Below are 72089 nucleotides of genomic sequence, written 5' to 3'. Positions count from 1 at the left end.
CCAAAATTATTTTCCAGGCAAGATGCAGCTAAAATTATTATTAATTTCAAAACTGGTGGAGCTTGGTATAGATGGCCTAATACAATGAGTACCACACACTGCTATTATGCCCAAAATTATTTTCCAGGCAAGATGCAGCTAAAAATTATTATTAATTTCAAAACAGGTGGAGCTTGGTATAGATGGCCTAATACAATGAGTACCACACACTGCTACTGTGCCCAAAATTATTTTCCAGGCAAGATGCAGCAAAAAATTATTATTAATTTCAAAACTGGTGGAGCTTGGTATAGATGGCCTAATACAATGAGTACCACACACTGCTACTATGCCCAAAATTATTTTCCAGGCAAGATGCACCTAAAAATTATTAGTAATTTGAAAGCTGGTGGAGCTTAGTATAGATGGCCTAATAGAATGAGTACCACACACTGCTAATATGCCCAAAATTATTTTACAGGCAAGATGCACCTAAAAATTATTATTAATTTCAAGACTGGTGGAGATTGGTATAGATGGCCTAATACAATGAGTACCACACACTGCTACTATGCCCAAAATTATTTTCCAGGCAAGATGCAGCTGAAAATTATTATTAATTTCAAAACTGGTGGAGCTTTGTATAGATGGCCTAATACAATGAGTACCACACACTACTACTATGCCCAAAAATATTTTCCAGGCAAGATGCAGCTAAAAATTATTATTAATTTCAAAACTGGTGGAGCTTGGTATAGATGGCCTAATACAATGAGTACCACACACTGCTACTATGCCCAAAATTATTTTTTGGGCTAGATGCAGCTAAAAATTATTATTAATTTCAAAACTGGTGGAGCTTGGTATAGATGGCCTAATACAATGAGTACCACACACTGCTACTATGCCCAAAATTATTTTTTGGGCTAGATGCAGCTAAAAATTATTACTAATTTCAAAACTGGTGGGGCTTGGTATAGATGGCCTAATACAATGAGTACCACACACTGCTACTGTACTCAAAAATATTTTCAAGGCAAGATGCAGCTAAAAATTATTAGTAATTTGAAAGCTGGCGGAGCTTAGTATAGATGGCCTAATAGAATGAGTACCACACACTGCTAATATGCCCAAAATTATTTCCAGGCAAGATGCAGTTAAAAATTATTATTAATTTCAAAACTGGTGGAGCTTGGTATAGATGGCCTAATACAATGAGTACCACACACTGCTACTATGCCCGAAATTATTTTCCAGGCAAGATGCAGCTAAAAGTTATTATTAATTTCAAAACTGGTGGAGCTTGGTATAGATGACCTAATACAATGAGTACCACACACTGCTACTATGCCCAAAATTATTTTCCAGGCAAGATGCAGCTAAAATTTTTTATTAATTTCAAAACTGGTGGAGCTTGGTATGGATGGCCTAATACAATGAGTACCACACACTGCTACTATGCCCAAAATTATTTTCCGGGCTCGATGCAGCTAAAAATTATTATTAATTTCAAAACTGGTGGAGCTTGGTATAGATGGCCTAATACAATGAGTACCACACACTGCTACTATGCCCAAAATTATTTTCCAGGCAAGATGCACCTAAAAATTATTAGTAATTTGAAACCTGGTGGAGCTTAGTATAGATGGCCTAATAGAATGAGTACCACACACTGCTAATATGCCCAAAATTATTTTACAGGCAAGATGCACCTAAAAATTATTATTAATTTCAAGACTGGTGGGGCTTGGTATAGATGGCCTAATACAATGAGTACCACACACTGCTACTATGCCCAAAATTATTTTCCAGGCAAGATGCAGCTAAAAATTATTATTAATTTCAAAACAGGTGGAGCTTGGTATAGATGGCCTAATACAATGAGTACCACACACTGCTACTGTGCCCAAAATTATTTTCCAGGCAAGATGCAGCTAAAAATTAATATTAATTTCAAAACTGGTGGAGCTTGGTATAGATGGCCTAATACAATGAGTACCACACACTGCTACTATGCCCAAAATTATTTTCCAGGCAAGATGCAGCTAAAAATTATTATTAATTTCAAAACTCGTGGAGCTTGATATAGATGGCCTAATACAATTAGTACCACACACTGCTACTATGCCCAAAAGTATTTTCCAGGCAAGATGCACCTAAAAATTATTAGTAATTTGAAAGCTGGTGGAGCTTAGTATAGATGGCCTAATAGAATGAGTACCAGACACTGCTAATATGCCCAAAATTATTTTACAGGCAAGATGCAGCTAAAAAGTATTATTAATTTCAAAGCTGGTGGAGCTTGGTATAGATGGCCTAATACAATGAGTACCACACACTGCTACTATGCCCAAAATTATTTTCCAGCCAAGATGCACCTAAAAATTGTTAGTAATTTGAAACCTGGTGGAGCTTAGTATAGATGGCCTAATAGAATGAGTACCACACACTGCTAATATGCCCAAAATTATTTTACAGGCAAGATGCACCTAAAAATTATTATTAATTTCAAGACTGGTGGAGCTTGGTATAGATGGCCTAATACAATGAGTACCACACACTGCTACGATGCCCAAAATAATTTTTTGGGCTAGATGCAGCTAAAAATTATTACTAATTTCAAAACTGGTGGGGCTTGGTATAGATGGCCTAATACAATGAGTACCACACACTGCTACTGTACCCAAAAATATTTTCAAGGCAAGATGCAGCTAAAAATTATTAGTAATTTGAAAGCTGGCAGAGCTTAGTATAGATGGCCCAATAGAATGAGTACCACACACTGCTAATATGCCCAAAATTATTTACAGGCAAGATGCAGCTAAAAATTATTATTAATTTCAAAATTGGTGGAGCTTGGTATAGATGGCCTAATACAATGAGTACCACACACTGCTACTATGCCCAAAATTATTTTCCAGGCAAGATGCAGCTAAAAATTATTATTAATTTCACAACTGGTGGAGCTTGGTATAGATGGCCTAATACAATGAGTACCACACACTGCTACTATGCCCAAAATTATTTTTTGGGCTAGATGCAGCTAAAAATTATTATTAATTTCAAAACTGGTGGAGCTTGGTATAGATGGCCTAATACAATGAGTACCACACACTGCTACTATGCCCAAAATTATTTTTTGGGCTAGATGCAGCTAAAAATTATTACTAATTTCAAAACTGGTGGGGCTTGGTATAGATGGCCTAATACAATGAGTACCACACACTGCTACTGTACTCAAAAATATTTTCAAGGCAAGATGCAGCTAAAAATTATTAGTAATTTGAAAGCTGGCGGAGCTTAGTATAGATGGCCTAATAGAATGAGTACCACACACTGCTAATATGCCCAAAATTATTTCCAGGCAAGATGCAGCTAAAAATTATTATTAATTTCAAAACTGTTGGAGCTTGGTATAGATGGCCTAATACAATGAGTACCACACACTGCTACTATGCCCGAAATTATTTTCCAGGCAAGATGCAGCTAAAAGTTATTATTAATTTCAAAACTGATGGAGCTTGGTATAGATGACCTAATACAATGAGTACCACACACTGCTACTATGCCCAAAATTATTTTCCAGGCAAGATGCAGCTAAAAATTATTATTAATTTCAAAACTGGTGGAGCTTGGTATAGATGGCCTAATACAATGAGTACCACACACTGCTACTATGCCCAAAATTATTTTCCGGGCTAGATGCAGCTAAAAATTATTATTAATTTCAAAACTGGTGGAGCTTGGTATAGATGGCCTAATACAATGAGTACCACACACTGCTACTATGCCCAAAATTATTTTCCAGGCAAGATGCACCTAAAAATTATTAGTAATTTGAAACCTGGTGGAGCTTAGTATAGATGGCCTAATAGAATGAGTACCACACACTGCTAATATGCCCAAAATTATTTTACAGGCAAGATGCACCTAAAAATTATTATTAATTTCAAGACTGGTGGAGCTTGGTATAGATGGCCTAATACAATGAGTACCACACACTGCTACTATGCCCAAAATTATTTTCCAGGCAAGATGCAGTTAAAAATTATTATTAATTTCAAAACAGGTGGAGCTTGGCATAGATGGCCTAATACAATGAGTACCACACACTGCTACTATGCCCAAAATTATTTTCCAGGCAAGATGCAGCTAAAAATTATTATTAATTTCAAAACTGGTGGAGCTTGGTATAGATGGCCTAATACAATGAGAACCACACACTGCTACTATGCCCAAAATTATTTTCCAGGCAAGATGCAGCTAAAAATTATTATTAATTTCAAAACTGGTGAAGCTTGATATAGATGGCCTAATACAATGAGTACCACACACTGCTACTATGCCCAAAATTATTTTCCAGGCAAGATGCACCTAATAATTATTAGTAATTTTAAAGCTGGTGGAGCTTAGTATAGATGGCCTAATAGAATGAGTACCACACACTGCTAATATGCCCAAAATTATTTTACAGGCAAGATGCAGCTAAAAATTATTATTAATTTCAAAGCTGGTGGAGCTTGGTATAGATGGCCTAATAGAATGAGTACCACACACTGCTACTATGCCCAAAATTATTTTCCAGGCAAGATGCAGCTGAAAATTATTATTAATTTCAAAACTGGTGGAGCTTTGTATAGATGGCCTAATACAATGAGTACCACACACTGCTACTATGCCCAAAATTATTTTTTGGGCTAGATGCAGCTAAAAATTATTAGTAATTTCAAAACTGGTGGAGCTTGGTATAGATGGCCTAATACAATGAGTACCACACACTGCTACTATGCCCAAAATTATTTTCCAGGCAACATGCACCAAAAAATTATTAGTAATTTGAAAGCTGGTGGATCTTTGTATAGATGGCCTAATAGAATGAGTACCACACAGTGCTAATATGCCCAAAATTATTTTACAGGCAAGATGCAGCTAAAAATTATTACTAATTTCAAAGCTGGTGGAGCTTGGTATAGATGGCCTAATACAATGAGTACCACACACTGCTACTATGCCCAAAATTATTTTACAGGCAAGATGCAGCTAAAAATGATTATTAATTTCAAAACTGGTGGAGCTTGGTATAGATGGCCAAATACAATGAGTACCACACACTGCTACTATGCCCAAAATTATTTCCAGGCAAGATGCAGCTAAAAATTATTAGTAATTTCAAAACTGGTGGAGCTTGGTATAGATTGCCTAATACAATGAGTACCACACACTGCTACTATGCCCAAAATTATTTTCCAGGCAAGATGCAGCTAAAAATTATTAGTAATTTCAAAACTGGTGGAGCTTGGTATAGATGGCCAAATGCAATGAGTACGACACACTGCTACTATGCCCAAAATAATTTTTTGGGCTAGATGCAGCTAAAAATTATTACTAATTTCAAAACTGGTGGGGCTTGGTATACATGGCCTAATACAATGAGTACCACACACTGCTACTGTACCAAAAAATATTTTCAAGGCAAGATGCAGCTAAAAATTATTAGTAATTTGAAAGTTGGCAGAGCTTAGTATAGATGGCCTAATAGAATGAGTACCACACACTGCTAATATGCCCAAAATTATTTACAGGCAAGATGCAGCTAAAAATTATTATTAATTTCAAAACTGGTGGAGCTTGGTATAGATGGCCTAATACAATGAGTACCACACACTGCTACTATGCCCGAAATTATTTTCCAGTCAAGATGCAGCTAAAAATTATTATTAATTTCAAAACTGGTGGAGCTTGGTATAGATGACCTAATACAATGAGTACCACACACTGCTACTATGCCCAAAATTATTTTCCAGGCAAGATGCAGCTAAAAATTATTATTAATTTCAAAACTGGTGGAGCTTGGTATAGATGGCCTAATACAATGTGTACCACACACTGCTACTATGCCCAAAATTATTTTCCGGCTAGATGCAGCTAAAAATTATTAGTAATTTCAAAACTGGTGGAGCTTGGTATAGATGGCCTAATACAATGAGTACCACACACTGCTACAATGCCCAAAATTATTTTCCAGGCAAGATGCACCTAAAAATTATTAGTAATTTGAAACCTGGTGGCGCTTAGTATAGATGGCCTAATATAATGAGTACCACACACTGCTAATATGCCCAAAATTAATTTACAGGCAAGATGCACCTAAAAATTATTATTAATTTCAAGACTGGTGGAGCTTGGTATAGATGGCCTAATACAATGAGTACCACACACTGCTACTATGCCCAAAATTATTTTCCAGGCAAGATGCAGCTGAAAATTATTATTAATTTCAAAACTGGTGGAGCTTTGTATAGATGGCCTAATACAATGAGTACCACACACTACTACTATGCCCAAAATTATTTTCCAGGCAAGATGCAGCTAAAATTATTATTAATTTCAAAACTGGTGGAGCTTGGTATAGATGGCCTAATACAATGAGTACCACACACTGCTATTATGCCCAAAATTATTTTCCAGGCAAGATGCAGCTAAAAATTATTATTAATTTCAAAACAGGTGGAGCTTGGTATAGATGGCCTAATACAATGAGTACCACACACTGCTACTGTGCCCAAAATTATTTTCCAGGCAAGATGCAGCTAAAAATTATTATTAATTTCAAAACTGGTGGAGCTTGGTATAGATGGCCTAATACAATGAGTACCACACACTGCTACTATGCCCAAAATTATTTTCCAGGCAAGATGCACCTAAAAATTATTAGTAATTTGAAAGCTGGTGGAGCTTAGTATAGATGGCCTAATAGAATGAGTACCACACACTGCTAATATGCCCAAAATTATTTTACAGGCAAGATGCACCTAAAAATTATTATTAATTTCAAGACTGGTGGAGATTGGTATAGATGGCCTAATACAATGAGTACCACACACTGCTACTATGCCCAAAATTATTTTCCAGGCAAGATGCAGCTGAAAATTATTATTAATTTCAAAACTGGTGGAGCTTTGTATAGATGGCCTAATACAATGAGTACCACACACTACTACTATGCCCAAAAATATTTTCCAGGCAAGATGCAGCTAAAAATTATTATTAATTTCAAAACTGGTGGAGCTTGGTATAGATGGCCTAATACAATGAGTACCACACACTGCTACTATGCCCAAAATTATTTTTTGGGCTAGATGCAGCTAAAAATTATTATTAATTTCAAAACTGGTGGAGCTTGGTATAGATGGCCTAATACAATGAGTACCACACACTGCTACTATGCCCAAAATTATTTTTTGGGCTAGATGCAGCTAAAAATTATTACTAATTTCAAAACTGGTGGGGCTTGGTATAGATGGCCTAATACAATGAGTACCACACACTGCTACTGTACTCAAAAATATTTTCAAGGCAAGATGCAGCTAAAAATTATTAGTAATTTGAAAGCTGGCGGAGCTTAGTATAGATGGCCTAATAGAATGAGTACCACACACTGCTAATATGCCCAAAATTATTTCCAGGCAAGATGCAGTTAAAAATTATTATTAATTTCAAAACTGGTGGAGCTTGGTATAGATGGCCTAATACAATGAGTACCACACACTGCTACTATGCCCGAAATTATTTTCCAGGCAAGATGCAGCTAAAAGTTATTATTAATTTCAAAACTGGTGGAGCTTGGTATAGATGACCTAATACAATGAGTACCACACACTGCTACTATGCCCAAAATTATTTTCCAGGCAAGATGCAGCTAAAATTTTTTATTAATTTCAAAACTGGTGGAGCTTGGTATGGATGGCCTAATACAATGAGTACCACACACTGCTACTATGCCCAAAATTATTTTCCGGGCTCGATGCAGCTAAAAATTATTATTAATTTCAAAACTGGTGGAGCTTGGTATAGATGGCCTAATACAATGAGTACCACACACTGCTACTATGCCCAAAATTATTTTCCAGGCAAGATGCACCTAAAAATTATTAGTAATTTGAAACCTGGTGGAGCTTAGTATAGATGGCCTAATAGAATGAGTACCACACACTGCTAATATGCCCAAAATTATTTTACAGGCAAGATGCACCTAAAAATTATTATTAATTTCAAGACTGGTGGGGCTTGGTATAGATGGCCTAATACAATGAGTACCACACACTGCTACTATGCCCAAAATTATTTTCCAGGCAAGATGCAGCTAAAAATTATTATTAATTTCAAAACAGGTGGAGCTTGGTATAGATGGCCTAATACAATGAGTACCACACACTGCTACTGTGCCCAAAATTATTTTCCAGGCAAGATGCAGCTAAAAATTAATATTAATTTCAAAACTGGTGGAGCTTGGTATAGATGGCCTAATACAATGAGTACCACACACTGCTACTATGCCCAAAATTATTTTCCAGGCAAGATGCAGCTAAAAATTATTATTAATTTCAAAACTCGTGGAGCTTGATATAGATGGCCTAATACAATTAGTACCACACACTGCTACTATGCCCAAAAGTATTTTCCAGGCAAGATGCACCTAAAAATTATTAGTAATTTGAAAGCTGGTGGAGCTTAGTATAGATGGCCTAATAGAATGAGTACCAGACACTGCTAATATGCCCAAAATTATTTTACAGGCAAGATGCAGCTAAAAAGTATTATTAATTTCAAAGCTGGTGGAGCTTGGTATAGATGGCCTAATACAATGAGTACCACACACTGCTACTATGCCCAAAATTATTTTATAGGCAAGATGCAGCTAAAAATGATTATTAATTTCAAAACTGGTGGAGCTTGGTATAGATGGCCTAATACAATGAGTACCACACACTGCTACTATGCCCAAAATTATTTTCCGGCTAGATGCAGCTAAAAATTATTAGTAATTTCAAAACTGGTGGAGCTTGGTATAGATGGCCTAATACAATGAGTGCCACACACTGCTACAATGCCCAAAATTATTTTCTAGGCAAGATGCACCTAAAAATTATTAGTAATATGAAACCTGGTGGAGCTTAGTATAGATGGCCTAATAGAATGAGTACCACACACTGCTAATATGCCCAAAATTATTTTACAGGCAAGATGCACCTAAAAATTATTATTAATTTCAAGACTGGTGGAGCTTGGTATAGATGGCCTAATACAATGAGTACCACACACTGCTACTATGCCCAAAATTATTTTCCAGGCAAGATGCAGCTGAAAATTATTATTAATTTCAAAACTGGTGGAGCTTTGTATAGATGGCCTAATACAATGAGTACCACACACTACTACTATGCCCAAAATTATTTTCCAGGCAAGATGCAGCTAAAATTATTATTAATTTCAAAACTGGTGGAGCTTGGTATAGATGGCCTAATACAATGAGTACCACACACTGCTATTATGCCCAAAATTATTTTCCAGGCAAGATGCAGCTAAAAATTATTATTAATTTCAAAACAGGTGGAGCTTGGTATAGATGGCCTAATACAATGAGTACCACACACTGCTACTGTGCCCAAAATTATTTTCCAGGCAAGATGCAGCTAAAAATTATTATTAATTTCAAAACTGGTGGAGCTTGGTATAGATGGCCTAATACAATGAGTACCACACACTGCTACTATGCCCAAAATTATTTTCCAGGCAAGATGCACCTAAAAATTATTAGTAATTTGAAAGCTGGTGGAGCTTAGTATAGATGGCCTAATAGAATGAGTACCACACACTGCTAATATGCCCAAAATTATTTTACAGGCAAGATGCACCTAAAAATTATTATTAATTTCAAGACTGGTGGAGATTGGTATAGATGGCCTAATACAATGAGTACCACACACTGCTACTATGCCCAAAATTATTTTCCAGGCAAGATGCAGCTGAAAATTATTATTAATTTCAAAACTGGTGGAGCTTTGTATAGATGGCCTAATACAATGAGTACCACACACTACTACTATGCCCAAAAATATTTTCCAGGCAAGATGCAGCTAAAAATTATTATTAATTTCAAAACTGGTGGAGCTTGGTATAGATGGCCTAATACAATGAGTACCACACACTGCTACTATGCCCAAAATTATTTTTTGGGCTAGATGCAGCTAAAAATTATTATTAATTTCAAAACTGGTGGAGCTTGGTATAGATGGCCTAATACAATGAGTACCACACACTGCTACTATGCCCAAAATTATTTTTTGGGCTAGATGCAGCTAAAAATTATTACTAATTTCAAAACTGGTGGGGCTTGGTATAGATGGCCTAATACAATGAGTACCACACACTGCTACTGTACTCAAAAATATTTTCAAGGCAAGATGCAGCTAAAAATTATTAGTAATTTGAAAGCTGGCGGAGCTTAGTATAGATGGCCTAATAGAATGAGTACCACACACTGCTAATATGCCCAAAATTATTTCCAGGCAAGATGCAGTTAAAAATTATTATTAATTTCAAAACTGGTGGAGCTTGGTATAGATGGCCTAATACAATGAGTACCACACACTGCTACTATGCCCGAAATTATTTTCCAGGCAAGATGCAGCTAAAAGTTATTATTAATTTCAAAACTGGTGGAGCTTGGTATAGATGACCTAATACAATGAGTACCACACACTGCTACTATGCCCAAAATTATTTTCCAGGCAAGATGCAGCTAAAATTTTTTATTAATTTCAAAACTGGTGGAGCTTGGTATGGATGGCCTAATACAATGAGTACCACACACTGCTACTATGCCCAAAATTATTTTCCGGGCTCGATGCAGCTAAAAATTATTATTAATTTCAAAACTGGTGGAGCTTGGTATAGATGGCCTAATACAATGAGTACCACACACTGCTACTATGCCCAAAATTATTTTCCAGGCAAGATGCACCTAAAAATTATTAGTAATTTGAAACCTGGTGGAGCTTAGTATAGATGGCCTAATAGAATGAGTACCACACACTGCTAATATGCCCAAAATTATTTTACAGGCAAGATGCACCTAAAAATTATTATTAATTTCAAGACTGGTGGGGCTTGGTATAGATGGCCTAATACAATGAGTACCACACACTGCTACTATGCCCAAAATTATTTTCCAGGCAAGATGCAGCTAAAAATTATTATTAATTTCAAAACAGGTGGAGCTTGGTATAGATGGCCTAATACAATGAGTACCACACACTGCTACTGTGCCCAAAATTATTTTCCAGGCAAGATGCAGCTAAAAATTAATATTAATTTCAAAACTGGTGGAGCTTGGTATAGATGGCCTAATACAATGAGTACCACACACTGCTACTATGCCCAAAATTATTTTCCAGGCAAGATGCAGCTAAAAATTATTATTAATTTCAAAACTCGTGGAGCTTGATATAGATGGCCTAATACAATTAGTACCACACACTGCTACTATGCCCAAAAGTATTTTCCAGGCAAGATGCACCTAAAAATTATTAGTAATTTGAAAGCTGGTGGAGCTTAGTATAGATGGCCTAATAGAATGAGTACCAGACACTGCTAATATGCCCAAAATTATTTTACAGGCAAGATGCAGCTAAAAAGTATTATTAATTTCAAAGCTGGTGGAGCTTGGTATAGATGGCCTAATACAATGAGTACCACACACTGCTACTATGCCCAAAATTATTTTATAGGCAAGATGCAGCTAAAAATGATTATTAATTTCAAAACTGGTGGAGCTTGGTATAGATGGCCTAATACAATGAGTACCACACACTGCTACTATGCCCAAAATAATTTTCCGGCTAGATGCAGCTAAAAATTATTAGTAATTTCAAAACTGGTGGAGCTTGGTATAGATGGCCTAATACAATGAGTGCCACACACTGCTACAATGCCCAAAATTATTTTCTAGGCAAGATGCACCTAAAAATTATTAGTAATATGAAACCTGGTGGAGCTTAGTATAGATGGCCTAATAGAATGAGTACCACACACTGCTAATATGCCCAAAATTATTTTACAGGCAAGATGCACCTAAAAATTATTATTAATTTCAAGACTGGTGGAAGTTGGTATAGATGGCCTAATACAATGAGTACCACACACTGCTACTATGCCCAAAATTATTTTCCAGGCAAGATGCAGCTGAAAATTATTATTAATTTCAAAACTGGTGGAGCTTTGTATAGATGGCCTAATACAATGAGTACCACACACTACTACTATGCCCAAAATTATTTTCCAGGCAAGATGCAGCTAAAAATTATTATTAATTTCAAAACTGGTGGAGCTTGGTATAGATGGCCTAATACAATGAGTACCACACACTGCTACTATGCCCAAAATTATTTTTTGGGCTAGATGCAGCTAAAAATTATTATTAATTTCACAACTGGTGGAGCTTGGTATAGATGGCCTAATACAATGAGTACCACACACTGCTACTATGCCCAAAATTATTTTTTGGGCTAGATGCAGCTAAAAATTATTACTAATTTCAAAACTGGTGGGGCTTGGTATAGATGGGCTAATACAATGAGTACCACACACTGCTACTGTACTCAAAAATATTTTCAAGGCAAGATGCAGCTAAAAATTATTAGTAATTTGAAAGCTGGCGGAGCTTAGTATAGATGGCCTAATAGAATGAGTACCACACACTGCTAATATGCCCAAAATTATTTCCAGGCAAGATGCAGCTAAAAATTATTATTAATTTCAAAACTGGTGGAGCTTGGAATAGATGGCCTAATACAATGAGTACCACACACTGCTACTATGCCCGAAATTATTTTCCAGGCAAGATGCAGCTAATAGTTATTATTAATTTCAGAACTGGTGGAGCTTGGTATAGATGACCTAATACAGTGAGTACCACACACTGCTACTATGCCCAAAATTATTTTCCAGGCAAGATGCACCTAAAAATTATTAGTAATTTGAAACCTGGTGGAGCTTAGTATAGATGGCCTAATAGAATGAGTACCACACACTGCTAATATGCCCAAAATTATTTTACAGGCAAGATGCAGCTAAAAATTATTATTAATTTCAAAGCTGGTGGAGCTTGGCATAGATGGCCTAATACAATGAGTACCACACACTGCTACTATGCCCAAAATTATTTTATAGGCAAGATGCAGCTAAAAATGATTACTAATTTCAAAACTGGTGGAGCTTGGTATAGATGGCCTAATACAATGAGTACCACACACTGCTACTATGCCCAAAATTATTTCCAGGCAAGATGCAGCTAAAAATTATTAGTAATTTCAAAACTGGTGGAGCTTGGTATAGATGACCTAATACAATGAGTACCACACACTGCTACTATGCCCAAAATTATTTTCCAGGCAAGATGCAGCTAAAAATTATTATTAATTTCAAAACTGGTGGAGCTTGGTATAGATGGCCTAATACAATGAGTACCGCACACTGCTACTATGCCCAAAATTATTTTTTGGGCTAGATGCAGCTAAAAATTATTATTAATTTCAAAACTGGTGGAGCTTGGTATAGATGGCCTAATACAATGAGTACCACACACTGCTACTATGCCCAAAATTATTTTTTGGGCTAGATTCAGCTAAAAATTATTACTAATTTCAAAACTGGTGGGGCTTGGTATAGATGGCCTAATACAATGAGTACCACACACTGCTACTGTACTCAAAAATATTTTCAAGGCAAGATGCAGCTAAAAATTATTAGTAATTTCAAAACTGGTGGAGCTTGGTATAGATGGCCTAATGCAATGAGTACGACACACTGCTACTATGCCCAAAATAATTTTTTGGGCTAGATGCAGCTAAAAATTATTACTAATTTCAAAACTGGTGGGGCTTGGTATAGATGGCCTAATACAATGAGTAGCACACACTGCTACTGGACCCAAAAATATTTTCAAGGCAAGATGCAGCTAAAAATTGTTAGTAATTTGAAAGCTGGCAGAGCTTAGCATAGATGGCCTAATAGAATGAGTACCACACACTGCTAATATGCCCAAAATTATTTACAGGCAAGATGCAGCTAAAAATTATTATTAATTTCAAAACTGGTGGAGCTTGGTATAGATGGCCTAATACAATGAGTACCACACACTGCTACTATGCCCGAAATTATTTTCCAGGCAAGATGCAGCTAAAAATTATTATTAATTTCAAAACTGGTGGAGCTTGGTATAGATGGCCTAATACAATGAGTACCACACACTGCTACTATGCCCAAAATTATTTTTTGGGCTAGATGCAGCTAAAAATTATTACTAATTTCAAAACTGGTGGGGCTTGGTATAGATGGGCTAATACAATGAGTACCACACACTGCTACTGTACTCAAAAATATTTTCAAGGCAAGATGCAGCTAAAAATTATTAGTAATTTGAAAGCTGGCGGAGCTTAGTATAGATGGCCTAATAGAATGAGTACCACACACTGCTAATATGCCCAAAATTATTTCCAGGCAAGATGCAGCTAAAAATTATTATTAATTTCAAAACTGGTGGAGCTTGGAATAGATGGCCTAATACAATGAGTACCACACACTGCTACTATGCCCGAAATTATTTTCCAGGCAAGATGCAGCTAATAGTTATTATTAATTTCAGAACTGGTGGAGCTTGGTATAGATGACCTAATACAGTGAGTACCACACACTGCTACTATGCCCAAAATTATTTTCCAGGCAAGATGCACCTAAAAATTATTAGTAATTTGAAACCTGGTGGAGCTTAGTATAGATGGCCTAATAGAATGAGTACCACACACTGCTAATATGCCCAAAATTATTTTACAGGCAAGATGCAGCTAAAAATTATTATTAATTTCAAAGCTGGTGGAGCTTGGCATAGATGGCCTAATACAATGAGTACCACACACTGCTACTATGCCCAAAATTATTTTATAGGCAAGATGCAGCTAAAAATGATTACTAATTTCAAAACTGGTGGAGCTTGGTATAGATGGCCTAATACAATGAGTACCACACACTGCTACTATGCCCAAAATTATTTCCAGGCAAGATGCAGCTAAAAATTATTAGTAATTTCAAAACTGGTGGAGCTTGGTATAGATGACCTAATACAATGAGTACCACACACTGCTACTATGCCCAAAATTATTTTCCAGGCAAGATGCAGCTAAAAATTATTATTAATTTCAAAACTGGTGGAGCTTGGTATAGATGGCCTAATACAATGAGTACCGCACACTGCTACTATGCCCAAAATTATTTTTTGGGCTAGATGCAGCTAAAAATTATTATTAATTTCAAAACTGGTGGAGCTTGGTATAGATGGCCTAATACAATGAGTACCACACACTGCTACTATGCCCAAAATTATTTTTTGGGCTAGATTCAGCTAAAAATTATTACTAATTTCAAAACTGGTGGGGCTTGGTATAGATGGCCTAATACAATGAGTACCACACACTGCTACTGTACTCAAAAATATTTTCAAGGCAAGATGCAGCTAAAAATTATTAGTAATTTCAAAACTGGTGGAGCTTGGTATAGATGGCCTAATGCAATGAGTACGACACACTGCTACTATGCCCAAAATAATTTTTTGGGCTAGATGCAGCTAAAAATTATTACTAATTTCAAAACTGGTGGGGCTTGGTATAGATGGCCTAATACAATGAGTAGCACACACTGCTACTGGACCCAAAAATATTTTCAAGGCAAGATGCAGCTAAAAATTGTTAGTAATTTGAAAGCTGGCAGAGCTTAGCATAGATGGCCTAATAGAATGAGTACCACACACTGCTAATATGCCCAAAATTATTTACAGGCAAGATGCAGCTAAAAATTATTATTAATTTCAAAACTGGTGGAGCTTGGTATAGATGGCCTAATACAATGAGTACCACACACTGCTACTATGCCCGAAATTATTTTCCAGGCAAGATGCAGCTAAAAATTATTATTAATTTCAAAACTGGTGGAGCTTGGTATAGATGGCCTAATACAATGAGTACCACACACTGCTACTATGCCCAAAATTATTTTCCGGCTAGATGCAGCTAAAAATTATTAGTAATTTCAAAACTGGTGGAGCTTGGTATAGATAGCCTAATACAATGAGTACCACACACTGCTACAATGCCCAAAATTATTTTCCAGGCAAGATGCACCTAAAAATTATTAGTAATTTGAAACCTGGTGGAGCTTAGTATAGATGGCCTAATAGAATGAGTACCACACACTGCTAATATGCCCAAAATTATTTTACAGGCAAGATGCACCTAAAAATTATTATTAATTTCAAGACTGGTGGAGCTTGGTATAGATGGCCTAATACAATGAGTACCACACACTGCTACTATGCCCAAAATTATTTTCCAGGCAAGATGCAGCTGAAAATTATTATTAATTTCAAAACTGGTGGAGCTTTGTATAGATGGCCTAATACAATGAGTACCACACACTACTACTATGCCCAAAATTATTTTCCAGGCAAGATGCAGCTAAAAATTATTAGTAATTTCAAAACTGGTGGAGCTTGGTATAGATGGCCTAATACAATGAGTACCACACACTGCTACTATGCCCAAAATTATTTTCCAGGCAAGATGCACCAAAAAATTATTAGTAATTTGAAAGCTGGTGGAGCTTAGTATAGATGGCCTAATAGAATGAGTACCACACACTGCTAATATGCCCAAAATTATTTTACAGGCAAGATGCAGCTAAAAATTATTATTAATTTCAAATCTGGTGGAGCTTGGTTTAGATGGCCTAATACAATGAGTACCACACACTGCTACTATGCCCAAAATTATTTTCCGGGCTAGATGCAGCTAAAAATTATTATTAATTTCAAAACTGGTGGAGCTTGGTATAGATGGCCTAATACAATGAGTACCACACACTGCTACTATGCCAAATTTATTTTCCAGGCAAGATGCAGCTAAAAATTATTAGTAATTTGAAAGCTGGTGGAGGTTAGTATAGATGGCCTAATAGAATGAGTACCACACACTGCTACTATGCCCAAAATTATTTTCCAGGCAAGATGCACCTAAAAATTATTAGTAATTTGAAACCTGGTGGAGCTTAGTATAGATGGCCTAATAGAATGAGTACCACACACTGCTAATATGCCCAAAATTATTTTATAGGCAAGATGCACCTATAATTATTATTAATTTCAAGACTGGTGGAGCTTGGTATAGATGGCCTAATACAATGAGTACCACACACTGCTACTATGCCCAAAATTATTTTCCAGGCAAGATGCAGCTAAAAATTATTATTAATTTCAAAACTGGTGGAGCTTTGTATAGATGTCCGAATACAATGAGTACCACACACTACTACTATGCCCAAAATTATTTTCCAGGCAAGATGCAGCTAAAAATTATTAGTAATTTCAAAACTGGTGGAGCTTGGTATAGATGGCCTAATACAATGAGTACCACACACTGCTACTATTCCCAAAATTATTTTACAGGCAAGATGCACCTAAAAATTATTATTAATTTCAAGACTGGTGGAGCTTGGTATAGATGGCCTAATACAATGAGTACCACACACTGCTACTATGCCCAAAATTATTTTCCAGGCAAGATGCAGCTGAAAATTATTATTAATTTCAAAACTGGTGGAGCTTTGTATAGATGGCCTAATACAATGAGTACCACACACTACTACTATGCCCAAAATTATTTTCCAGGCAAGATGCAGCTAAAAATTATTAGTAATTTCAAAACTGGTGGAGCTTGGTATAGATGGCCTAATACAATGAGTACCACACACTGCTACTATGCCCAAAATTATTTTCCAGCAAGATGCACCAAAAAATTATTAGTAATTTGAAAGCTGGTGGAGCTTAGTATAGATGGCCTAATAGAATGAGTACCATACACTGCTAATATGCCCAAAATTATTTTACAGGCAAGATGCAGCTAAAAATTATTCTTAATTTCAAATCTGGTGGAGCTTGGTTTAGATGGCCTAATACAATGAGTACCACACACTGCTACTATGCCCAAAATTATTTTCCGGGCTAGATGCAGCTAAAAATTATTATTAATTTCAAAACTGGTGGAGCTTGGTATAGATGGCCTAATACAATGAGTACCACACACTGCTACTATGCCCAAATTTATTTTCCAGGCAAGATGCAGCTAAAAATTATTAGTAATTTGAAAGCTGGTGGAGGTTAGTATAGATGGCCTAATAGAATGAGTACCACACACTGCTACTATGCCCAAAATTATTTTCCAGGCAAGATGCACCTAAAAATTATTAGTAATTTGAAACCTGGTGGAGCTTAGTATAGATGGCCTAATAGAATGAGTATCACACACTGCTAATATGCCCAAAATTATTTTAAAGGCAAGATGCACCTAAAAATTATTATTAATTTCAAGACTGGTGGAGCTTGGTATAGATGGCCTAATACAATGAGTACCACACACTGCTACTATGCCCAAAATTATTTTCCAGGCAAGATGCAGCTAAAAATTATTATTAATTTCAAAACTGGTGGAGCTTTGTATAGATGGCCTAATACAATGAGTACCACACACTACTACTATGCCCAAAATTATTTTCCAGGCAAGATGCAGCTAAAAATTATTAGTAATTTCAAAACTGGTGGAGCTTGGTATAGATGGCCTAATACAATGAGTACCACACACTGCTACTATTCCCAAAATTATTTTACAGGCAAGATGCACCTAAAAATTATTATTAATTTCAAGACTGGTGGAGCTTGGTATAGATGGCCTAATACAATGAGTACCACACACTGCTACTATGCCCAAAATTATTTTCCAGGCAAGATGCAGCTGAAAATTATTATTAATTTCAAAACTGGTGGAGCTTTGTATAGATGGCCTAATACAATGAGTACCACACACTACTACTATGCCCAAAATTATTTTCCAGGCAAGATGCAGCTAAAAATTATTATTAATTTCAAAACTGGTGGAGCTTGGTATAGATGGCCTAATACAATGAGTACCACACACTGCTACTATGCCCAAAATTATTTTCCAGGCAAGATGCACCAAAAAATTATTAGTAATTTGAAAGCTGGTGGAGCTTAGTATAGATGGCCTAATAGAATGAGTACCATACACTGCTAATATGCCCAAAATTATTTTACAGGCAAGATGCAGCTAAAAATTATTCTTAATTTCAAAGCTGGTGGAGCTTAGTATAGATGGCCTAATACAATGAGTACCACACACTGCTAATATGCCCAAAAATATTTTACAGGCAAGATGCAGCTAAAAATTATTATTAATTTCAAAACTGGTGGTGCTTGGTATAGATGGCCTAATACAATGAGTACCACACACTACTACTGTGCCCAAAATTATTTTCCAGGCAAGATGCAGCTAAAAATTATTACTAATTTGAAAGCTGGTGGAGCTTAGTATAGATGGCCTAATAGAATGAGTACCACACACTACTAAGATGCCCAAAATTATTTACAGGCAAGATGCAGCTAAAAATTATTATTAATTTCAAAGCTGGTGGAGCTTGGTATAGATGGCCTAATACAATGAGTACCACACACTGCTACTATGCCCAAAATTATTTTCCAGGCAAGATGCAGCTAAAAATTATTATTAATTTCAAAACTGATGGAGCTTGGTATAGATGGCCTAATACAATGAGTACCACACACTGCTACTATGCCTAAAATTATTTTCCAGGCAAGATGCAGCTAAAAATTGTTATTAATTTCAAAACTGGTGGAGCTTGGTATAGATGACCTAATACAATGAGTACCACACACTGCTACTATGGCCAAAATTATTTTCCAGGCAAGATGCAGCTAAAAATTATTATTAATTTCAAAACTGGTGGAGCTTGGTATAGATGGCCTAATACAATGAGTACCACACACTGCTACTATGCCCAAAATTATTTTCCGGGCAAGATGCAGCTAAAAATTATTATTAATTTCAAAACTGGTGGAGCTTTGTATAGATGGCCTAATAGAATGAGTACCACACACTGCTAACATGCCAAAAATTATTTTACAGGCAAAATGCAGCTAAAAATTATTATTAATTTCAAAGCTGGTGGAGCTTGGTATAGATGGCCTAATACAATGAGTACCACACACTGCTACTATGCCCAAAATTATTTTCCAGGCAAGATGCAGCTAAAAATTATTATTAATTTCAAAACTGGTGGAGCTTGGTATAGATCGCCTAATACAAAGAGTACCACACACTGCTACTATGCCCAAAATTATTTTCCGGGCTTGATGCAGCTAAAAATTATTATTAATTTCAAAACTGGTGGAGCTTGGTATAGATGGCCTAATACAATGAGTACCACACACTGCTACTATGCCCAAAATTATTTTCCAGGCAAGATGCAGCTAAAAATTATTAGTAATTTGAAAGCTGGTGGAGCTTAGTATAGATGGACTAATAGAATGAGTACCACACACTGCTAATATGCCCAAAATTATTTACAGGCAAGATGCAGCTAAAAATTATTATTAATTTCAAAGCTGGTGGAGCTTGGTATAGATGGCCTAATACAATGAGTACCACACATTGCTACTATGCCCAAAATTATTTTACAGGCAAGATGCAGCTAAAAATTATTATTTATTTCAAAACTGGTGGAGCTTGGTATAGATGGCCTAATACAATGAGTACCACACACTGCTACTATGCCCAAAATTATTTTCCAGGCAAGATGCAGCTAAAAATTATTATTAATTTCAAAACTTGTGGAGCTTGGTATAGATGACCTAATACAATGAGTACCACACACTGCTACTATTCCCAAAATTATTTTCCAGGCAAGATACAGCTAAAAATTATTATTAATTTCAAAACTGGTGGAGCTTGGTATAGATGGCCTAATACAATGAGTACCACACACTGCTACTATGCCCAAAATTATTTTCCAGGCAAGATGCAGCTAAAAATTATTATTAATTTAAAAAATGGTGGAGCTTGGTATAGATGGCCTAATACAATGAGTACCACACACTGCTACTATGCCCAAAATTATTTTCCGGGCTAGATGCAGCTAAAAATTATTATTAACTTCAAAAATGGTGGAGCTTGGTATAGATGGCCTAATACAATGAGTACCACACACTGCTACTATGGCCAAAATTATTTTCCAGGCAAGATGTAGCTAAAAATTATTATTAATTTCAAAACTGGTGGAGCTTGGTGTAGATGGCCTAATACAATGAGTACCACACACTGCTACTATGCCCAAAATTATTTTCCAGGCAAGATGCAGCTAAAAATTATTATTAATTTGAAAGCTGGTGGAGCTTAGTATAGATGGCCTAATAGAATGAGTACCACACACTGTTAATATACCCAAAATTATTTTACAGGCAAGATGCAGCTAAAAATTATTATTAATTTCAAAGCTGGTGGAGCTTGGTATAGATGGCCTAATACAATGAGTCCCACACACTGCTACTATGCCCAAAATTATTTTCCAGGCAAGATGCAGCTAAAAATTATTATTAATTTAAAAAATGGTGGAGCTTGGTATAGATGGCCTAATACAATGAGTACCACACACTGCTACTATGCCCAAAATTATTTTCCGGGCTAGATGCAGCTAAAAATTATTATTAATTTCAAAACTGGTGGAGCTTGGTATAGATGGCCTAATACAATGAGTACCACACACTGCTACTATGCCCAAAATTATTTTCCAGGCAAGATGCACCTAAAAATTATTAGTAATTTGAAAGCTGGAGGAGCTTGGTATAGATGGCCTAATAGAATGAGTACCAGACACTGCTAATATGCCCAAAATTATTTTACAGGCAAGATGCAGCTAAAAATTATTATTAATTTCAAAGCTGGTGGAGCTTGGTATAGATGGCCTAATACAATGAGTACCACACACTGCTACTATGCCCAAAATTATTTTACAGGCAAGATGCAGCTAAAAATTATTATTAATTTCAAAACTGGTGGAGCTTGGTATAGATGGCCTAATACAATGAGTACCACACACTGCTACTATGCCCAAAATTATTTTCCAGGCAAGATGCAGCTAAAAATTATTATTAATTTCAAAACTTGTGGAGCTTGGTATAGATGACCTAATACAATGAGTACCACACACTGCTACTATTCCCAAAATTATTTTCCAGGCAAGATGCAGCTAAAAATTATTATTAATTTCAAAACTGGTGGAGCTTGGTATAGATGGCCTAATACAATGAGTACCACACACTGCTACTATGCCCAAAATTATTTTCCAGGCAAGATGCAGCTAAAAATTATTATTAATTTAAAAAATGGTGGAGCTTGGTATAGATGGCCTAATACAATGAGTACCACACACTGCCACTATGCCCAAAATTATTTTCCGGGCTAGATGCAGCTAAAAATTATTATTAATTTCAAAACTGGTGGAGCTTGGTATAGATGACCTAATACAATGAGTACCACACACTGCTACTATGCCCAAAATTATTTTCCAGGCAAGATGCAGCTAAAAATTATTATTAATTTGAAAGCTGGTGGAGCTTAGTATAGATGGCCTAATAGAAAGAGTACCACACACTGTTAATATGCCCAAAATTATTTTACAGGCAAGATGCAGCTAAAAATTATTATTAATTTCAAAACTGGTGGAGCTTGGTATAGATGACCTAATACAATGAGTACCACACACTGCTACTATGCCCAAAATTATTTTCCAGGCAAGATGCAGCTAAAAATGATTATTAATTTCAAAACTGGTGGAGCTTGGTGTAGATGGCCTAATACAATGAGTACCACACACTGCTACTATGCCCAAAATTATTTTCCAGGCAAGATGCAGCTAAAAATTATTAGTAATTTCAAAACTCGTGGAGCTTGGTATAGATGGCTTAATACAATGAGTACCACACACTGCTACTATGCCCAAAATTATTTACCGGGCTAGATGCAGCTAAGAATTATTATTAATTTCAAAACTGGTGGAGCTTGGTATAGATGGCCTAATACAATGAGTACCACACACTGCTACTATGCCCAAAATTATTTTCCAGGCAAGATGCACCTAAAAATTATTAGTAATTTGAAAGCTGGTGGATCTTGGTATAGATGGCCTAATAGAATGAGTACCACACACTGCTAATATGCCCAAAATTATTTACAGGCAAGATGCAGCTAAAAATTATTATTAATTTCAAAACTGGTGTAGCTTGGTGTAGATGGCCTAATACAATGAGTACCACACAGTGCTACTATGCCCAAAATTTTTTTCCAGGCAAGATGCAGCTAAAAATTATTATTAATTTCAAAACTGGTGGAGCTTGGTATAGATGGCCTAATACAATGAGTACCACACACTGCTACTATGCCCAAAATTATTTACCGGGCTAGATGCAGCTAAAAATTATTATTAATTTCAAAACTGGTGGAGCTTGGTATAGATGGCCTAATACAATGAGTACCACACACTGCTACTATGCCCAAAATTATTTTCCAGGCAAGATGCAGCTAAAAATTATTAGTAATTTGAAAGCTGTTGGAGCTTGGTATAGATGGCCTAATAGAATGAGTACCACACACTGCTAATATGCCCAAAATTATTTTCCAGGCAAGATGCAGCTAAAAATTATTATTAATTTCAAAGCTGGTAGAGCTTGGTATAGATGGCGTAATACAATTTGTACCACACACTACTACTATGCCCAAAATTATTTTCCGAGCTAGATGCAGATAAAAATTATTTGTAATTTGCAAGCTGGAGGAGCTTAGTATAGATGGACTAAGAATAAGTCCCACACACTGCTACAAGCCCAAAATTATTTTCCGAGCTAGATGCAGATAAAAATTATTACTAATTTGCAAGCTGGTGGAGCTTCGTATAGATGGCCTAATAGAATGATGCTATGCCCAAAAGATTTTACTTGGCTAGGTGCAGTAAAAAAAATTGTATTCTATACACAGTTGGTGTAGCTTGCAACATAGAAACGCTACTCCACTGACTAACACACACTGCAAGAGGCCAAAAAGGATTTGCTTAGCTAGATTTAGCCAAATGCTGTGAAAAACACTTGCACAGCACTGGCACAGACCTGCCTGGCAAAAAGTCCTAGGAAATGCTGTAAAATAGTCCTCAAAAGGACTGCAATTACAATTAGTCCCTACTCCCAACCTATCTATTACAGAGCACAGACCTGCCTGCTAAAAGTCGCAGGAAATGCTGTAACCTAGTCCTCAAACGGACTGCAATCACAACTATTCCCTACTCCCAAGCTATCTGTATATTTCAGAGAAAATTGGCTTGAAATTAACACTGAAAGTATAGCGCACACAGCAACAGCGATGCCGTCTAACACGCAGCAGCAGCAGTGAGAAAATTGTGGCGATGGGGAAAATGGCTGGGTCTTATAGGGCAAGGACATGTGACATACACAGCCAATGACACATGCCCTTGCTTGTGTGAAAAAAAGCAGTTCGCTCCGTGTGTGTGACGCGCCCCCTGGGCCTGTGCTGCTGCTGCTGTGCAGGGGGAATACCCGGAGCCGGATCGCTGGGGGTTGTAGTTCTCCGTGGCGGTGACCCGGTCCGTGCCCATGGTGGTCAAACCAGTGGCAGTCTACTTGTATTGTAATAAGTGTCCGACTACGCCACCCGTGGATTGCGGTCAGTGGGGACCGCCGCTGCACTGCAGACCGCTGAGGCTGATGTTGTTTGTGCAGCTGAGAATGGGATGACTCCCCACGGGAGGAGTATTGCCTCAGGGCAGCTAGTGTGGATAATGATGGGAGTGATGGTGCGAGTGTCCCAGTACTGATGGTGCTGGTGCGGCGATGAAACACAGAGACTTGTGGTGCAGTTTCCAAAGCTTTACTCACTGTTGTTGTTCAGATCACTTCGGCCAGCAGTGACCGCCCGAGCCGTGCTGCGTCCACCAGGTGAGGGACTCGGTCAACTCCCAGGCAATTCCAGAGTGCGGTTCAGAGCTCCCCTATCTTCCTTTCTACTGGCCGTCCTCACCAGTGACCCACCTTTGTCCAGCTTCCTCGGGCCTTCTGTTGGTGAAACCTCTCTCCGGTTTCCCTGACCCTATGCGGTATGCCTTTCTGGTGGATGTAGTGAGGGGTCGCACCAAGATGTGGTGACAACCTCCGGTTTTGGCTTAGGATTAGTCGCCTCCACCAATTCGGGTTCCGGTACCCTGCTCTGCCAACCCTTCACCCAGTATCTCCTCTGGGAATATGGGGTTCCTTCTGCCTTCGTGTCTCTGGGCCTTTCTCTGTGTTCCTCGCCTCCTTTCTCCTCTGTTTCAGTTCCTTTCTTACTCTCCTTGCTGTTCCTTCTCTTCTCTCCCTCTCTGCTGTCTCAGGCCTCTACTCCAGGCCTGGCTCTGGAGCTGGGCCCAGACTGAGCCACAGCTCCCTGTCAGCCCTCTCTGGCTGAGCTCCTCTCTGAACTGACCACTGACCTAAGATGGTGCCCACCTTTTATACCTCCTTCTGACACCCGAGCCCAGGTGACTAGCAACCAATGAGCTCCTATCTATGCCCAGAAACCCACCCCTATCTGCTCCTACACCACTGGGTTTTCCACCCCCCTCCCCACTCCAGCCAGGAACAGAAGCTGTCGTGCCTGCACTCTGTCTAGTGGGAGCACCGTTGGTCTGTTCCTCGGAAATGGGGTGTGTGTGGTACATGCAGCTTACTGAGTCCTGGTCCACACTCCATCCTTACTCGGGAGTGGAATATCACACCTCTGGTTTGAGGTTCAATACCCCTGTAGCAGCCGAGCCCTCGGGGTGCTACATTTGCGCTGCTGATAGGCTGACAGATTGCACCTCCCCACTGTAAATGCGGGAAAGAGAAAAAAAAATGGAGATCTTCATTATTTCTGCAGAGATCCATCCCCTGCCCCTCACCCCGCCCCGCTGTACACTCAAACTGGGTATTAAAATTGATTATCAGCATTACTGTGAAAAAATCCAGTTATGATTTTGGTGCATGAACAGTTATTGAACATAACCTCGAACAGCCGGATTTTTTTCAAATCGTTCGTGTTCGCCGAACGCCTCGAACACCGCTCAAAACAGCTCGAATTTGAGATGGGCGAACAGTTCGAGTCGAACAACGCTCATCTCTACTCTTTAGAGATCCAATGAACATGCAGGGATTGCCTGCCATGCACTGTAATGCCGTAGCCATGTTGGTTGTGGGCATTACAGTGATTGGCTGGCCGCACAGCGTCATCAGGTCTATATAACACCTGGCGCCGCCATGCTCGTCTCAGTCACTCCGGGTCAGATAGTGTAGGGAGAGCTGCTGCTGTGTCAGTGAGAGATTTAATCGTGTATTAGGTAGTGTAGGGAGAAAAACCGTACATTAAACATATCCATCTTAACAAACAGTCCTTTTGAGGACTAACTAATCCATCTGCAGAGATATCAGGCAGGCAGTGTATATAGGCAGGCAGGCAGGGTATACACTGTGTTCCAAATTATTATGCAAATAATATTTTCTCAGATTTTCCCAAATTACCTATATGAATTGCAGTCATTGTAATTTTCCAGTCAAATAACTATTAGCGTACAATTGATAGGTTTTTGTACAAACTGCCTATGATAGCAGTATATTTTTAAAAAAATAAAAAACTCAAACTGCACTCAAAATGCATGTTCCTAATTATTATGCACAGCAGAGTTTTCAACCTTTTCATTTTAATAGAGAACAAAAAAATGGTCATTTTTTAAATTATAAGCATTAGCAGGTTATTACAAACTGAAATCAAACAGTTTTCAACTCTAAACTTTATTCTAGGTGATGTTACATTTGCACATAGGACCCCTTGTTCGAAAGGAGCTTCTGAACTCTCTCGTCCATTGAATTTGTCAGGTTTTGGATGGTTTCTGCTTTAATTGTTTTGCATGAGGATAGAATACCCTCCCAGAGCTGTTGCTTAGATGTGAACTGCCTCCCGCCATCATAGACACTCCTTTTGATGATGCTCCAGAGGTTCTCAATGGGGTTGAGGTCAGGGGAGAAGGGTGCCACACCATAGGTTTGTCCCCTTTTATGCCCATAGCAGCCAGAAATGCAGATGTGTTATGTGCAGCATGAGACGGGCATTATCATGCATGAAAATGATCTTGCTGCGGAATGCACGGTTCTTCTTCTTGAACCATGGAAGGAAGTGCTGTTTGAGAAACTCAACATACATTATGGAGTTCATCTTTACCCCTTCAGGGATCCTAAAAGGGCCGACAATCTCTCTCCCCATGATTCCAGCCCAAAACATTACTCCACCTCCTCCTTGTTAGCGCTGTAGCCGTGTTATGGGGTGTCCATCAACCAGCCATCCTCCACTCCATCCATCTGGACCATCGAGATCATTTCATGCATGATAATGCCCCGTCTCATGCTGCACAAAACACATCTGCATCTCTGGCTGCTATGGGCATAAAAGGGGACAAACTTATGGTGTGGCACCCATGCTCCCCTGACCTCAACCCCATTGAGAACCTCTGGAGCATCATCAAAAGGAGTGTCTATGATGGCGGGAGGCAGTTCCCATCTAAGCAACAGCTCTGGGAGGGTATTCTGTCCTCATGCAAAACAATTAAAGCAGAAACCATCCAAAACCTGACAAATTCAATGGACGAGAGAGTTCAGAAGCTCCTTTCGAACAAGGGGTCCTATGTGCAAATGTAACATCACCTTGAATAAAGTTTTGAGTTGAAAACTGCTTGATTTCAGTTTGTAATAACCTGCTAATGCTTATAATTTCAAAAATGACCATTTTTTTGTTCTTTATTAAAATGAAAAGGTTGAAAACTCTGCTGTGCATAATAATTTGGAACATGCATTTTGAGTGCAGTTTGAGTTTTTTATTTTTTTAAAAATATACTGTTATCATAGGCAGTTTGTACAAAAACCTTTCACTTGTACTCTAATAGTTATTTGACTGGAAAATGACAATGACTGCAATTCATATAGGTAATTTGGGAAAATCTGAGAAAATATTATTTGCATAATAATTTGGAACACAGTGTATAACAGACTGCAGTGCACATAGGACAAAAGGCTCCATTCCAGTTCTGCCTTCTGCTGCTGTTATATTTCTAGAAATAGGCCCAGGTCTCAGGAGCCAGGAATAATTTTTTTTGCATCTTAATCCTCATAATTTGCTTAAAAAGCAATCCAGGGAACACCGTTTTTCTGCGCCGTTTGCTTGTAGGCACTGCAGAATACAGCCAGGTCCTTTCCATATTACAGCGTTAAAAATCCAGCTATTTAAAACTGTGTTTTCTCCGTCACACGGATTACATATACGTTTTCAGAAAATACTGCCATTTCTGACCTGCATTAAAAAAAATTTTCAGTGTGTCAGCAAAGTTTTTAACACTGGTTTGCTGTTCAAAACAGTTACCTACAGGCCAGGTATTTAAAACTGTGTTTCTCCGTCACACGGATTACATATATGTTTTCAGAAAATACTGCCATTTCTGGTCTCCATTAAAAAAAATTTTCAGTGTGTCAGTGAAGCAATTGACACCAGATTGCTGTTCAAATATAGTTACCTACAGGCCAGGTATTTAAAACTGTTTTCTCTGTCACACGGCTCATATATACGTTGTCAGAAAATACTGCCATTTCTGACCTCCATTAAAAATTTGTTGCAGTGTGTCAGTGAAGCAATTGACACCAGATTGCTGTTCAAAATAGTTACCTACAGGCCAGGTATTTAAAACTGTGTTTTCTCCGTCAAACGGCGCACATATAAGTTCGCTCCAAACTCAGTCATTTGTAGTGAGCATGGAAGATACTGTCCTCCATTTAAAATGGGCAAGGCACGTCGCAAGGGACGGGGAACTGGACGGGGAATTTGCACCACCTGCCAGGCCATCATCAGCAGGGGTGGCAAAACGACCAGCCTGACCACCACCAGCATGATCAGGCATATGGCAGCAAAGCACCCGACTTTGTGGGCCGAGCCCCAGGGTCCAGGAACAGTGTCTGCGGGTGGCACCATTGCTTCTTCCGCTGTTGTGGATGCAAGCCAATCCCCTGCCCATGGTGCATGCGAAGATGCCTCCTGCCCTGCACCTGTCGTTGCACACTCTCAAATAGCAGCATCAGGAAGCACGTCCATGTCCTTTTTCCAGCACAGCGTTCAGTTGTCCATACCCCAGTCCTTGGAACGCAAGCGCAAATATGCAGCCAACGCCCCACAGGCCACACTACTAAATTCTCACATTTCACTACTGCTTGAGCTCGAAATGTTGCCTTTTAGGCTCATGGAGACGGAAGCATTCCGCAACCTGATGGCGACGGCCGTCCCTCGGTACTCAGTCCCCAGCCGCCACTATTTCTCCCGGTGTGCCGTCCCCACATTACACAAGCACGTGTCCCAAAACATTAGCCGTGCTCTCAACAACGCAGTTACCGGTAAAGTCCACCTAACCACGGACACGTGGACAAGTGCTTGTGGGCAGGGACGGTACATCTCGCTGATGACACACTGGGTTAACATAGTGAAAGCCGGGACCCAGTCGGACCTTGGGACGGAAGACGTGCTCCCGACCCCAAGGATTGCGGGCCCTAGGTCAATCAGGGTTGCCCCCATGGTCTACAGCTCCTGCACCTCATCCTCCTCAGCCTCCTAGCCCTCGTCAGCCTCCATCTCCGAAATGACCACATCAGTCACAAGCTGGAAGCACTGCAGCACTGCGTCGGCCAAGCGGCAACAGGCTGTGCTGAAGCTAATATGCTTAAGTGAAAAACCGCACAATGCTGAAGAGTTGTGGACAGCTCTGAAAGAGCAGGGAGATCTGTGGCTCACACCGCTGAACCTACAGCCAGGCATGGTCGTGTGTGTGATAATGGCCGGAACCTGGTGGCGGCTCTGAGGCGCGGCGAGCACACACACATACCATGTCTGGCCCATGTGCTTAACCTCGTGGTTCAGCGGTTTCTCAAATCCTACCCGGAGCTGCCGGATTTGCTTGCTAAAGTACGCTGCCTGTGTACCCATTTTAGAAAGTCAGCTACAGCTTCCACCGCCCTTGCAGTGTTTCAGCAGCGTTTGCAGCTTCCGGCTCACAGACTGGTGTGTGATGTCCCCACGCGTTGGAACTCTACACTGCAGATGTTGGGAAGGATTTGGGAGCAGAAGAGGGCAGTTGTTGAGTACCAGCATCAACAAGGCCGTCGTTATTCAGTTCAGACTCCACACATAAGACCTCAGGAGTGGACATGGATGTCAGACATATGTACCATCCTCCAAAATTTTGAGGACTCCACCAAGATGGTGGGCGGCGACGACGCCTTAATTAGCGTCACCATCCCGCTTCTCTGTCTTCTGAAACGCTCTCTGCTCACAATTAAAGAGGATGCATTGCAGGCGGAACACGATGAGATGGAGCAAGGAACCATGCAGGGTGATTACACACAGCCAAGCCTCATCTCATCCCAACGTGGATTGGGTGACAATGAGGAAGAGGAGGAGGAGGAGGAAGGACAGGAGCTGGTTTCATGCACTATAGACGGTACTACCTGCACAGCTGTCATACCGTCAGCGTGGATGGCCAGAGGACAGAGAGGAGGAGGAGGAGGAGGAGAGCATGGTCAGTCATCCTCTTGGTGAGGACACGGAAGTCTTGCCTGTTAGTAGTCTTGCACGCATGGCTGAGATTATGTTACGCTGCCTTTCCCATGACCCTCGCGTTCTCGTTTGGGTGACAGACATTACTGGTTGGTGACACTTCTGGACCCACGCTACAAGGAAAACTTTATATCTCTTATTCCTGAGGCGGACAGATCTACAAAAATGGGGCTGTACCAGAAGGCCCTTGTTGCGGAACTATTAAAAAAATTCCCATCTGAAAATGCTGGCGGCAGAGGGCACACTTCGTTGGAAAACCAAGGAGTACAGGCGAGAGAGACACAACTTCAACCAGCAGAGGCAGGGGACACTGTCAAAGTTCTGGGAGAGTTTTCTCAGACCCTCCCATTGGACAGGCCCTGAGGCGCGGGGTACTCTCACAAGGAGTGCAAAGTTTGGGAAGATGCTGAGGGAGTACCTTGACGACCGTACCAACGTCCTCCGTGATTCCGCTGTGCCTTATAATTATTGGGTATCCAAGCTGGATACGTGGAATGAACTGGCTCTCTATGCCTTGGAGGTCCTGGCCTGCCCTGCCGCCAGCGTTTTATCAGAGCGGGTTTTTAGTGCCGCTGGTGGAATTATAACTGATAAGTGCATCCGCCTGTCAACTGAAAATTCTGACAGGCTGACTCTTATAAAAATGAACAAGGGCTGGATTGTGCCAGACTTCTCAACACCATCGAATGATAGCAGTGTAACATAAACTCCAATCCAGTGTCTTTTCTTGAGAGGTGCATTCCCATGCACCTTTTCACACCCACACATGGGTATACGCTTCCTGAGTTTGGCTATTTGCTCTTGTCCTCCTCCTTCTCCTCATCCTCCACCACCATATCACCAGGGTGACCGTGGTCCGTGATGCAACACCCACCTAATTTTTTTAAAGGGTGTTTATGATGCCTGTAAAAAAATGTTTGATACAGTATGTTCATGTATACCCCCCAGGGGAAATGTTTTTCAGCCCATACATTTAGTGCATGGGCATTACAAGTATAGGAGGCCCGCTCCTTTCTAATGGGAACATTTTTTTATGAGGCCCTACTCCACGTCTCTTCCAAGGGGCATTGAAGTGCCTCCAAATTTTTGGCAGCTCTTGCATTCACTGCATAGGCCAACACTATGGGAGACTCTCTCCTTTCCAATGGGAATTTGTCATTACTGTGGCCCTGCTCTATGTGTTTTTAAATTCTTAGTGGGGTTTTTCCTAAAATTGTCAGCCGTCGGACTCACTGCATACCCTATAACTGTATAGCAGACTCTCTCCTTTCTAATGGGAACATGTCGTACATTCTTACTGTGGCCCTGCTCTGTGTGTCTTTAAATTCTTAGTGGGGTTTTTCCTAAAATTGTCAGCCGTTGGACTCACTGCATACCCTATAACTGTATAGCAGACTCTCTCCTTTCTAATGGGAACATGTCGTACCTTGCTACTGTGGCCCTGCTCTATGTGTTTTAAATTCTTAGTGTGGTTTTTCCCAAATTTTGGCAGCCCTTGCAGTCACAGCATGGGCATTACCACTTATAGGAGACCCGCTCCTTTATAATGGGAACATTTTTTTTACTGAGACCTTCCTCTATATCTCTTCAAAGGGGTATTGGGTTGCGTCCATATTTTTGGCAGCCCTTGCAGTCACTGGATACGCAATAACAGTATAGGAGACCCACTTGTTAATAAAGGGAACAACAAAGCATAGCCAGCTGATGGCTCTCTAACAATAGCTAGGGCCGACTGCTGGCCTTTTAAGAATAGTAAGGGCCGTCTGATATCCCTATAAAAATAGGCTTCATGATTTTCAGAGTCCCTCCATCATAAATAAAACAGGAAGTGTCTGATGATGTGTCACACACCACATTGCCAGCTAAGGTTGTAAAATGTTAAAATTACATTTCCCAGTGAATTCATTTGTCTTAAAAAAAAACTTAAACAAAATAAAACAATAGGATCTTTCTTTAGTACAAAAAACAGCGTCACCAATTTAACAACAATGTAATCACATTGTTCAGCTCATGCAGCTCCTCCTCCATCTCCGAAATGACCACATCAGTCACAAGCTGACAGCACTGCAACACTGCCTTGGCCAAGTGGCAACAGGCTGTGCCGAAGATAACTTGCTTAATGCTTAATTAACAAACCTCACAGAGCTGTTGAAAGCTGTAACACAGCAGCCTGATCTGTGTCTCTCACCGCTGAACATACAGCCAGGCATGGTCGTGTGTGACAATGGGCGGAACCTGGTGACGGAGAAATGACAGCCAGGGGAAAAAACGGTTTCCCTCTATGCCAGTCCTCTCACCGAGCTAAAGAATATGACTGTGGTGAAATACAACTCCCACTGAGAAGCTGTTTCAGATTAAAAAACATTGTGCCCACCAGAGGATTTGATTCTGAGGGCTAACCTTTCTCCCCCGCTCAAGAGCCCCATAGCAGCTGCAAAGTTAGCGCTATCATGAACTTTCCTCAGGTAGAAGCCAAGGCACACCAGAGGATTCTCTGGTGGGACCGTCCAACCCTGCCGAGAAGCAGTCCTGGCTAAGAAAAGTGTGTGGAAAGGTTCCCGGACACTGTATGGCTGCTTTTTTAATGTGGATCGGCCATGCTTATGCATGTTATTTCTCAAACCGCATTACAGATCAGGCCATTGTCCAACTCTGTATTCAAGAAATTAAATGCGCAAAGAAAGATGTGTGTGTGTGTCAAAGCACCACCGACAAGGGCAAGTTGATGTTGGACGGGCTGCCATTGCTTCGCCAACAAGCTGCATTACAGGACTTCCTGTGAGAAATGACATGCAGGGTAGATAGGGTTTCCCTCTATGCCAGTCCTTTCACCGAGCTAAATACAACTGTCAGCAAAAAAAAGTTGTGGACTGGCTCCGTACCATCCCTGGCCACATTCACCTGTCCACGTGTTTGTGGTTAGGCGGTTCTTCCCAGAAAGTGCACTGGGGAGGGCACGGATAATGTTGTGGGACCCGTGCTTGTGGAAGGCAGAGGCGATACCGGGAAATATAGTGGCGGCTGGGGACCGAGTATGGACACCCGGCCGCCGCTGGCATGAGGTTGTGAAAAGCTTCCGCCTCCACGAGCTTAATAGGCCACATTTCAAGTGCAAGCAGCTGTAAAAAATTTGGCAGTATAGTATTGCAGTCTGTGGGTGGGTGGGTGGGTGGCTGCCTGCATACTTGCAATTGCATTCCAAGGAATGGGTTAGGGACAACTGAATGCTGCAGTGGGACATGGAAGTGGACAGTGATTGTTGCAAGTCTGCAACGACAGGGGCATGGCGGGAGGCATCTTCGCATGCGCCAAGCATCACTTATGATGGGCACACTTTTAGGCAGTGGCCTGGAAGTCAGAGATGCTTCCAGAGGTCTTCCCCATGCTGTTCCCATGTCTTTTCAGCACTGTATGCATGTGTCTGATGATGTGTCACACACCACATGTCCAGATAAGGTTGTAAAATGTTAAAATGACATTTCCTGATGAATGCATTTATCTTGGTTGAAAGCAATGCAAAAGTGCAAAAACGCATCAAAAACGCAACGTGTGAACATAGCCCAAGGTGTGGAGGAGTATTTTTGGTTTTGGTTATTTATTTTGCCTTCTATACAAGTCATTACCCTGGAAAGGATGTTCTTTAGCCTATTTCCCAGGAAAATCCATTTTGGTTTAGTTTTTGTATGTTTTATTGTGAGTCCGTAAAAGTGGCGTAATACTCTGACAACGTTGTTAACAGCAGTGACCTGGGAGTCAGAAATGCTTCCAGGGGTCTTCCCTATGCTGTTCCCATATTATTTGAGCACTGTTCCCATCGATTTGCGCAATTTTAAGGCCCTCTGCAGACCGCCGGGGGGAGCCGCCTGAAAAATGCTCGAGTTTCCCATAGACTTACATTGGGCTCGTTGCTCGGGTCGAGCACCCGAGTATTCCAATTTGCTCGACCCGAGCAACGCGTACCCGAGCATTTTAGTGCTCACTCATCACTAATAATAAATAATATTAATAATATGTCCTCTGCATTACATCTATGTGAATAAAGAAGATTGCTTGTTTGTTAGAGCTGGATCATCTTCTATTTTGACTGAAAAAAACTGCAAGATGTTCTATTTTTTTAAATAAAGATTGTAATAGGGAAAAAAAAGGATTGCAAATTTCTTCAAAAAAATGCATTTAACACAAAATCGGTCAGTTTCTAATGACTCCCTTTCAAAGGAGTCTGTGAGCTCAAAAGGAGTGTCCAAACTAAGAACAGCACCTTATAGGGGACATTGCCCTAATAAAAATTATACTTATTAGCTTTATAATCCTTAGCTGAATTTGCCCAAAATCTTCCTTTTCACTCAAATATGCTAAAGTAGTGCTCGGAGCACCTTTGAAGTGGCCAAATGTTTCAGTTCACCTTCCCACTTACTTGTCATACATGTATCTCCACCCCGCTTTCCTTGATTGACAGCTCTTGTTCCTGTAAAGTGTAACTGTATAACAATTATTTTCTTGATTGATGGGGGTTGCAGTGGTCTGATTACCACCAATAATAAATGTACCCTTCCTCCTATTGATGAATGATAAAGGTATGTTGGAGGGAAAACCCCTTCAACCCTTTATCCTATATCCATCAATTCTGTAACTTGCAACCAGCACAAAAAGATCTGCAATTTCTCAGGATAAAAGGCAGATTATTACACAGAGAAGCACCTATTATAAGACACCTCTAATTAGTAAGATATTTTCTATAGTATTTTACATTGAACGTTTTTTTATCCTACGTTTTGTCTAATTTCTCATGATCACTCAGTAATTTTGAATATTTCCTGAGTCATCTATTCAGTTCTGTTACCTTCCATCTGAACCAGAAGTGCACATTAAGAATCTTTATTATGTTCTTATTGCGCAGCTTGCTATGAGTCACAGACATATGTTGAGGGGTCATAATAAAACCATATTTCCCACAAGTCATAAATATCTCATATTTCCCGTTGTCTGGATGCTAAGCAGCTGTTGCCTTCCTGAGTACAAGTTCCTGCTCTTATAATTAGTATCATTTATTTCTCATAGTTTATATTATGTCACCATATTCCCCTGCTTGGAATTTTTTTGGATTCCAATCATCATAATCTAATTTTTCATTTTCTAATACTTTCGTTATGGAAAAAAAATACAATTGACAAGGCCAGCATGAGACTGGAGTACCTAGTGGAATCCTGTACAAGCGTAATGTCCATAATATTCCATGGACTCATTGCTCTGATTGCCTCATTGGGCCCCTCCAATCTAAAAAATGTGTGGCCCAATGTCCTCCTGTCAATGGAGCCATAGTGAGCATGTGCGACCATCACTTGTAAGGACAATGAATGGAACAGTGGTCCCACGATACCGAACCGCTCTGACGAGTTTCTGTAGACTACTGCGTCCTTAGTCTTAGAGCATGAATACAGAGGTGTTACAACTAGTGTTGAGCGAGCACTAAAATGCTCGGGTGCTCGAAGCTCGGGCCGAGCTCGCCGTGATACTCGGGTGCTCGACCCGAGCAATGAGCCCAATGTTAGTCTATGGGAGACCCGAGCATTTTTGCGGCGGCACCCCCGGCAGTCTTTTAAAAGCCTAACAAGTGCCCAAAACGATAGTGACAGTGCTCAAATGACATGGGGACAGCATTGGGATCACCCCAGGAAGCATTTCTGACCCCCAGGTCACTGCTGTCAACAACGTGGTCAGAGGTATTAAGACACTTTTAAGGGCTCACAATAAAACGTTCAAAAACGAAACTGAAACTGCTTTCCTGTGAAATATGTTAAGGAAGTTCCTTTCCAGGGTAAAGACTTGTGTATAAGGTAAAATAAATAACAACAAAAAAAATACTCCTCCACACCTTGGGCTATGTTCACAAGTAGCATTTTTTATGCGTTTTTGCACTTTTGTATTGCTTTCAACCGTGACAAATGCATTCACCGGGAAATGTAATTTTAACATTTTACAACCTTATCTGGCCATGTGCTGTGTGACACATGCATACAGTGCTGAATAGACTTGGGAACAACACGGGGAAGACCCCTGGAATCAGAAGTCATCCTTGCCGCATCAGAAGATGCAGACTTACAACTATCCCCGTGCAAGTCCATCTCCCAGATCAGTGTTCAATTGTACCTCCCCTATTCCTTGCAATGCAAGCGTAAGTATTGAGCCTGCCACCCACCCACCCCCAGGCTGCAATACCATACTGCTTGCTTGCACTTGAAATTGGGCCTTTTAGGCATGTGGAGGCAGAATCTGGCCACCACGTCATGGCTGCATTGGCGGCCTGGTATCCATACTCAGTCCCCAGCCGCCCGGCGGCCGGGTGTCCATGCTCGGTCCCCAGCCACCCCGCGGCCGGGTGTCCACACACGGTCCCCAGCGCCTGGGGGCAGCCAGGTGTCCATAAACGGTCCCCAGCCACCCCAATTTCTCCTGTCAACTTCCCCCCACACACTTTTCTTAGCCCGGCCTGCTTTAGGGCAGCATTTGACGAGCCCACCAGAGAACCAGACTCCACCGCTGGGCCCTGGTTTCTCCATCAGGGGAGTTGAGAGTGCCAAGGTGAGGAGCATGATGATGATGATAGAAGTTAGCATCTGCTTTATTTTCTTGGAATGCAAGCGCATGTATGTAGTAGCGGCTAGGCCTGAGGTGGTCAGCGTTTTGGCGCATATCCTACCTCCTCCGAGGATTGTTGGATGTTTTCCTGCTACTATCCCAGTTCTATGACTCCCGTTAAAACAAAGCTTCAGGTGATAAATGATGGATGAGGTGGTGGCAAAGAAGAAAGAGCAGGAGGAATAGGGACCATTCACATCAATATCAGGCCAGTCAACCACATATGTCTTGTAGGATATGTTTCTGTAACAAAAGGAGCAGTTCGGCTACACAGTTATAGGGCATACAGTGAGTGCAATGCCTACCAAAAATTTCGAGGCACTCCAATGCCCCTTGGAAATGACATGTAGGTCAGAGGGCCTTAACTAAACTGCTTTTTCCATTTATAGCAACTGGGTCTCCTGTACACTGTTGGCCTAAGCAGTGAATGGAAGGCTTTCCAAAAATTATGAGGAACTGCAATGCCCCTTGAAACAGACGTGGATTACAGCGTACTAAAAACCTTCTACCCATTATTGGGGAGTGGGTCTCCCTTAGTTTTCGCCTTTGCATTAAAAAGCAAAAGCTGACTAAAATTAGGACGAAATGCAATGCCCGTTGGAAGAGTCATGGAGGTTAGAGGTAATTAAAATCAACATTTCAATGCCCCTTGGAAGAGCTGTGGAGTTCAGAGTGGCTTAAGAAGACGCTTTTAATGCCCCTTTGAAGAGATGTGGAGGTCACAGTAGCTTAACAAGACGGATTTAATGCCCCTCGGAAGAGACGTGGAGGTCCCAGTAGCTTAACAAGACGGTTTGAATGCCCCTTGGAAGAGATGTGGAGGTCATAGTAGCTTAACAAGACGGCTTTAATGCCCCTATGAAAAGTGGTGGAGGACACAGTAGCTTAACAAGACGGTTTGAATGCCCCTTGGAAAAGTGGTGGAGGTCGCAGTAGCTTAACAAGACGGTTTGAATGCCCCTTGGAAGAGACGTGGAGGTCACAGTAGCTTAACAAGACGGTTTTAATGCCCCTTGGAAAAGTGGTGGAGGTCACAGTAGCTTAACGAGATGGTTTGAATGCCCCTTGGAAAAGTGGTGGAGGTCGCAGTAGCTTAACAAGACGGTTTGAATGCCCCTTGGAAGAGACATGGAGGTCCCAGTAGCTTAACAAGACAGTTTGAAAGCCCCTTGGAAAAGTGGTGGAGGTCGCAGTAGCTTAACAAGACGGTTTTAATGCCCCTTACAAGAGCCATACAGTACAGCATCTTAAAAATATTATTCCCATTATTGGGGAGTGGGTCTCCCACAGTCTTTGCTTATGCCTTCCAAGCAAAAGCTGCCAAAAATTAGGACAGAGGAACTTGCAATGCACCGTACAACAGCCATGCAGTACAGCATATTACAAACATTATTCCCATTATTGGGGAGTGGGTCTCCCATAGACTTTGCTTATGCCTTCCTAGCAAAAGCTGCCAAAAATTAGGACAGAGGATCTTGCAATGCCTCTTACAAGAGCCATGCAGTACAGCATATTGCAAACATTATTCCCATTATTGGGGAGTGGGTCTCCCGTAGTCTTTGTTTATGCCTTCCAAGCAAAAGCTGCCAAAAATTAGGACGGAGGAATTTGCAATGCCCCTTACAAGAGCCATACAGTACAGCATATTACAAACATTATTCCCATTATTGGGGAGTGGGTCTCCCATAGTCTTTGCTTATGCCTTCCAAGCAAAAGCTGCCAAAAATTAGGACAGAGGAACTTGCAATGTCCCTTACAAGAGCCATGCAGTACAGCATATTACAAACATTATTCCCATTATTGGGGAGTGGGTATCCCATAGTCTTTGCTTATGCCTTCCAAGCAAAAGCTGCCAAAAATTAGGACGGAGGAACTTGCAATGCCTCTTACAAGAGCCATGCAGTACAGCATATTACAAACATTATTCCCATTATTGTGGAGTGGGTCTCCCATAGTCTTTGCTTATGCCTTCCAAGCAAAAGCTGCCAAAAATTAGGACGGAGGAACTTGCAATGCCCCTTACAAGAGCCATTCAGTACAGCATATTACAAACATTATTCCCATTATTGGGGAGTGGGTCGCCCATAGTCTTTGCTTATGCCTTCCAAGCAAAAGCTGACAAAAATTAGGAGGAAATGCATTGCCCGTTCGAAGAGTCGTGGAGGTTAGAGTTAATTAAAACAACATTTCAATGCCCCTTGGAAAAGTGGTGGAGGTCACAGTAGCTTAACAAGATGCTTTTAATGCCCCTCAGAAGAGACGTGGAGGTCCCAGTAGCTTAACAAGATGGTTTTAATGCCCCTCGGAAAAGTGGTGGAGGTCGCAGTAGCTTAAAAAGATACTTTTAATGCCCCTCAGAAGAGACGTGGAGGTCGCAGTAGCTTAACAAGATGCTTTTAATGCCCCTCAGAAGAGATGAGGAGGTCCCAGTAGCTTAACAAGACAGTTTTAATGCCCATTGGAAAAGTGGTGCAGGTCATAGTAGTTTAACAAGACGGTTTGAATGCCCCTTGGAAAAGTGGTGGAGGTCACAGTAGCTTAACAAGATGGTTTGAATGCCCCTTGGAAGAGACGTGGAGGTCCCAGTAGCTTAACAAGACGGTTTGAATGCTCCTTGGAAAAGTGGTGGAGGTCGCAGTAGCTTAACAAGATGCTTTTAATGCCACTCAGAAGAGACGTGGAGGTCGCAGTAGCTTAACAAGACGCTTTTAATGCCCCTCAGAAGAGACGTGGAGGTCCCAGTTGCTTAACAAAACGGTTTTAATGCCTCTTGGAAAAGTGGTGCAGGTCATAGTAGCTTAACAAGACGGTTTGAATGCCCCTTGGAAAAGTGGTGGAAGTCACAGTAGCTTAACAAAACAGTTTGAATGCCTCTTGGAAGAGACGTGGAGATCCCAGTAGCTTAACAAGACGGTTTGAATGACCCTTGGAAAAGTGGAGGAGGTCCTAGTAGCTTAACTAGACGGTTTGAATGCCCCTTGGAAAAGAGGTGGAGGTCACAGTAGCTTAACAAGACGGTTTTAATGCCCCTTACAAAAGCCATACAGTACAGCATCTTAAAAATATTATTCCCATTATTGGGGAGTGGGTCTCCCACAGTCTTTGCTTATGCCTTCCAAGCAAAAGCTGACAAAAATAAGGACGGAGGAACTTTCAATAATAGCAACACGGACTACAGTCACCCTGGTGGTATAGTGGTGGTGGAGGCTGAGGATAAGGGAAGAACATAAAACAGACAAAATGAGGAAGCGTACACCCATATATGGGTGTGAAGCGGTGCATGTGAATACACCTCCCGAAATAACACAGTGGATTTGACTTTATGTTACTCTGCTGTCATTTGGTGGTGATGAGAAGTCTGGCCCAATCCAGCCCTTGTTCATTTTGATAAGGGTAAGCTTGTCAGCATTGTCAGTTGACAGGCGAGTTTGCTTATCAGTTATAATTCCCCCAGCAGCACTAAAAACATGCTCCGATAACACGCTAGCGGCAGGGCAGGCCAGGACCTCCAAGGCGTACAGAGCGAGTTCATTCCAAGTGTCCAGCTTGGATACCCAATAATTAAAAGGCACGGAGGAATCACGGAGGACGCTGGTACAGTCGGCAAGTTACTCCCTCAACATCTTTTGAAACTTTCCACTCCTTGTGAGAGTACCCCGTGCCTCAGGGTCTGTCCGAAGGGAGGGTCAGAGAAAACTGTCCCAGAACGTTGACAGTGTTCCCCTGCCTCTGCTGGATTGGAGTTGCTTCTCTCTCGCATGTACGCCTTGGTTGGGCAATGAACTGTGACCTCTGCTGCTAGCGTGTCCAGATGGGAATTCTTTTAACAGTTCTGCAGCAAGGGCCTTCAGGTACTGCCCCATTTTTGTAGACCTCTCCACCTCAGGAATAAGAGAGTGAAAGTTCTCCTTGTAGCGGGGGTCTAAAAGTGTCACCAACCAGTAATGACTGTCACCCAACATTTTGACAATGCGAGGGTCACGGTTTAGGCAGCATAACATTAAATCAGCCATGCGTGCCACACTGGTAACGGGCAAGACTTCTGTGTCCTCACCAAGATGACGACTGACCATGCTCTCCTCCTCCTCCTCCTCCTCCCCCCTGTCCTCAGGCCACCCACGCTGAACCGACAGTATGACAGTTGTACAGGTACTACTGTCTACAGCGCATGATACAAGCTCCTGTTCTTCCTCCTCTTCCTCCACCTCCTCTCCCTCATTGTCCCCCAATGCACGTTGGGATGAGATGAGGCTGGGCTGTCTGTAATTGACCGCTACGGCTTCTTGATCCATCTCATCATACTCTGGCTGCAATGCCTCCTCTTTAATTCTCTGCAGAGAGCTTTGCAAAAGACAGACAAGTGGAATGCTGACGCTAATGATGGCGTCATCACTAGTGTTGAGCGATACCTTCCGATATCGGGAAATATCGGATCGGATTGGATCGGACCGATACCGAAAAAGTATCGGATATCGCCGATTCCGATACCGGAAACCAATGCAAGTCAATGGGACAGAAATATCGGAATGAAAATAAACCCTTTCTTTCCTTGTAGGTTAATTCTACATGAAGGAAAACAACTAAGAATAATGTAGAATGTATTGGGGGAGGTGGGGGAGACAATAAAGGCATAGAGGTTTAGCTCAATCAAATGGAATAGCAGGAATTAATATTTTTTTTAAGACGTTCTGAGTTACGGAAATATTGACTATGTTAAGTATTTTTATATTTTGTCAGATATTTATGTTTCACTACTTCCATGCTCTTCACCTTCTATTTTACTTCTCCCACACTTTCTCCTTCATCATCCTCAGCATCTTTTTCATCCACTTCTTCTTCAACTTCTTCATCTTCTTCTTCTTCACCTTCTTCGTATTATTCTTTTTTTTACGTTCTTCATATTCTACTTCTTCATCTTCTTCATATTCTTCTTCTTCATCATATTCTTATTTGTGACAGGCATTCCTGTAGTTGTTATATATAAAAGGTTGGACATTACACCTTTCATTCTGCCCGTCACAAAAGATTTACAACAGGATTTGTCCGTGTTCAGTTTGGCCTGCAGCAGCAGGTCTTTTCTAGGGGCACCACGAGGAGGAAAGGACTCACCCCCATACTTCTGCTTATAATTTAGATATTATCTTTTGCTCTGATTTTTAGTCTTATGCTTAATGTTCTTCCGCTTTTTGTTCTGCAGCTTCTTGTATTTCTGCTTCTTGGTTTTCTGTCTCTTGTTCTTCTGTATCTTGGTGCTTGTCTTCTCTTCTTTGTCCTCTTGGTCAACTTCTTCAGGGTCATCTTCTTGGTCTTCTTCGGGGTGGTCTTCAGGGTCATCGTCTTGGGGGTCCTCGTCTTCGGGGTCCTCGTCTTATTCGGGTTGGTCTTCTGGGTCCTCGTCTTCGGGGTCCTCGTCTTCTTCGGAGTGGTCTTCAGGGTCCTCGTCTTCTTCGGGGTGGTCTTCAGGGTCCTCGTGTTCAGGGTCGTCGTCTTCGGGGTCCTCGTCTTCTTCGGGTTGGTCTTCAGGGTCCTCGTCTTCAGGGTCCTCGTCAGGGAGATCCAGAGTGATTACCAAGAACCATTTCAAAAAGCTTGAACTTGGAAATGTAGCAGAAGGTACAAGAAGGCTGAGGAACTACCGAGGACCAGCTGACGGTACTGGAACCCAGATGGGTAGCAGAAGGTACAAGAGCCAATGGAACTGCCGAAGACCAGCTGACGGTACTGGAACTCGGTTACTAAGCAGGGGGTACCTGTGCCAGAAAGCACTACCAAGGACCAGCAGACGTTGGTGGAACTTGGATACCGAGAAGGAGGCACCTAATCCAAAGGCACTGCCGAGAACAAGCTGACGACAACGCATTGGAGGCAAAATGAGGTTGACACTACCCGGAAACAGCTGGCGTGCTGGAACGAGGCTGGGCAGGAGGGAGTACCCGTGCCAAAGACACTGCCGAGAACCAGCTGACGGTACTGAAACACGGATGGGTAGTAGAAGGTACAAGACCAAATGGAACTACCGAGGACCAGCTGACGGTACTGGAACCCGGATGGGTAGCAGAAGGTACCCTTGTAAAAAAAAGTTTCAAGGCCAGGAGCCGGCCGCAGTTACCAAAACCCACAGTCCTACAGGGGGTGCTTGTCCTATTGGCACTATGGAACCAGCCTTCATTGCCAGATCCCGCAGCCCACATAGGAGTCACCTAAACTGCAGGCACCATAGAGTCGGCTAACCCGACCGCAACACGACAGGACAACGCATTGGAGGCAAAGTGACGTTGACACTACCCGGAAACAGCTGGCGTGCTGGAACCAGGCTGGGCAGGATGGAGTACCCGTGCCAAAGACACTGCCGAGAACCAGCTGACGGTACTGGAACCCGGATGGGTAGCAGAAGGTACAAGAGCCAATGGAACTGCCGAAGACCAGCTGACGGTACTGGAACTCGGTTACTAAGCAGGAGGTACCTGTGCCAGAAAGCACTACCAAGGACCAGCAGACGTTGGTGGAACTTGGATACCGAGAAGGAGGCACCTAATCCAAAGGCACTGCCGAGAACAAGCTGACGGTACTGGAACCCGGATGGGTAGCAGAAGGTACCCATGTAAAAAAAAGTTTCAAGGCCGCGAGCCGGCCGCAGTTACCAAAACCCACAGTCCTACAGGGGGTGCTTGTCCTATTGGCACTATGGAACCAGCCTTCATTGCCAGATCCCGCAGCCCACATAGGAGTCACCTAAACTGCAGGCACCATAGAGTCGGCTAACCCGACCGCAACACGACAGGACAACGCATTGGAGGCAAAGTGACGTTGACACTACCCGGAAACAGCTGGCGTGCTGGAAACAGGCTGGGCAGGAGGGAGTACCCGTGCCAAAGACACTGCCGAGAACCAGCTGATGGTACTGGAACCCGGATGGGTAGTAGAAGGTACAAGAGCAAATGGAACTACCGAGGACCAGCTGACGGTACTGGAACCCGGATGGGTAGCAGAAGGTACAAGAGCCAATGGAACTGCCGAAGACCAGCTGACGGTTTTTGAACTCGGTTACTAAGCAGGAGGTACCTGTGCCAGAAAGCACTACCAAGGACCAGCAGACGTTGGTGGAACTTGGATACCGAGAAGGAGGCACCTAATCCAAAGGCACTGCCGAGAACCAGCTGACGGTACTGGAACCCGGATGGGTAGTAGAAGGTAAAAGAGCAAATGGAACTACCGAGAACCAGCTGACGGTACTGGAACCCGGATGGGTAGCAGAAGGTACAAGAGCCAATGGAACTGCCGAAGACCAGCTGACGGTTTTTGAACTCGGTTACTAAGCAGGAGGTACCTGTGCCAGAAAGCACTACCAAGGACCAGCAGACGTTGGTGGAACTTGGATACCGAGAAGGAGGCACCTAATCCAAAGGCACTGCCGAGAACCAGCTGACGGTACTGGAACCCGGATGGGTAGTAGAAGGTAAAAGAGCAAATGGAACTACCGAGAACCAGCTGACGGTACTGGAACCCGGATGGGTAGCAGAAGGTACCCATGTAAAAAAAAGTTTCAAGGCCGCGAGCCACCCGCAGATACATAAACCCACAGTCCTACAGGGGGTGCTTGTCCTATTGGCACTATGGAACCAGCCTTCATTGCCAGATCCCGCAGCCCACATAGGAGTTACCTAAACTGCAGGCACCATAGAGTCAGCTAACCTGACCGCAACACGACAGGACAACGCATTGGAGGCAAAGTGACGTTGACACTACCCGGAAACAGCTGGCGTGCTGGAACCAGGCTGGGCAGGAGGGAGTACCCGTGCCAAAGACACTGCTAGGAAACAGCTGGCGGTGCTGGAACCCAGGGTAAACACTAAAAACAGAGTGGAGCCAGAGGCGTAATTGGAGCAACTTTAAAATCTGTAGTAGTGTGAATGTGGACAGAGCAGGAGAATTTGCCGAACACACAGCTGGGGAACAGCTGACGTTACTGAACCCCAATAACACTGGAGCAAGCGTTGACTATGCAGACGGCACTTTCGAGCGCCAACTGGCGGTGTTGGAGCTCAGGGATAATACTGAAAACAGAGGAGCCAGAGATGTAATTGGAGCCACTTTAAAATCTGTAGTAGTGAGAATGTGGACAGAGCAGGAGAAATTGCCGTCCGCACAGCAGGGGAACAGCTGACGTTACTGAACCCCAATAACACGGCAGCAAGTGTTGACTGTGCAGACGGCACTTCCGAGCGCCAACTGGCGGTGTTGGAGCTCAGGGATAATACTGAAAACAGAGGAGCCAGAGGTGTAATTGGAGCAACTTTAAAATCTGTAGTAGTGAGAATGTGGACAGAGCAAGAGAAATTGCCGTCCTCACAGCAGGGGAACAGCTGATGTTACTGAACCCCAATAACACTGCAGCAAGTGTTGACTGTGCAGACGGCACTTCCGAGCGCCTACTGGCGGTGTTGGAGCTCAGGGATTACAGTTCAGGTGGTAGAAACATGAACACAATAGGAGACCTGGATACTGTTGCCAACCAATTATTTATTCTGGAAGAGGACTGGCAAATTCATGAGAGATCCAGGCCTTGTTCATTTTGAGAAAAGTAAGCCGGTCAACGTTATCGGAGGATAGTCGCATGCGACGGTTTGTTAGTACACCACCTGCGGCACTAAAGACGCGTTCCAAAAATACACTAGCAGCATGGCAAGCTAACACCTCCAATGCATACTGACTAAGCTCTGGCCATGTATCCAGCTTACAGACCCAAAACTTGAAGGGAGAAGAGCAGTCTGGGAGTACACTAAGAGGGCAAGACATGTAGTCTGTCACCATCTGACGGAAACGTTGCCTCCTGCTGACTGGAGCCGTCTGTGATGGTGTAGACATTTGTGGCAGCGGGGACACAAAACTTTTCCACATTTCGGCCATACTGGTCTTGCCTTGTGCTGAGGCGCTGCTTCTGCTCCCTCTTTGTGCAGAGTTTCCTCCACTGTCTCGATGCACTGAGCTGCTTTGTAAAGCACTAGCAGCACTGCTCTCAGTTGGAATGGAGAACATGATGGAATGCACCAGTGCGTCTTGGTACTCCCGCATTTTATGCTCCCGGTTCAACGGTGTTGTGAGGCTTTGTAAGTTGTCCCGGTAGCGAGGATCTAGGAGGGTGGACACCCAATAATCAGCCGTGTTGAGAATGTGGGCGATGCGGCGGTCGTTTCTCAGGCACTGCAGCATGAAATCAACCATGTGCTGCAGACTGCCAACTGGCCAAGAAACGCTGTCCCCTGCTTGAGGCGTGATCTCTGCCTGCTCTGCATCACCCCACCCTCGCTCTAGATACTGACTACTAGAGCATTGTGTACCTCCCTCCTCTGGACAGATGTCTTCCTCATCCATTGACTCCTCCTCATCCTCCTCACAAAGTGTCCCCTGCCTAGGCCTTTGTGAGGAACCACGTTGCGCAGACTGTAGAGAAGCAGATGGCATTTGTGACTCCTCATCCTCCACCTCTTCCAAAACCTTGTCCCTTAGTGCTTGCAGTGTTTTTTCAAGCAGGCAGATAAGGGGGATAGTCATGCTGACTAGTGCATCATCTGCACTCGCCATCCGCGTGGAATAATCGAAGGCACGCAAAACGTGGCAAATGTCCTTCATAGAGGCCCACTCAGTGGTGGTGAAGTGTGAACGGCGCGCACTGCGACTTGTTTGCGCCTGCTGCAGCTGGCACTCCATTACTGCTGCCTGCTGCTCACACAACCTCTCCAACATATGTAACGTTGAATTCCACCTGGTGGGTAGGTCACATATGATGCGATGTTCCAGAAGACGTAATCGGCGCTGCAGAGCTGCAATGCGTGATCTTGCGTTTCTGGAACGCCGCAAGTGAGCGCACTCTATGTGGACCTTGTGAAGCAGTGCATCAAGATCCGGATAGTCCCTCAAAAAACTCTGCACGACCAAGTTGAACACATGTGCCAGACATGGGATGTGAGTGAGGTTGCCTAGGCCCAGAGCTGCCACCAGATTTCGGCCATTGTCACACACTACCATGCCTGGCTGGAGATTCGCTGGCACAAACCACACGTCGCTCTGCTGCTTGATGGCATTCCAGAGCTCCTGCGCTGTGTGGCTTCGATTCCCCAAAGAAATTAATTTTAATACGGCCTGTTGACGTTTGGCCACGGCTGTGCTCATATCGGTCATCATAACAGGTAACCGTTCACGGATCGATGTGGAGGTAGACCATGACGGCTCCTGCAGCGCTGATTCAGAGGAACTGGAGTATGAGGAGGAGTCGATGTGTACAGACTGGATTCCTGCAATCCTTGGAGTTGGCAGAACACGTACAGCGCCACTCTCAAGATCTGTACCCGGCTCCACAACATTTACCCAATGGGCTGTGAGGGAAAGGTATCGTCCCTGTCCATGCTTACTGGTCCACGCATCGGTGGTCAGGTGGACCTTGCTACTGACGCCGTTTTGTAGAGCATGTTTAATTTTTCCCTCTACATGATGTCGCAGGGCAGGGACGGCTTGCCTGCTGAAATAAAAGTGGCTGGGCACGTTGTATTGTGGGACTGCCAATGCCATACAGTTACGGAATGTGTCAGTCTCCACCAGCCTGAATGATAGCATTTCAAGGGCCAGTAGTTTAGCAATGCCAGCATTCAGAGCCTGTGCTCGGGGGTGGTTTGCCGAGTATGGGCGCCTTTTCTCCCATGGCTGTGCTAACGATGGCTGTAGACTGGCCTGGGAGTGTGAGGATGACTGGGAAAGTGGTGCTGTGGGTGGAATTACACTGTGTCTCTGTACAACAGTGCCAGAGATTCTTCCATGGCGATCCTGTGAGGAAGCCGAACCAGCTGTGTGTGAGCTGGAGGAAGAGGCTACAACACGAGCTGAAGAGGTGGTAGGTGGCGCTGTAGGTTGGCCTAGGTCTTCAGTGTGTTTTTGTAACTCCACCATGTGCTTGGTCCGCACATGTTTCCACATATTTGTGGTATTGAGGTTGCTGACACTTTTCCCTCTTTTCACCTTCTGATTACACAGCTTGCATTTGACAAAGCAAATGTCATCTGCAACTGTGTCAAAAAAGGACCAGGCACTGCAAGTCTTGGGAGCGCCCGCTTTGGATTTTGGAAGAGCCATGCTCCTAATGGGTGCCGAAGTGGAGGCTACAGGCAACCAATTCTGCCCCCTCCCTCTCTCTCCTTTTTGGACTGTTCGGGGAATCTCTTCCTCAGAGCTGCTCCCACCACCTTCCTGTCCCTCACGCCATGATGGGTCAAGGACCTCATCATCTACACCACCCTCTTCAAACAACTGCTTCTCCTGGGTAGACTCGACAGCACAGTACGCACCAGAAAGTGGCACCTGAGTCTCATCATCAGATGCGTACTGAGGTGTGCTGCTGACCATAGGCACTGGCCCACCCGCCTCTTCAGATTCAGAGAGACAAAACGGTTGCGCATCACTGCATACTACCTCTTCTTCAAATTCTCGAATCCTGCTTGGCTGGCCCCCTCTTTCCAAGCCAAGAGATTCAGAGAACAGAAGTAGAGATGGCTCCTGTCCAGGGCTCTCTGACTTTTGGGCAATTTGGCAGGTGGTGAAGAGACAGATGAGTGCTCTTCAGTGCTCAGGACCTGAGAGGATCTGGAACTAATTGAAGTCGATGCGTTAGCTGCTATCCATCCGACAACGGCTTCAATTTGGTCCTCCCGCAGCAGTGGGGTATGGCTAGCTCCTACAAAGCTGCGCATAATGGACTGTTCCCTGGTAAAACTGGGGGATGCTGAGTCACTGGTGCCCGCAGCAGGCACAGAATCCCCACGTCCTCTCCCTGCAGGCACAGAATCCTCACGTCCTCTCCCTGCAGAAACTCCACGCCCACGCCCACATGCCTTACTCCCTGCCTTCTTCATCTTGGTAGACTGATAAAGATAGGCAGAAAAGTACTAAGGGCTTAGTGTGCTTATTCCTGAACAGCTGCTAACAGGTATAAGAAACACTAATTTTATAAAGTGTGGACTAGACTTTAATATGAGCTAATGTGGCCTACACAACTGTAAAGTGGAGTGTTTGGTGAACTTTATTTAGGTTTTTTTTTGTCACAAAAAGACTCTGGATGTGCCTAAAGATGTAATACCGATAGTATCACAAACTTTTTGTAGCTATTACAATGTAGGAAGGTAACCTACAATGCAATAGATGAAGCTACAAAAAATAGGCTAATACTAATCTGGCTGGGGCTGCAGGGCCCAATGCTGCAGAAAGGCTCCTCTAACTACTCCTATATAGTGTGTTTGGAACCAATTTAGCTGAATACGGATGGAACCACCACACTAATAGGAGATATCAGGAAAAATTATGAATTGGCAAAAAAGGACAATGTATGAGGCAGTGACACACACTGAGTGCACTACAACCAGACATGGCTGAAGCACACACTACAGGGTGAGCTGCACTCACACACACAGACCTTGCAGACAGCGGTGAACAGTACAGATGCAGAGCACTGTGCACTAGCGCTGCAAGACCAAAAAAAATTCTCTATCTACTCCTATATAGTGTGTTTGGAACCAATTTAGCTGAATACGGATGGAACCACCACACTAATAGGAGATATCAGGAAAAATTATGAATTGGCAAAAAAGGACAATGTATGAGGCAGTGACACACACTGAGTGCACTACAACAAGACGTGGCTGAAGTACACACTACAGGGTGAGCTGCACTCACACACACAGACCTTGCAGACAGCGGTGAACAGTACAGATGCAGAGCACTGTGCACTAGCGCTGCAAGACCAAAAAAAATTCTCTATCTACTCCTATATAGTGTGTTTGGAACCAATTTAGCTGAATACGGATGGAACCACCACACTAATAGGAGATATCAGGAAAAATTATGAATTGGCAAAAAAGGACAATGTATGAGGCAGTGACACACACTGAGTGCACTACAACAAGACGTGGCTGAAGTACACACTACAGGGTGAGCTGCACTCACACACACAGACCTTGCAGACAGCGGTGAACAGTACAGATGCAGAGCACTGTGCACTAGCGCTGCAAGACAAAAAAATTTCTCTATCTACTCCTATATAGTGTGTTTGGAACCAATTTAGCTGAATACGGATGGAACCACCACACTAATAGGAGATATCAGGAAAAATTATGAATTGGCAAAAAAGGACAATGTATGAGGCAGTGACACACACTGAGTGCACTACAACCAGACGTGGTTGAAGCACACACTACAGGGTGAGCTGCACTCACACACACAGACCTTGCAGAAAGCGGTGAACAGCACAAAGAACTGTGCACTAGCGCTGCAAGGCACAGCGATTTATAAAGTAGCTTGGGTAAAGCAGAATAGACCAAATAGGTAGCTAAAACTGTGCCTCAGAACAACAGCGTCCTATCCCTAACTGAATTCACAGCAGAGTGAGCTCAAAATGGCGGCGGCGGCTTTTATAGTGCATCATGACATCATTTCAGCAGCCAATCACAGCCATGCCATTAGTTAAGATGCCTACATGCCTAACAGGATGTGCTCACACTTCTTAGGATCCTCATTGGCTGAATAAAATAAAAATGGCTCATTGCATTATGGGAACTTCTGATTCCGGTATACGATATTGCAAAAGTATCGGAATTAAGTATCGGAATTCCGATACCGCGAATATCGGCCGATACCCGATATTTCAGTATCGGAATGCTCAACACTAGTCATCACCACTCACCATCTTGGTGGACTCCTCAAAGTTTGTCAAGATGGTACATATGTCAGACATCCAGGTCCACTCCTGAGGTCTTATGCGTGGAGTCTGACCTGAATATCGATGGCCTTTTTGCAGCTGGTAGTCCACAATTGCTCTCTTCTGCTCACAAATCCTTTGCAACATGTGGAGGGTAGAGTTCCAACGTGTGGGGACATCACACACCAGTCGGTGTGACGGAAGCTGCAAACGCTGCTGCAACACAGCAAGGGCGGCGGAAGCTGCAGCCGACTTGTGAAAATGAGCTGACTGGCGGCGTACTTTGACGAGCAGATCTGGCAACTCGGGGTACGATTTAAGAAACCGCTGAACCTCGAGGTTAAGCACATGAGCCAGGCATAGTGACACCCGCTGACACTGGTTTTGGACCCTGGGGTTCACCCCACAAAGTCGGGTGCTTTGCTGCCATGTGCCTGATCATGCTGGTGGTGGTCAGGCTGGTAGTTTTGTCACCCCTGCTGATGCTGGCATGGCAGGTGGTACAAATGGCCTTTCTTGGGGTTATCAGCAGAGTCTTTAAAAAAATTCCAGACTCTAGAAGACCTACAGGTTGTACTGGCAACGTCCCTCGTGTTGGTGTTACGGGGAACTGTTGCCTGCCTTCTGTGTGCGGCCACCACACTGCTTCTTCCTGCCTGTTGGGGTACTCTGCCTCCCTCACCCTGTGTGCTGCTGGCCTCGCTCTGCATGTCCTCCTGCCACGTTGGGTCAGTTACTAGATCATCCACCACCTCTTCCTCTTCCACTTGTGCAGCACGATCCTCCTCCTCACTTCCTGGCAATTGTGTCTCATCATCGTACACCTCTTGTGACAAATTGCCAGCGTCGACTTCCTGTGGCCGTGGCTGTTCAAATATTTGGGCATCGCTACATGGGATCTCCTGTTCCACCACTTCAAGCGGAGCAGGTGAGGGGCACAAATCTGGAAATGGACCAGTGAACAGCTCTTCAGAGTGTCCAAGTGTGGGATCAGTTGCTGTCTGACGACACTCGGCCTGGTGGGAGGAAGGAGCATCAGAGTGAGGAGGAGTATGCGGTCGAGACTCACGGCTATTAAGAGTTGACCGTGTGGAAGACAGACCGGAGGTGTTGGTGCCCAGGTAACTAGAAATATTATCTGCTATCCAATTAATAACCTGTTCACACTGATCAGTTTTCAATACTGGTGTTGTTCTGTGCTTCCCTAGTAATTCGGTCAAGAAGTGGGAGCGAGAAGATGTGGCTGTTGGTTGTGGCACATTTTCACCTTGGCCACGGCCCCGTCCTCTGCACGCACCATCACCAGAACGTCAAGTTCCACGTCCTTTGCCACACGCCTTGCCCATTGTAAAGGAAGTAAAATAGCTTACACTCGCACTATCAATGGAAAAAGGGTAATAAAAAGTAGATTAGAACCGTGGAAGAGGAAAACCACAGTTCTATTTCTCTGGCCTATACCCGACTCTTTTAAACAATCTGAACAAACAGGGAGAAACTATTACTGTTTTTCTTTACGGAAAAAATACCAAAAGCTGAATAATAGAGATTTTTTACTGTGGAATGGCAAAACCACAGTTATTGTTTACTGGGGTATACCAGACAATTTTAAATAGATATATTTGCAGTTGAACAGTGAGCGACACACTCAAACTGTTTTTTTTTAGGTAAAAATGGCCCAAAAGTGGATAATACAGAGGTTTGAACCTTGGAACTGCAAAACCACACTTCTATTTCTCTGGTCTTTACCAGACTATTTTCAACAGATATATTTGTGTCTGAACAATCAGGAGATACTACTGTTTTTCTTTAAGGCAAAAAATGCCAAAAGCAGGATAATACAGAGATTTGACCCCTGGAACTGCAAAACCACACTTCTATTTCTCGTGCCTACACCAGACTATTTTCAACAGATATATTTGTGTCTGAAAAATCAGGGAGACATTATTAGTTTTTCTTTACGGCAAAAAATGCCAAAAGCAGGATAATAGAGATTTTTTACCGTGGAACAGCAAAACCACAGTTATAATTTACTGGTGTATACCAGACTTTTTTAAATATATATATTTGTGGCTGAACAGTGAGCGACACACTCAAACAGTTTTTTTTAGATACAAATGGCCCAAAAGCAGGATAATACAGAGGTTTGTAAAGTGGAACTGCAAAACACACTTCTGTTTCTCGGGCCTACACCAGACTATTTTCAACAGATATATTTGTCTCTGAAAAATCAGGGAGACACTATTAGTTTTTCCTTACGGCAAAAAATGCCAAAAGCAGGATAATGCAGAGATTTGACCCGTGGAACTGCAAAACCACACTTCTATTTCTCGTGCCTAGGCCAGATTATTTTCAACAGATATATTTGTGTTTGAACAATCAGGAGACACTACTGTTTTTCTTTACGGCCAAAAATGCCAAAAGCACGATAATACAGAGATTTGACCCGTGGAACTGCAAAACCACACTTCTGTTTCTCGGGCCTACACCAGACTATTTTCAACAGATATATCTGTGTCTGAAAAATCAGGGAGACACTATTAGCTTTTTTTTTACGGCAAAAAATGCCAAAAGCAGGAAAATAGAGAATTTTTACAGTGGAACAGCAAAACCACAGTTATAATTTACTGGTGTATACCAGACTTTTTAAAATATATATATTTGCCGCTGAACAGTGAGCGACACACTCAAACAGTTTTTTTTAGATACAAATGGCCCAAAAGCAGGATAATACAGAGGTTTGACCCGTGGAACTGCAAAACCACACTTCTGTTTCTCAGGCCTACACCAGACAATTTCAACAGATATATTTGTGTTTGAAAAATCAGGGAGACACTACTGTTTTTCTTTACGGCAAAAAATGCCAGAAGCAGGATAATACAGAGATTTGACCCGTGGAACTGCAAAACCACACTTCTATTTCTCGGGCCTACACCAGACTATTTTCAACAGATATATTTGTGTCTGAAAAATCAGGGAGACACTATTAGTTTTTCTTTACGGCAAAAAATGCCAAAAGCAGGATAATACAGAGATTTGACCCGTGGAACTGCAAAAATATACTTCTATTTTTCGGGCCTACACCAGACTATTTTCAACATATATACTGTATTTGTGTCTGAAAAATCAGAGACACACTATTTTTATTTTTTTTTTGGGGGGGGGGGGGGGGACACCAAAAGGTTAATAAGACTGGTATTTGTACAGTGTGGAGGAGGAAAAAAAAATAGGATTTAGATGAAAAAAAAAGGATTTTTCCTGGCCCCCGAGACCTGGAGCTATGTCCAGCAATTTCAGCAACAGGAGCACACAAGTCTCTAATGCAGCGTTTGCTGGTATAACCACTGCGTCTCCTATACAGCCTGCCTGCCTGCCTGATATCTGGGATGGATATTAGTCCTGAGAAGGACTGTGTGTTTGATCTGGCAGCCTTTACAGACCCTACACTAACTATTTCGCAGTATACAGTACAGACCAAAAGTTTGGACACACCTTCTCATTTAAAGATTTTTCTGTATTTTCATGATTATGAAAATTGTACATTCACACTGAAGACATCAAAACTATGAATTAACACATGTGGAATTATATACTTAACAAAAAAGAGTGAAACAACTGAAAATATGCCTTATATTCTAGGTTCTTCCAAGTAGCCACCTTTTGCTTTGATGACTGCATTGCACACTCTTGGCATTCTCTTGATGAGCTTCAAGAGGTAGTCACCGGAAATGGTCTTCTAACAATCTTGAAGGAGTTCCCAGAGATGTTTAGCACTTGTTGGCCCTTTTGCCTTCACTCTGCGGTCCAGCTCACCCCAAACCATCTCGATTGGGTTCAGGTCTGGTGACTGTGGAGGCCAGGTCATCTGGCGTAGCACCCCATCACTCTCCTTCTTGGTCAAATAGCCCTTACACAGCCTGGAGGTGTGTTTGGGGTCATTGTCCTGTTGAAAAATAAATGATGGTCCAACTAAACGCAAACCAGATGGAATAGCATGCCGCTGCAAGATGCTGTGGTAGCCATGCTGGTTCAGTATGCCTTCAATTTTGAATAAATCCCCAACAGTGTCACCAGCAAAGCACCCCCACACCATCACACCTCCTCCTGCATGCTTCAGGGTGGGAACCAGGCATGTAGAGTCCGTCCGTTCACCTTTTCTGCGTCGCACAAAGACACGGTGGTTGGAACCAAAGATCTCAAATTTGGACTCATCAGACCAAAGCACAGATTTCCACTGGTCTAATGTCCATTCCTTGTGTTCTTTAGCCCAAACAAGTCTCTTATGCTTGTTGCCTGTCCTTAGCAGTGGTTTCCTAGCAGCTTTTTTACCATGAAGGCCTGCTGCACAAAGTCACCTCTTAACAGTTGTTATAGAGATGTGTCTGCTGCTAGAACTCTGTGTGGCATTGACCTGGTCTCTAATCTGAGCCGCTGTTAACCTGCGATTTCTGAGGCTGGTGACTTGGATAAACTTATCCTCAGAAGCAGAGGTGACTCTTGGTCTTCCTTTCATGGGGCGGTCCTCATGTGAGCCAGTTTCTTTGTAGCACTTGATGGTTTTTGCAACTGCAATTGGGGACACTTTCAAAGTTTTCCCAATTTTTCGCACTTACTGACCTTCATTTCTTAAAGTAATGATGGCCACTCGTTTTTCTTTACTTAGCTGCTTTTTTCTTGCCATAGTACAAATTCTAACAGTCTATTCAGTAGGACTATCAGCTGTGTATCCACCTGACTTCTGCACAACACAACTGATGGTCCCAACCCCATTTATAAGGCAAGAAATCCCACTTATTAAACCTGACAGGGCACACCTGTGAAGTGAAAACCATTTCCGGTGACTACCTCTTGAAGCTCATCAAGAGAATGCCAAGAGTGTGCAAAACAGTCATCAAAGCAAAAGGTGGCTACTATGAAGAACCTAGAATATAAGACATATTTTCAGTTGTTTCACACTTTTTTGTTAAGTATATAATTCCACATGTGCTAATCCATAGTTTTGATGCCTTCAGTGTGAATGTACAATTTTCAAAGTCATGAAAATACAGAAAAATCTTTAAATGAGAAGGTGTGTCCAAACTTTTGGTCTGTACTGTATATCTCTCCCGAAATCAGCGGCGCTGTCCCTACACTGTCTGATCCCAGCCGTCTTTGTCCAAGATGGCGGCGCCCGGTTTTAAATACTCGAGGTGACGCTGTGCGGCCAGCCAATCACTGCAATGCCCACAAACAACATGGCTGCGGCATTACAGTGACTGGCTGGCAATCCCTGCATGTTCATTGGCTCTGTAAAGAGCGCCAAACATGCAGGGCGGAGACCCGAGCTCCCGCCCGAGTAACCCGGAAATGCTCGGTGCTCGCCGAACATCCCGAGTAGTGAGATGCTCGGGCGAGTACCAAGCAGTGTCGAGCATACTCGCTCAACACTAGTTACAACCACATTAAAAACACCAAAACCACATCTTGTCATGTGCCAACTAATTAGTAAAATCACGTGTAGCAATCATGAGGAAACACCCATCACGGTCAGAGTAGGAAAAGAAGAGGAAAAAAAAACACAGACAAAAAAAACACATACACACAAAAAAATAACATATATACTGATGAAGTGTATCAATAGTTACCAAACATAGAGCATTGATATAACATGGTGAAGACAACCACATGTATATATGTAGAAAGATCCATACCAGACTTTATTCATTATGTTAATTCTAATGATTTAAATCTCCGATTCACCTTTTCCAGTCCGGGCAATAGTGTTGAATTGGATATTTCCCTGCGTGGGAATACCGCATCTAAAAATATTGCAAACTCTACATATCATAAACCAATCAGTGGTAATACCATACTACGAGCTGATAGTTGTCATCCATTGTTTCTATACCTTATGGGGAATTTATTAGATCCAGAAGACTGTGTTCAGATGACACTGATTTTTCCAGAGAATCTAATAATATTAAGTCTAGGCTAAAACAAAGGGGATATACAGATGATATTATAGATTCAGCATATTGCAACGTTTCAGGAATGGAAAAAAAAGAAATGTTAATAGGAAACAAAGTAGAAAAAAATCAAATTAAAAATAAAAGTAAATCTTCTCAAAATAACAACCAGACCATCACATTCATCACTCCATATAGTATACAGTATAATAAAATAAAAAAGATCTTTATGAAGTACATTCCTGTGTTACATCAGGACAAAACTCTCCATGAAATCTTAAATAAAGGATACAGATGTGTGGCCAAGAGGGGCAAATCAATAGGGAGCACACTGTCCCCGAGCCTATGTAAAAATCGCACTAATAACATGGCTTTTCAGTAAAGGATTTCATCAATGCTTTGGAAACATATGCAATGTCTGTCGTTTTGCACAAAAAACTCTCAAGACAGTCGTTTTACTATTTCATCTTTCATCAACTGTGAAACTAGCCATGTCATTTAAGGCATAGTCTGCAATACTTGTGAAAAGAGGTATATAGGGTGTACAAGCAGCAAATTAAAAAGAGAATTGCGAAACACATTTATAATATCAATGATAATAATATCACATATTCAGGAGCAGTTCGACACTTTTTAGAAAAAACATGAGGGTAATTTCTATAGCCTTAGGTATTTTGGTTTGGAGAAAGTGACTAAGCCAAATCGAGATGGTAGCTGGCAGCAAAAGATTTTCATGAGAGAAGCCTTTTGTACAGTGTCCATTTTAGGACATGATCAGATTTCAAAGTCAAACATTAGAATAATGTCAGTTTGAGGCTTAATACCCTATCTGAGAATGGACTTTGATATGTGAATTTGATATCTGACTTTTACAACTGATTATAATAATAGAAAAACCTCACTGTATGCTGCTGGGACTTGAACCCAAATCTCTATGTCTGGAAGCCAGTACACTTACCATTGAAATATACACTCAGTTGAGAAAACTTAAGGCCCCGTCACACTTAGCGACGCTGCAACGATCCCAACAACGATACGAGCTGTCAGGGATCGTTGCTGCATCGCTATGTGGTCGCTGGTGAGCTGTCAGACAGGTTGGCTCACCAGCGATCAGGGGAGCAGCGACATCGTTGAAAGAATCTTTCCACGATGTCCTGCTCCTGGTTATGAGCCTGCTGAAGCAGGAGCAGGCTGGTAACTATGGTAAACATCGGGTTACTAGGGGCACACGCGCACCTAGTAACCCGCTGTTTATCATGGTTACCACTCTGCTACAGCGAGCGGGAGGTTACCGCTCACTTTAGCAGGCTCGTAACCATGATAAACAGTGGGTTACTAAGTGCGCGTGCGCCCCTAGTAACCCAATGTTTACCATAGTTACCAGCCTGATCGCTGCTCCCGCTGGTCACACACAGTGATGTGTGCTGACCAGCGGGAGAGCAACGACCAAAAAATGGTCCAGGACACTTTGCAGCGATCAGCGACCTCACAGCAGGGGCCTGATCGTTGCAAAGTGTCACACATAGCGACATCGCTGGTGAGGTTGCTGTTGCGTCACCAAAATCGTGACACAGCAGCGATCTCGCTAGCGATCTCGCTATGAGAGACGGGGGCTTTAGGCATTCTATTTGGTTATGTGATTTTCAGTGCAAACCTATCTGAAACTCATTGGGACTTTCACATAGGCCTCCTCTAAGCAAATGGTGTGTGACTTTGATATGTGAGTCTGATATCTGACTCTCTTCAAACATCAGAATCACAATGACTTTTAGACAACCTCCTGAGTATTTTAAATGGTTGATCCCATAAGAAAAGAAAAGCTAACAGCTGCTATCACTTGACCCTGTGGCTGAATGGTAAAGCTTAAGTCTCATAGAGTGGAGCTCTAGGGTTCAAATCCCTGGAGTAGAAGACTTTTTTTTTTTTTTTTTTAATTATGCTGGTTAGGTGGAGTTTTAAATTTTGCTGAAGTTTGCCGCCAGCTCTTGGATGGATGGAAAGAAAAAATTACAATAAAGAAATTTGATCATTACAGTGATTTGCCATGCAAATAGACAGCGTGTCCGAAATTCTTTCTTAACACTGCTGGAAGACAATCAGAATGTCCGATATTAAAAGTAAAACAGCACTATAGTTTGTGTGCAAACACAGTCACATATCAAAATCACATATCAAATTCACATATAAAAGTCACTTACCAAAGTCACATGTCAAAGTCATTTATGAAAGTCAGATTTCAAAGATATGTGACTTTGATATGCGACTTTGACAACTTACTCCGACCTAACTTATTGTTTGCTTATTATATATTACTATCTAAATAATCAAATAATGAACATATAGTTTAACTCCTTTACAGCCCAAGGCGTACTAATACGTACCTGCACTCTGGGCTTTAAAAGCCAGGTACGTATTAGTACGCCCTGTTGATTTCGCCCGCACACAGGCTGTGCAGGCAGGATCGCCGCCGGGTGTCAGCTGATTGTCACAGCTGACAACTGGTGCTATGTGCTGGCAGCGGTCCCGCACTGCTCCCAGCACATTAACCCCGGCAATGCTGCGATCAAAGTCGATTGCAGCATTGCGGGGGCAAGGGGAGGTGATCGCGATACTCACCTCCTCTCCTGGCCTCCAGCACTGTCTGCCGTGGCTTCCCGGATGTTGACATGACGACCCGATGTCGTCATGACAACATCTGGGTCACCAGACAGCAGGAAGATACTTTGGTCATGTGCAGTGCATGACCAAAGTATCTTCTGCATCTGCAGCGTTGACAGCCTGTATAGCACAGGGGTGGTGCGCCATCCCTATGCTATACAGTCAATCAGAATGTAAAAAGTGAAAGTCCCATTGTGGGACAAAGTATAAAAGTCCAAAAAGTGTTAAAAAATGAAAAGAAAAAAAAATTGTAAAAATATAAAAATAAAAATAAAAAAGTAATCCACCAAAAATAAAAATATAATGTACCCATCAATAAATATTATTATGAAAAAAAAACAAAACAAAACAATAAAAGTACGCATATTTCATATCGCTGCATCCGGAACGACCTGACCTATAAAATTGTCCCACTAGTTAACCGCTTTAGTGAGCACGGTAAAAAAAATAAATTAAAAATGAAGCAAAAAACAATGCTTTATCATCATACCGCCAAACAATGGAATAACATGCGATCAAAAAGACGAATATAGATAAAAATGGTACTGCTGAAAACGTCATCTTGTCCCGCAAAAAACAAGCTGCCATACGTCTCCATCAGCCGAAAAATAAAAAAGTTATAGCTCTCAGAATAAAGCGATGCAAAAAATATTTTTTTCTATAAAATAGCTTTTATTGTGTTAAAGCGGCAAAACATGGAAAAACAATATAAATGTGGTACCGCAGTAAACGTACTGACACAAAGAATAAAGCTACCTTATCAATTTTACCACACGCGGAACAGCATAAAAATCCCCCCATAAAAACAATTCCAGAATTGCTGGTTTTTGTTTATTCTGCCTCCCAAAAATCGGAATAGAAAGCGATCAAAAATGTCACGTGCCTGAAAATGGTACCAATGAAAAGTCAACTCATCCTGCAAAAAACAAGCTGTTACATGACTCTGTCGGCCAAAATATGGAAAAATTATAGCTCTCAAAATATGGCGATGCAAAAACTAGATTTTACAAAAAAATGAGTCTTTTAGTGTGTGACAGCTGTCAATCATAAAAACCCAATATGATTCTGGTATCGCTGTAATCGCACAGACACAAAGAATAAAGTCACCTAATCACTTATACTGCACGATGAACGGCGTAAAAAATAAACTCTAGGTTTAGGGTTGTGCTAGGGTTAGGGTTGGGGTTAGGGTTAAGCTAGTGTTGGGGTTAGGGTTGGGATTTTTTTCAAAAGTGAAAAAAAAAAAAAGATGACGATATTGCGACTAGTGTTGAGCGCAAGTGCTCGCTACTTGAGTTTGCATTGGGTGCTCGGGTATGCACTGAGTATCGCGGGTGCCATATGCTTCTCGGCCAAAAAAACATTGCGGGGATTGCCTGAGCGATCTCCGCATGTTTTTTTTGGGTGTCTAATAACCATGAAACGTGCAGGCGGGGACTCAAGCATGTCACTCGAGCCTGGTGGATACCCGAGTACCCAATGCAAACTCAAGTAGCGAGCACTTGCGCTCAAGACTAATGACAACTTATTCAATATGATGACCTAATGTTATCAAATTCTGTGTGGTACCTCTGGGTTCAAAATGTTCACTATTCCCCTTGATAAAATTCTTGAGGGGTGTAGGTTCCAAAATGGGGTCACTTGTGGGGGGGTTTCCACTATTTAGGCACATCAGGGGCTCTCCAAACGCGACATGGATCCGCTCTCAATTCCAGCCAATTTTGCTTTCAAAAAGTCACACAGTGCTCCTTCCCTTCTGAACTCTGCCCTGCGCCCAAACCCTGTATTTTCCTCGCATATGGGGTATTGGCATACTCAGAAGAAATTGCACAACAGTTTTTGTGGTCCATTTTCTCCTATTACTCTTGTTAAAATAAAACAATTGGGGCTAAAACATCATTTTTGTGGAAAAAGTTTGATTTTTTTATTTTCACGGCTCCATGTTATAAACTTCTGTAAAGCATTTGGGGGTTCAGGATGCTCACCACACATCTAGATAAGTTCCCTGAGGGGTCTAGTTTCAAAGATGGTGTCACTTGTGGGGGTTTTCCACTGTTTAGGCACATCAGGGGCACATATTCAAGCAAATTTTACATTCAAAAAGTCAAATGGTGCTAATTTCCTTCCGAACTCTGCCGTATGCCCAAGCAGTGGATTTCCCCCACACATTGAGTATCAGTTTACTCAGGAGAAATTGCACAACAAACTGTATGGTGCAATTTCTTCTGTTACCCTTATAAAAATGCAAAATTGGGGACTGAAAAACATTTTTGTGGGAAAAATGTGAAAATTTTATTTTTACGGCTCAATGTTATAAACTACTGTGAAGCACCTGGGGGTTCAAGGTGCTCACCACACATCTAGATAAGTTCCCAGAGGGGTCTAGTTTCCAAAATGGTGTCACTTGTGGGGGTTTTCCACTGTTTAGGCACATCAGGGGCTCTCCAAACGCAACATGGCGTCTGCTAATTATTCAAGCAAATTTTACATTCAAAAAGTCAAATGGCGCTCCTTCCCTTCCGAACCCTGCCGTGCGCCCAAATAGTGGTTTTCCCCACGTATGGGGTATCTGTGTGCACAGGGGAAATTGCACAACAAATTTTGGGGTCCATTTATAAAAAAAATTGGGTCTAAAGTAACATTTTTGTGAAAAAAGTTAAATGTTAATTTTTTTCTTCCACATTACAAAAATTTCTGTGAAGCATCTGAAGCGTTAATAAAGTTTTTGAATGTGGTTTTGAGCACCTTGAGGGGTGCAGTTTTTAGAATGGTGTCCCTTTTGGGTATTTTCTGTCATAAAGACCCCTCAAAGTGACTTCAAATGTGATGTGGTACCTAAAAAAATGTTTTTGCAAATTTTGTTGGAAAAATGAGAAATCGCTTGTCAACTTTTAACCCTTATAGCTCCCTAATAAAAAAAAATGTTGGTTCCAAAATTGTGCTGATGTAAAGTAGACATGTGGGAAATGTTATTTATTAACTATTTAGTATGACATATTTCTCTGATTTAAGGGCATAAAACTTCAAATTTTGAAAATTGCTAAATTTTCTAAATTTTTGCCAAATTCCATTTTTTTCACAAATAAACTCAAGTGATATCGATGAAATTTTACCACAATCATAAAGTATAATATGTCATGAAAAAACATTCTCAGCATCAGGGGGATCCGTTGAAGCGTTCCAGAGTAATTACCTCATAAAGTGACAGTGGTCAGAATTGTAAAAATTGGCCTGGTCATTAACGCGCAAACCACCTCGGGTTGTAAAGGGGTTAACAGGAATCTGTGTCACACATAGTTTTGGTTTGAAAGGATAGTAATAATAATAATAATAAAAAAAGTTCACTGTCTGCTACTGGGACATGATCCCAAAAGGATATGACTAGCAGTCACCACACTTACCATTGAGCTATACACTCATTAAAGTAAGATGAGCATTCTACTTGGTTATGTTATTTCCTGTGCAATCAGGACTTTCACACAGACCTTCTCCAAGCCAAATTCAAATGATGTATGAGTTTGATGGATGACTTTGATATCTGACTTTCTTCACACATCAGAATCAAAATCAGAAGGACTTCTAGACACCATGAGTATTTGCATAGATGATCTCATAAACCAAGAAAAACTAAGAGCCTGCACCACTAGAACCTGTGGTTGAAAGGTAAAGCTTCAGACTCAGAGTGGAGCTTTTTGGGGGTTTTGGGTTCAAGTACCAGTAGCCAAAGAACTATTTTTTTCTTTTTTAATTCTTCTGGCCAGCACCACACAGACTACAATTATGTTTTATTTTAATATCTGACATTCTAATTGTCATCCTGATGTGTTAAGAGTTTCAGACATTCTGTCTATTTGCATGGCAAATCACTCTAATGATCAAATTTGTTAATTGTAAATTTTTCTTTCCATCCACCCAAGAACGGACTGCAAACTCCAGAATAATTTAAAACTCCAGCTAACCAGCATAATTAAAAAAAAAAGGTCTGGGATTGGAACCCCAAAGCTTTACTCTACGACACTGAAGCTTTACCATTCAGCAATAGGGTCAAGTGATAACATCTGGTAGCTTTTCTTGACTTATGAGATCAACCATGAAAATACTCAGGGTGTATAAAAGTCATTGTGATTCTGATTCTGATGTTTGAAGAAAGTCTGATATCAGACTCACATATCAAAGTCACACATCATTTGAATTTTGCTTAGAGGAGGTCTATGTGAAAGTCACAATGAGTTTCAGACAGGTTTGAACTTAAAATCACATAACCAGATAGAATGCCTAAGTTTCTTCAGCTGAGTGTATAGCTCAATGGTAAGTGTACTGTCTTCTAAACATATAGTTTTGGGTTCATGTCCCAGCAGCGTACAGGGAAGTTTTTTTTATTATTATAATCAGTTGTAAAATTCAGATGTCAAAGTCAGATAAAGTCAGATGTCTGTCACTTATCAAAATCACTTATCAAAGTCAGATGTCAAAGTCAAATATCAAAGTCACTTATCAAAGTCAGATGTCAAGTCACTTATCAAAGTCATATATCAAAGCCACTTATCAAAGTCAGATGTCAGTCACATGTCAAAGTCAGATTTCAACGTCACATATCAAAGTCAGTTCTCAGATAGCGTATTTAGCCTCAAACTGACATTATTCTGATATTTGACTTTGATATCTTATCATGTCCTAAAATGGACACCGCACTTTTGGATTATTTCCCTGGACAAGAAGCAACCAAAAAAGTTTGAATTACAGAAATGACATAATGTATATTTATTGAATGTAATTTTCAACAATTATGAATATGCCATTTCTTTCTACATATATACATGTGGTTGTCCTTACCATATTATATTAATGCTCTATGTTTGGTAACTATTGATACACTTCATCAGCATGTTTTTTTGTGTGTTTTTTTCTGTTTATTTTTTTCTTTTTCTCTTCTTTTTCTACTCTGACTGTGGAGGGTGTTCCCTCATGATTACTACATATAATTGATTAATTAGTTGGCACATAACAAGATGTGGTTTTGGTGTTTATAATGTGGTGGTAACACCTCAGTATTCATGTTCTATGACTAAGGGCGCAGTAGGAGCCAGAAACGCGTCAGAGCGGTTCCTGTACCACATCATCCTTGTATGAATTTTTAAAGATATGTATTTGGAATAAAGCTTGAAGATTTTTTATTACTGGATGTGCCTGTCCACCTCTTTTCTGCATTCTACACCCATAATGTTGAACCAAAACAAAAAACCAACCAAACTAAGTAAAGTTAACTTTAAAGAAGCACAAATTAAATAATGAATGAAGACACAATTTAAAAAAGTCAATATTAGAACCATTATTTTCCCCTGAAACCGCAAAAGCTATGATGAATAGGTCTCAAAAAGTTGAGTCAATGGTAATAATCACATTTGCTTTGACTTTTTGTAGCTATTCTGCAGACGAGAAGAAAAATGAAAATTATTCTTTAGGATTGGGAACTGTCAGCTGTCAAACAAGCACCAATCACTTTTTAAGGATTGTGTAAATGATGGGTCAGGAAAGTGTTATGTCTTGTCTTGTCATGTCACATATATTAAAATATATTAGAAGGCACTTTAGATTTTCACGAATGGTAAAAGGCAAAAGAGTTTGGGCAGTACATTAGTAGTATATGTGTAAGGTAATCTGTTAACTCAAATGGGCATCCAAGGACAGACTTAGCAAGTCTCAAAGGCTCTCTCTTGTTCACTTTTAAACCGCTGTACAGGGATCTAGAATTTTCTGCAGTGTCCCCTGGGTTACATCCACGGAGTAGCTACTGGTCAATAGTGCAAATTGAGGATAAAAACACGATCAAGTTAGATTAAAATCAGATGGATTGTGACAATGATAAAATATGAAACGGGGATCTTTAAGTTATAGTCCAAGTGGTCAGGCAGAAATATGGAGCACACAAAGTAGTTAGGCAGTCCAAGTGTCAAATCTTGAAAGGCATCAAAAGGACATTACGAAAAATATTTTTTTGTATAAGGAGTATAGCTACTAAAGGCACAGAGGTAGTAGTCATATTTAGACCCTGGTACTTGAGCTGTCATAAAGCCACCCCATGTCAGTACTAGTTGCATCACCTGGGCCCTGGTACCTGAGATGGCACAAAGGAACCCTCCATCTAAAGTCAAAGGCCATATAAGAAGACACCATTACTAAATATGACAAATCCTGTTGCCAATTTTCATTGGGGCCAAGAAACTTCCAGTTACATTTTCAAACTTTATTATATCATATATTTAATATTACCCCAACATTATCTATTTCGATTTGCTGCCTTTTATCTATTTCCTGAAATCATAGCAAATTAAACTAATGAAAGCAGACTTATGATTGCCTGAAATGGTTTCTGGATCTTGCTATCATTATATATCTTACTAATGCAATAAACCTGGATAAGTCTGTGTTTTCTGCTCTGCTTTTGTATTATTAGGCTATATGATGTGCTGTTGAATTTTTACCGTAGTTCGGTACATAGTGCAGCAGATGGGGCTTTATGACGATTATGTAGGATGCATTTTGTGGTGAATGTAGCATTATAACAAAAATCAAACATGTAATTATGCAAATATGTATGCCTTTATAATAATCAAGTTTCATTGTAAATGGCTGATGCACATCAATTTGATCCTGTAGTGCTGCTTTAAGTGCAATTTAAGTGGCTTTTCAGTGCACCCAGAGGCAACACAAATGCATCTCTCGAATATTAATAAAATTCTCAATCTCTGAGACACCAACTGGAACATCATTGTTTCACTGATTGAAATTAAATGCTAATCCCTTTCTTTTTTTAGAGGGGAAAAAAATGAACATTTCCTTTTGTTATTTAAAAACACTGATATAAGTGGCAACAAGATTTTTTATACTGTACATTAAGAGTAGTTGGGACAATACCTAATCAAATGTGTTCATTGCTTTACTGCAAAGCCATAAATAATTAAACTCCATCAATCTAAGTTTAATCAATCTGATCAAGATCTTCTGAAGATACAGCAGCCCCCCCCCCAAAAAAATCAATTGTAAGGAGCAGCAGGTGAGCATAGTGTGTAGTCAGTCACAGATACATATTGTGGTAGATTGGCTCACTGGGCTGCACATGGAGGTAGACACGGAACACTGTCTCTTTAAATTTCTTGTTAGTTTATTAAACAGCATAAACCAGGGGTCCTCAAACTGCGGCCCGCGGAGGACTTTTATCCGGCCCGTCGGGCTATGGGCAGAGGAGAGGGGAGCGGTGTCAGTGCCCGCCCTTCTCCCCCGCTTGCTCAGGGCCCCGGCAGGTGGATACTTACCTCTCCCCGTGCCTCTGCAGATCCGCTGTCTTCCTGCTCTGCGCTTCCTGTGACGTCTCAGGTCAGAGGGTGCGGTGACGTCTTTACACCGCGCCCTCCCGAGTGCCGTCACAGGCAGCGCAGAGCAGGACAACGCCGCCGCGACGCTGGAGTCCGGACCAGAGTAGAGCAGTGGCAGTGGCAGCAAGTGAGAAGTGAGGTGAGTATTGGATTTTTTTTTTTTTATGTATGGAGGCATAGGTCATTATATGGGGGGGTGACATCCTGCAAGGGGTATAATATGGGGGGGTGACATCCTGCATGGGGCATGATATGGGGGGTGACATCCTGCATGGGGCATTATATGGGGGGGTGACATGCTGCATGTGGCATTATATGGGGGGGTGACATGCTGCATGTGGCATTATATGGGGGGGTGACATGCTGCATGGGGCATTATATGGGGGGTAACATGCTGCATGGGGCATTATATGGGGGGGTGACATGCTGCATGGGGCATTATATGGGGGGGTGACATGCTGTATGGGGCATTATAAAGACAGGGGAGTGATATCCTGCATGGGGCATTATATGGGGGGGTGACATGCTGCATGGGGCATTATATGGCCGGTGGCATCCAGCATGGGGCATTATAAGGGGGGAACAGCCTGCATGGGGCATTATAAGGGGTGGAACAGCCTGCATATGGTATTATAAGGGGGAACCAGCCTGCCTATTGGGAACATTTACCTGCCCATTGAGGACCTATGCTGCCTATTGGGGATATTTACCTGCCTATTGGGGACATTTACCTGCCTATTGGGGACATTTACCTGCCTATTGGGGACCTATGCTCCCTATTGGGTACATTTACCTGCCTATTGGGGACATTTACCTGCCTATTGGGGATATTTACCTGCCTATTGAGGACCGATGCTGCCTATTGGGGACATTTACCTGCCTATTGAGGACCTATGCTGCCTATTGGGTACAGTTACCTACCTATTGAAATACCGGTTGATTTAACTTTACTTGTTCTTCATTTTAAATATTGTATTTGTTCCTGTATTGTTTTTTTTTACTACAAAATAAGATATGTGCAGTGTGCATAGGAATTTGTTCATAGTTTTTTTTAAAAACTATATTCCGGCCCTCCAATGGTCTGAGGGACTGTGAACTGGGCCCCTGTTTAAAAAGTTTGAGAACCCCTGGCATAAATCAATATAGAGTTCATAAAAATAAACACAACCCTTCTGGCATAATAGTAAAACAAAAGAAAATGTCCAGCATAGTCCTTTTACCTGGGGGCGTCCGGCCACTCAGGGTTAGCAAAGCACACAGTTCAGATTAACACAAAATAACACAAGCTCCTCTCTCTGGAGCTGGCCTCCAGATACTGAACCACACCAGTGAGTCAAAAGGCTGGCTATTTATAGCCCAGACCACACCCTGAGGAGGAGATATGGTGAATGGCCTCCCACCCGCACTATGGCCAGTCACAAAAAACAGCCCTTCTAAAACGGCAATTTAACCCTCTCAGCACACAACATGCTGGAGAAGACTTCCCGGTTTCACATCACTGAAGTTAATAGCCTCAGTGAAACATATCTCCCGTCCATCACTCTGTCAGTGACTTTGTCATAATATTTCCAAGGTGATCATAGAGGTTGAAGATCCGTTGATTGACACAGTCAATCTAACTTGTATCTAAAACTAACCAATAGACCTATAACTAGAGATGAGCGTTGTTCTACTCGAACTGTTCGCCAATCTCAAATTCGAGCTGTTTTGGGCGGTGTTCGAGCCGGTCGGCGAACACGAACAATTTGAGAAAAATTCGGCTGTTCGAGGTTATGTTCGATAACTGTTCGTGCACCAAAATCATAACTGGATTTTTTCTCAGTAATGATGAAAATTAATGTTAATACGCAGTTTGAGTGTACAGCGGGGCGGGGGGAGGGGCAGGGGATGGATCTCTGCAGGAACAATGAAGATCTCCATTTTTTTTTCTCTTTCCCGCATTTGCAGTGGGGAGGTGCAATCTGTCAGCCTATCAGCAGCGCACACACGGAGCGAAGTGCTTTTTTTCACACAAGCAAGGGCATGTGTGATTGGCAGTGTATGTCACATGTCCTTGCCCTATAAGACCAAGCCATTTTCCCCGTCGCCACCATTTTCTCACTGCTGCAGCTGCGTGTTAGACGGCACCGCTGTTGCTGTGTGCGCTATACCTTGTTAATTTCAAGCCAATTTTCGCACAAATATACAGATAGCTTGGGAGTAGGGAATAGTTGTGATTGCAGTCCTTTTAAGGACTAGGTTACAGCATTTCCTACGACTTTTATCAGGCAGGTCTGTGCTCTTAAATAGATAGATTGTGGGAGTAAAGACTAATTGTAATTGGAGTCCTTTTCAGGACTAGGTTACATCAGTTCCTATCAGTTTTTGCCAGGCAGGTCTGTGCCAGTGCTGTGCAAGTTTTTTTCACAGCATTTGGCTGAATCTAGCAAAGCTAATCCTTTTTGGCCTATTGCAGAGTGTGTTAGTCAGTGGAGTAGCCTATCTGTGTTGCAAGATATACCACCTGTGTATAGAATACCAATTTTTTTACTGCACCTAGTGAAGTAAAATCTTTTGGGCATAGCATCATTCTATTAGTCCATCTATACTGACCTCCATCAGGTTGCAAACTGAATATAATTTTTTTCTGCATCTAGCTCTGAAAAAATATTTGGGCTTCTAGCGGTGTGTGGGACTTGGTCTATTAGTCCATCTATACTGACCTCCATCAGGTTGCAAATTAAAAATAATTTTTTTCTGCATCTAGCTCTGAAAAAATATTTGGGCTTCTAGCAGTGTGTGGGACTTGGTCTATTAGTCCATCTATACTGACCTCCATCAGGTTGCAAATTAAAAATAATTTTTTTCTTCATTTATCTCTGAAAAAATATTTGGGCTTCTAGCAGCGTGTGGGACTTGTTCTATTAGTCCATCTATACTGACCTCCATAAGGTTGCAAATTAAAAATAATTTTTTTCTGCATCTAGCTCTGAAAAAATATTTGGGCTTCTAGCAGTGTGTGGGACTTGGTCTATTAGTCCATCTATACTGACCTCCATCAGGTTGCAAATTAAAAATAATTTTTTTCTGCATCTAGCTCTGAAAAAATATTTGGGCTTCTAGCAGTGTGTGGGACTTGGTCTATTAGTCCATCTATACTGACCTCCATCAGGTTGCAAATTGAATAAAAAAATTTTCTGCATCTAGCTCTGAAAAAATATTTGGGCTTCTAGCGGTGTGTGGGACTTGGTCTATTAGTCCATCTATACTGACCTCCATCAGGTTGCAAATTAAAAATAATTTTTTTCTGCATCTAGCTCTGAAAAAATATTTGGGCTTCTAGCAGTGTGTGGGACTTGGTCTATTAGTCCATCTATACTGACCTCCATCAGGTTGCAAATTAAAAATAATTTTTTTCTTCATTTAGCTCTGAAAAAATATTTGGGCTTCTAGCAGTGTGTGGGACTTGTTCTATTAGTCCTTCTATACTGACGTCCAGCAGGTTGCAAATTGAATATAATTTTTTTCTGCATCTAGCTCTGAAAAAATATTTGGGCTTCTAGTGGTGTGTGGGACTTGGTCTATTAGTCCATCTATACTGACCTCCATCAGGTTGCAAATTAAAAATAATTTTTTTCTGCATCTAGCTCTGAAAAAATATTTGGGCTTCTAGCAGTGTGTGGGACTTGGTCTATTAGTCCATCTATACTGACCTCCATCAGGTTGCAAATTAAAAATATTTTTTTTCTGCATCTAGCTCTGAAAAAATATTTGGGCTTCTAGCAGTGCGTGGGACTTGGTCTATTAGTCCATCTATACTGACCTCCATCAGGTTGCAAATTGAATAAAAAAATTTTCTGCATCTAGCTCTGAAAAAATATTTGGGCTTCTAGCGGTGTGTGGGACTTGGTCTATTAGTCCATCTATACTGACCTCCATCAGATTGCAAATTAAAAATAATTTTTTTCTGCATCTAGCTCTGAAAAAATATTTGGGCTTCTAGCAGTGTGTGGGACTTGGTCTATTAGTCCATCTATACTGACCTCCATCAGGTTGCAAATTAAAAATAATTTTTTTCTTCATTTAGCTCTGAAAAAATATTTGGGCTTCTAGCAGTGTGTGGGACTTGTTCTATTAGTCCTTCTATACTGACGTCCAGCAGGTTGCAAATTGAATATAATTTTTTTCTGCATCTAGCTCTGAAAAAATATTTGGGCTTCTAGCGGTGTGTGGGACTTGGTCTATTAGTCCATCTATACTGACCTCCATCAGGTTGCAAATTAAAAATAATTTTTTTCTGCATCTAGCTCTGAAAAAATATTTGGGCTTCTAGCAGTGTGTGGGACTTGGTCTATTAGTCCATCTATACTGACCTCCATCAGGTTGCAAATTAAAAATAATTTTTTTCTGCATCTAGCTCTGAAAAAATATTTGGGCTTCTAGCAGTGTGTGGGACTTGGTCTATTAGTCCATCTATACTGACCTCCATCAGGTTGCAAATTAAAAATAATTTTTTTCTGCATCTAGCTCTGAAAAAATATTTGGGCTTCTAGCAGTGTGTGGGACTTGGTCTATTAGTCCATCTATACTGACCTCCATCAGGTTGCAAATTGAATAAAAAAATTTTCTGCATCTAGCTCTGAAAAAATATTTGGGCTTCTAGCGGTGTGTGGGACTTGGTCTATTAGTCCATCTATACTGACCTCCATCAGGTTGCAAATTAAAAATAATTTTTTTCTGCATCTAACCCAGCCAATAGTTTTGGCCTAATACCACAGTTTGGCCACTCAGCTTTGCTCGGTTACCATCCATTGTTTTTTTGTGCAAACAACTCCAGAGTTGTGAATTAGTTAACCACCAAAATGAGTGGAAAAAGGCCTGCTGCTGGTGGAAAGGGGAATAGGCGTGTTGGGAAGGGGAAAAAAGGTTGTGTCCGTGGGGTAGGTGCAGAAGAAAGACCATCTTCCAGCCAAACTAAAATGTCTACTTCTTTTAGCGGACAATGTGATAAGATCCCTTTCTTACGGCCACGCCAATCGCTACAAATTCCAGATGAGGCACAAAAACAGCAGGTGCTTCAACGGATATCAAGTGCTCCTTTAAGTGGGCTCTCCTCCACATCAACTTCAACATCACAAATACTCCAGTCCTCAAAGGTGTCACCCAAATCGCACTTGCTTCCTCACAGCTCCCAAATCTCCAGCTGCCCGTCTGAGTATGAGGTAGAACAGATGGTTGAGTCTGCAGAGCTGCTTACTCATACTATAGCCTGGGAATCAGAGGTCGACTCCAGCGCTTCTGTGAATCC

The sequence above is a fragment of the Phyllobates terribilis genome, unplaced genomic scaffold (genome assembly GCF_046119375.1).
Source record: "Phyllobates terribilis strain yellow unplaced genomic scaffold, ASM4611937v1 Scaffold_8__6_contigs__length_399053987, whole genome shotgun sequence".
Classification (NCBI taxonomy): domain Eukaryota; kingdom Metazoa; phylum Chordata; class Amphibia; order Anura; family Dendrobatidae; genus Phyllobates; species Phyllobates terribilis.
This window is presented reverse-complemented; position numbering follows the sequence as displayed.